The sequence below is a fragment of the Ammospiza nelsoni genome, chromosome 1 (genome assembly GCF_027579445.1).
Source record: "Ammospiza nelsoni isolate bAmmNel1 chromosome 1, bAmmNel1.pri, whole genome shotgun sequence".
Taxonomy (NCBI): Eukaryota; Metazoa; Chordata; class Aves; order Passeriformes; family Passerellidae; genus Ammospiza; species Ammospiza nelsoni.
Window position 1 is genome coordinate 43,509,251 of NC_080633.1, and position 72,089 is coordinate 43,581,339.

Consider the following 72,089-nt stretch of genomic DNA (forward strand, 5'->3'; position numbering starts at 1 on the left):
TTCTCATCTTGAATCCTCTTCAGATAAAGTGTATACAGATCTAGAGGAAGAACACATGGTGAGGGGGTCTTCTAATAAAATAACTTGTTCTGCATTAATCCCACCTGCACTATTTTCTTCAGAACTCTGACCCTGCTTCTATTGATGACACTGGCCCTGTGCTCAATTCCTTCACTGGTTTCAACTTAAAAGGAAAAAAAGTAGCTTTTCAAAGATGTCTTGCATAATGGAATCAGCAAGTGCATTCCTTGCAGCTGTGGTGTACTGGGAGAAAGGTTTAAATGATCCTTCCCTACAGGCCACCTACTTACAAAAGTGATGAAAATAAAATACTTGCTGAGTTGCTGATGGTGGGCAGTTCCCCATCCCCCTGCACCAGCGACTGAGAGTACCCTCAGCAGATACAGTGAATCTTACAGGGGATCTTCAGATGAAAACCTTTCACAGCTGCTCAGGGAAGGCTGTGCTGCACTGCCTGGTCACTGTGCTGGATAACCTCCTCCTTCCTGCTCATCAGGATCAACCTAGCTCTGGCAGATGGCAGGAAGAAAACCACAGAAGCTCCTGCTGTATTATGTACTAAAGTCATACAGATATGAAATAACAGCTCTCAAGGTACACATAACATGAGCAAAGCAATTGCTTTGCTTTTAGAAATAGCTAAAGCTGGAACCTTCCTTTTCCTGTACTCCTATATACATATTCCAGAGAAGATGACACATGGAATACTACTGGCTCAGCAGTAGTACATTTACATTTAGATGGGAGAACCATAGATAGCAGCACAAATATGTAATATAATAAAAGCTATTTGGTCCTGAGACTGAATAAGCAGAATACACAAGAATATTTTTTTCTTATATGTTTACTTTTAAGAATAGAATCTTTAGCCCATATACCCTGTATGAGGGGAGGAGGGAATTTCAATATTAGTTTTTCTTGTAACTCACTCGACTTTGATTCAAAGTGTGGAAAAACTGCAATAAATTGAGTTCTTCTTCTGCTGGTTCATTTGAATATATGCATTTTAGCCTATTCCCAAGCCTGCTGAACAGTGCTCACTCCTGGACCATAGCAGCAAATCCACAGCTAACTGCCTGCCACAATTACCTGGCAATCTGTCATTCCATGCTTTTGGCTGCAACTCAGGATGTAATTCTCTTTTGTGCAGGTGTAATAAGGGTTCTTCACCTGTTCTCAGGCTGTAGGACAGGTCAAAACCATCTCCTTAAACAGCACTGCAATGTTCTGTCTCCTCACTGCAGCTGTGACACCTTAAGAGGAGTAGTACTGTTAAAATCTAAGAAAAAAGGCCCCTCTTGTTGAGGGAGGAATGTGGTGGGGATAATGTTGTAAACTCCAGCAAAAGTGTTCTCCACCTCCAAGTAGCAAAATCCACACCTATGATAAAGAAAACTACCTGTTAGAAATGAGATCTAAAGTATGTTTCAAACCTCTGTACAGACTTCATTAAGTGTTACCTGTAGTCACCACTGCTTTTTTTCTGAAAGCCATAGGAACCAGGATCTCCCACTGTTGAGACGGTGACCAGTTCAAAACCAACGCTGTATTGCCTGCAAGTGACATGGCAGACTTGCTTTAGATGCTTGGCTCATCAGGATTATCATGAAGAGGACTAGTTATTAAAAACTATACAGCATAACTGAAAGACACCTAGAAGTTTTGCCACATTTGTGGCAAAAATGTAAAGTCAAATTTACCATGACATGAATGTAGTATTTGGAGGAAGACAAAACTCAGTTCAGGTTTAGAACTGGACTGCAGGGAAGATGCCTGCTAGAAGCTGCCTGTGCACTCAGGCAGAATTCAAGCAGTTAACCTTGTGACACACTCCTGTGCCACATGGCACAGATCCTGGGGTGTGATCAGGTTGCTATGGGAGGACTCGGTGTCAGTGATCTCAGCAGAACTTCTCATGTTGCAATACAACTTGGGACACTTTGTCTGCTCCTGTTAATGCATGTGACAGACACCATTGCCTCTGTCCTCCAAACTACCCAAATATGATGTTCAAGTGCAGGAAAAAATGCAAAGAACTGCTCAAGTCATGGAACTGTGCAGCCACACCTCTGCCTTCATCTTCATTTCATGAGAGAAGGAGTTTCCTCAAAGAGGAGAGGAGAGATAGAAAAGTTCTATCACCTTGTAGGGCTCACTGTGCAGCTTTGCAAAGCATAAACAGTTAACTGTAGGTCAGGAGATGTTACTATTCAGAAGTACTGAAAACTGGTATTTTGAGGTAATCATTAATTGTGCCAAAGGAATTTGGCCTGCCTAAGTCTACTTTATGGGACATTGATATCCAGCACTTCTCCTGGCCTGCTACTAGCAGAGTAAATGCACTTTCAAAGGTGTTTGAGATCCCTAAGGGTTTGGTATCTTGCATATTAGCTCTACTACAAAATAAAAGAAATTATGATCATAATTAGTTTTAAGAAGAAATCCTTTATACCTTCTTCCCTAGCTCTCCTCAGACCCCAAAACATGAAGAGAAAGGAAGGCTGCTGCTTTCCTTATAGGTCAAGGATTTCCCTCAGTAGTTAACGTATAGATTTAAAACACTATTGATGGTAAAGATAAAAACAAATAATACAAAATCTGAGTAAACTCCCACATGTTGTTTTCTGGATTTTCCATGAGCTTCCTACCCTCCCCAAGGGGATAGTGACAAAGCTTTATCTTTGGCATGCAATTCTTTCACTGTATTGATGCACAATTATTTTCTACAAACCTCGGTCCCCGTAGTTCAATTAGCAATGGTCCATTCTTGTCTAGCTGGAATTGATAAATTGGGTTATTTTTGTAGGTGTCTCTGAAGTTTCCACATCCTCCAGCACTGTGACCTTTCCACTGTCCATTAACCTGAGAGAAGTCAAAAGTACAGAAAACAGATCCTGAGGATTTCTATTGCTTATATATACACACAAACAAGACTAGAGGGTCCTCTCACTTTGGAAGTTACTGACTTTTGTGACGTCTCCTAATTTTCAAAGTGAAGTGCCAGATGGTGTTAGGCATTCACAAAGTCTTGTGACGCTCCCCCTCGCCCTCAAATCCTTACATTCCCTCCCTGTACTGTATTTTTCCAGCTTACATGAAACAAGCACTGAGTGACTGTTTCTGACTGTGAGAAACTGCAGCTAACAGAGGACCCACATTCCCATCTATCCCATGCCTACTAGACTACACAGGTTATCTTTTTTGTCCTCAGACACTCCCCTGTTGGATTACATGAGAAACAGCAGCAATACAGGGAGTACAACGCCAATAATGTTGTAACTTTGCTTTTAAAGATCTTTGCCTCCAGCCCTGTCCATCACCTCTGTGCACTCTGAGAGCCAGCACTGCAATGACAAGGACCACAAGATAACCACAAGGACAGATTCTGCAAAGATAATGACACTCAAGGGGAAAAATGCTGCTCAGACTTTGAGAAGCAGCCCATCTGTTTCCAAGTTCCTCTTGCTAGTCATCAAACTGAAAGGTTAGACTCGTAAGGCATGCCAGGCACACATATTTATATCTGAGATCCATCTCTCCTGCTACTGCTCTCCTGTCTCTGTCAAAGCAGCAAGGGGCAGCATTTTCCCTTTTGATTTAATTTCTCCACTCAGTGCCCAAACCCCTCTAACCTGGTAAGTAGAGAAGTGAGGGGAATTTCTCCTCCTCCCATGCTACTACCCAGGAACCTAAAACTGCTGTGTGCTGCTGAGCTTTCTAGCCCTTTCCCACTTCTGCTGCACTTAATTCCAGCATCACATCAGGGCTTGGTGAGCTCCAGAGGTGACCACTTGACTCCAGTATAGGACATCTAACAGAACTTGTTTTTACTGCTAAACTGTCATTTAGTTCTCTGCTTGCTTTTGAGTGTGATGACTGCTAAGCAATCACTAAACAGGCATTAAATACAGGTAACTAACTTTTTGTATTCAATCCTAAAGACAGAACCGGCATTGGATAGATAGAACATACCTTTTTTTTTTTTTGAATACTAGACAGACATGTTCAAATAGTCAACAGAAGTTTTCTACATACTTAATTCTCTTTTCAAACGTATTACAACATAAAATGGATGTCCCTCCTCAAGCAGGCTTTTCACCTTGAATATTTTTGACCTCTTACTTCCTCAAAGTAAGCCCAGTTTTTAATAGCTCTATAGGACAATGGTTTCTGGAAGAACCAAACAAACCATCTTGCTGTTCCCAGGAATCTCTGTTCACTCACCATTCTCTAGAACAGGTTTCAAGGGACTGTTCCAGAAATACCAGCTGCTATGGAACATTGTCTGAACTCGAGAGCCAAGCTGCAAGCCAGCAATGTCCTCCTGAGCACACAGAGTAATGCAGTCCTGCTTCAGGCACAAGTGTCCTAGCAAAGGGACTGTTCCACTTGTTTCTCTCTGCCTGAACAAGTGACTGTTTGGACACAAGACCTCTGACTACAGTAGGATTCCCCAGGGAATGCATGGTAGGTATGGAGGTAAAGCTGCTGGTTTATTCTTTCCTGAGGATAAAACTGCTAAAACATGAAAATACATGCAAGTTACTTTATCCTGTGAGCTCTTGGCTATATTTATACTTCAGCTGAAGGTGTAACTGCAGCTCATGTTGACAGCTGAAATAGGAACGGCAACTGGCCCCAAAACTGCCTGAGCTTCTGACCTGGTTTCAGTCAAGTTTCTCACTCTCCCCCCTGTTCCTATACTCTCATGAAGTGTACAATGGATATACTTCCTTGATCCTGTCTGGCAACAGGAGTGCTTATTCCAATTGTTACAGACCCCAGAGGTATCTTTGAAAAATTTAGGAACAGGTAATGTGCTGTGATATTGCAATCCTAAGTTTGTTTCTTATGCTCTTGCTACTGGTGCCTTTGGTTTGGCATTGCGGATTTTGTCCCATCCTGCTAAGAGTTTTTCCAAGAAAATCATGCAATTCTCCCAAGGGTAAATGAGCAACACTTCTGGGGGATTTTCACTCTGCACCATTACTAGCACAACCTGATTTCTGCAGAGTGATGACTTATTAGGGTATGGGTTGTTGTTCCAAAGGCCAGTCTGTTCTACAAAGGCTTTGCAGCATGTCTGCAATGGCACAGCTGCAACAACACACTCTGTGCTGGAGGTGGGGCATTAGTATCAAAATATATTTTAAAACCTTGTACATCTCAAATATGGAAAAGCCAAACCAGTGATGCATAAAAGAAAATGTTTCGTTACCCGTTTGGAAATGGTGTAGGGTGTAGGAATCTTGGAAAAGGTGAACTTGCACAAGGAATACACCTATATTGTAAAAGAAGCAGCAGGTTACACATTTAATTTGCATCTTTCAACAAAATCATGACAAAATTAAAAGAAAACAGAAGTGCCCACACAACATTTTTAGATACTTGTTCACTTCATGCCTGTATTACCAACCAGATGACCCTGTGTCAAACTCAAAATTCAGAATAGTGCTGGGACTAAGACTTAGTTCTACTTGAAAACCCTGCCCCCTACCTCCCCAAAAAAACCCCAAACAAACAAACAAAACCCAACAAAAAAAACCCAACCAACAAAAAAAGCAAAATGGAAACAATCTGCACTTTACTCTTTTTCTGTGAAAAAAAAATCTAGCACTGATCATTATGTGACTCAGCAGTTAAGAGAAAAACCAAATCCTAAGTCAAGACCTAGAGAAGTCAAAAACCTTTAAATCTTAACCAGGATCTAAAATAGGTTTAATTTGGATACATGGAAAGCCCATGATCTGCCTGTACATAGATACTTTTTTATTCTAGAAAGTAAGAGTATTTTTCAGCTGACTTCATTACTAAAATTTTGTTACTACAAATGGAGAACATTATCAAACACATCATCCAGTGGGGCTGCTCCATCACTCATACCTTCCCTCCCCAAGACAGCAATATTAATTCAGAAATACCCTTTTTATCAAATTCAAAAACAAAGGACAGTTTACAGTTTAACTGCTTACATTCATTATGAAACAACAGCACATACCCTGATGGTGTAGTGGATGGTGTTTTGTTTCTCATACTGGGACACCACTAAGGTGAATGTATGGGAACCTGGAGAGGTCAGCTTTATCTTGGTCAGATAATGAGGACTGTTGATCCGAATACCATCAATATAAGGAGGAGGATCAGCTGAAAAAGAAAAGGATGAACATTTTTTCCTGACCAAAAATACCCCCAGCTTGGCAAACTTCTCAGATTAGACTGAACAGACCTGAGTGCTCTGAACAGATGAGAGCCTCAAGATTTACCCATAGAAAGGACAGTCTTAACATCAGCTACTGTTTCAGGAGGGGTACATCACACATGACAAGACACAAATTCTGTGCTTGAAAGTACAGCTTAAATCCCAAGACATGCAAGGACTGCTTATCCATCTCCCACCAATGCTACTACTCAAAGAAGACTTAGTTCTGTAATTATGTTGACATTTCAAGAGAAAGATAATGAATGTTTAGGTACTCTTTGAAAATCTCTGAAGTGTCTGCTCTTTCTCCATTGGCTGGACAGTTCCAGAATGCCAGCTGCCAGAACTTGGGCCACCTTGTAAACAATACTCCAAAACATGTTAATTCCTTTAACTAAACCACACACACTTTCTGTCCCTCTCTCTTCAAATCCCTGTGATCATTACACAGATGTAGCTGCATCCCAGCACCAATGCACGTGGTACTTAGAAAGATGCCAAATGTTTGCTTTTATAATTAGACAGTGTAATTTGTTATTTGGCCTCTAATTGGTTCTTTCCAGACTTCTTTTAATTTCAGTGAAGCAGGACCAAGTCTAGCCAATTACTTCAATAGGCCCAGGATCAGGTCCTTTTATTTTCTTCCACAAAGCAACATGGGAGAGGGGAAAGGATTAATATAAAACAATAAGAAGCTTAGGAATGGGAAATCTCGGCCTTGCTGCCAAAGGATTAAACTGCTTTGTTCTCATCTCACTTTAACAGATGGTTAAAAATAATAGTGCAGCTTGACCAATCTATTTCCATGGAAAAAGGTTTTAAACAAGTTTGAGCTCGTGAGATCAGAAGTTTTTAAGAGTTTGTGTAGCAAGACAAAACATACAAATTGTTCAGTTTTTGGTACTGGTCTTGTTAGGCTGTCTCCTTCAAGCACAACTGAACAGTTCGCTCTGCTATACATTTGTGTTTGGGTTTGCTCACTTAAGGACATTTTCAGTGAGACTTGTGTAAAATAAGCACTGCTCCAACCACCAGGAACACCAGAAGCAACTTGGGCATTTACTTCTCCTCACAGAGGAGCTCTTGCAAAACCAGATGATGTCAGGTGTCAAGAGATCTTTCCACAGAAATACTTGGGTTCTCAGGGAAGCTTGGATTCTGGGGGAATTGGTCAGCAGAGTTCACTGAACAAGATCAGATGCAAACAATGCAATGCTCATTAGCCATTCCAATAGAAAAAGTCCCATAAATCCCACTCTTTGGTGAAAAAAGCTTTAAAATCTACTGAGGGAGTTGTTGCATGAGCAGCTACCTGAATGCAAACCTGGTTCTAAAGAGGTTCCTATCTGTAAAAGCAACCGGCCAAATCCCACTTGTTTTAGAATGCACCTTCACTGAATAATTCCAAGGAATATTTCTAGCAATCTTTAACTTAACAGCAACCTCTAACTTAACTTCTAGCAATCTTTAACTTAAAGAATAAATAAAAAGATGATCTTACTAGCTCTACCTTAAAGTTTCAGCCTATCCATTCAACCTGGGCATTACCTTTACACCCTGTGTCTCAGCCTGTGTCTCAGATCTGCTATCTCTCCTGAAATAAAGCATACTTGGCTACTTCACAGCTACAGCAAACCACTTCTCCTCAAGGTGACAAGAATCTGACATATGATGACCAAGAGATTTGGATAAAATTTGAACATTTTTAACATTCCATACCTGATACTTGGAAATAAGTTGAAGTGTTCACCTATATTTCATAAGCTTGCTTAGGTATTGTACTAAGACAAGTTCATGGGACAATTAACCCTGATTATTTTCATTCTGTGGAAGCTGCAGAGCTTTAAATAATTTCACAAATATAGGAAATAATTATGCTACCAGAGAAACTAACACACAGCATCTGATCTCTCTAAGCATTAACTACAGGCACTGAAAAATAACCAGAAAAAATAAAGAAAATGACGCATCAGAGTAAGTGTCAGCAGGACTATGCAGACCTCTAAAGAGTGCTTACAGCATGTTTAGAATAGCCTATTCCTTCAGTGTAGACTTTAAGTAGGATCAAACAGAGCAAAACAATGATTTAAGAAGACTGACTTCTTAAAGAGGCATCTAGTTTTAAAGAAAAGAGGGCCTTTCCTCTCCATAAAATTCTGTATCCTTCATTTTATTTATAACATCAGCTTCTGGACAATTAAGGCACACTAACCTGGATAGTAAACTTTTTTGCCATCAGTCTTGTACACAACCATTGTAATGAATTCCCGATTGTGTGCAAAGTCATCCTATAAAAAAAAACACAAAAAACCACAAATCAGAATTGTGATATTCTGTGAAACATCATGAATGCTTAATCAGAGTCAAGAACACCTTATACCATCCCTTTTGATCAGCACACAATATGATGTGATATTTGTATTTATTGGGATGCCCAACAGAATTCTTTTTAAAATGCCTGAAGTAATCCAGTTCTATTAGTAATCCACTAATAGAACTTATTCAGGCCCCAGGATTCAAAGTTACTTCAGAAGCTTTACAGTGGAATAGAATCACTTAGCTCAAATTTTACTCTGTTTCAATTGGAGGGACATGTACCTGCTGAATTAAAACACTCCACATGTATACAGGCATACACACCTGAACACAGGCAGTAACATACTGCCTATGAAATAATAAGAGAAATAACAAGAGAAAGCCATACAGAAAGATGTACAGAAGCTGTGGCAGAGCTTGCAGTGCAGAGCCAGCACCTTGTCAGTGATGTGCCTGCTGAGCAGGACCCAGACAGCAGCACCACCCTGTGGGCACTGCACCTCCAGCTTGTACTGAGGGTTGTTGGCCAGGCTGTAGGCATCCTTCACCGGGCCCTGCTTTGCATCCCACGTGCTGAAAGTGACACAGACACCTTATTAGACCAGTAGGAAACGAATTTGTGCTCTGAAACGAGCTCCAAATCCTACACATATGCAGAGTGTGATATTATCAGTAACAAGTTACCAAAGCCCAGTTTTCTACTGGAATCTATGGCAGTGGTTACATAACACAGTCACATCAGAAGCATTATCTTAGAACCTTGTTTATAAATGAGTTCATCACAATACATGTGTGATAATGAAAAATACTAAATACAAACAAGACTGTAACCACAGAAAGCACAGAAAAAGCTGAACCATTTAAGCAGCCTGGGCTACACAACCATAGCCATGATTGCACACACCAATATTAAATGAAAAAACACCTACACTTTTGTAACTGTAAAAATCTAACATCTATCTATCTATCTATCTATCTATCTATCTATCTATCTATCTATCATCCATCCATCCATCCATCCATCCATCCATCCATCCATCCATCTCTCTATCCATCTCTCTATCCATCTGCTATGGTTGGTTTCAAAAGCTTGCCAAATTTTTTTCCTCCTTTTTATTTTTTTTTCCTGGTGTAACTTTATTTTAAAATATGCCCTGTTTCATGCTTGTAAGGGTGCCCTGCAGGAGTGTTAAAGATCTTTGAGGTGCCCTACTGCAGAATCTGCCTGCTGCCTCGTGAAGTGTCTAGACAAGAAAAATACACTGAGAAGAAACAAAAAGTGCTGATGACTGAACACAAAGTGTGGCACACTGGAAGCAGAAGTGTATACAGCCATTCCTAAGTCTCCTTGTCCTTCTCACACTTGTAAAACTGAACAGCATGTGTGGAAGGCTGCATTAAAAAAGTTCCAAATTATCACCATTGTTACTTTCCATTTTATGGCAACTGCAACTGTGCTGAGGCTTTTCCCTACACAGAGGGAAGACAATCACTGATAATGTAAGGACAGACAGACCAGTAGGTGAGCTCTGACACAGCAGACACATTATCTCATCTTGCTGCATCACCACAGTGTATTTTAGAAATAACTGGAGTGCAAAGATGGAAGGAGCCTTTATAGACAAGCTCAGCAGTCACAGTGTGGATGAAGGAGCTTGTGCAGAGCTAACACAGGCAGGGACAGGGTGGAAGCAGTGCCAAAGTGCAGTCTAGTGGAGTGGAAAAGTACAGAAACCCTTGCTTTCCAAAATGGAGACACATATACACACACATCCTCAAACTGGGAGACAAACCCCTGAACGTAATGGGTATTTGGTAAGAGACAGGTATCACACTCAGAAAATAAATCAGCAGGAAAGGAAGATTATTTATGATAACTACAACTGCTCAAATCCAGAACTGGTTAAACCACCCTGATGTCAGTGAACACACCCTGTAAAGACAACACTTGCAAGTGGCCAGAAAAATGATTTCCAAATAATAACTGGGTCACTTAGGCACTGTCTGGGACCTGCTTAGAGATAGACTGCACAAAAATCTGATTTTTATTCTGATAGGGAGACGTGGGACTGAGGTCAGGATCTGGTTACACAGCTGTAGCTCCACAGAAACATCACAAGGGTCACTGAGCTCCACTGATGTTACAGAACTAATCAAAAACAAAGCCTGGGCTGAGAAAGGGTAAAGTTAGGCTCAAAAGAACAGGGTTGGAATTCAAGCCCCTAGCTATAACCTGGAAGAATTGAAGGAAGGAAATATCACAACCGAACACTTACTGAGATTTTGAAACAAAAATTTTATCTTTTGGACCAACCTGTGAATACATGTAGATTCTTTGAAAAGACTTGGGTTCCAACTCAAATAAATAACATCATAGTACTGGCACAGGTCCTCCCAGGAAATCCAGAAAATGCCTGAAAAGGAATTGCTGTTATTATTTTCTTTACAGATACCTTGATTTTACTTGTTTCTCAAAAGTCTCTTTCTGGGCAAATGGTACAGCTTATGTAAGTCAACATTTCTGCAAAATGTAGTAGTAATGTCTGCACTGCCTAAATGGCAAAATTTAAACTTGCCCTCCAAACCAAGTTAAAGCAAGAAAAAAACCAAATTAGTCTCTGCAAATTATCAGGGACTTTCTGAAGCTGGCAGAATGCTTTTCCATTCTCAATAATTAAGCAGAAGGTATGAGAAAATCTGCTATTTTGAAAGAGACATCATTAGGTGATTCTGACCTGATTTCCTCTTTCCTAGGTTTCTAAAAGCAAAAAAATAAAATACACAGTCAAACAGGTTCCTGCAATTCAACAACCTACTTCAGCACAATCAAGTATTCAACCAACATGTGAGTATTTTCAAATGTATTTCTAAGGTACTTCATCCAACACCTAGGTCACTGGTTTTTGCACACTAAATTTGCTGTATCTTTGCAACATTCTCATGCATTTATTCTAGTTCTCCATAGCTCCCTTAATTGCAACTCCAGCCAACAACAATGCCTTCAAGCCAACAAATTCCTAGTGGAATGAACTTTTAAAATGGTAGCAGCCTTATAAATCATGTCTCTGACATGGGCAGTTGCAGATCTTGCTGCACTAGTAATAATAACTACACAAAACCAAGAAGGCCAAAGTGTAAATCCAATTAGAAGAAATAACGCCATTAGAATTACTAAGGTAATTTCATATAAGATTTTAACAACCAGATGCTACAAATCACTTACTAAATGAATTGTTAAATAAATAAGAAACTATTATTTCGTAACTGTCACAAATCCAGGACTGCTATTTTTATGTTTGAATCACAAGTTTTCATCAGGCATTTGCACAAGGCTTATCAATAAATGCTCTAATCTAATGGACTTGGAGGCATAGTGTTGTAAAACAGTGGCACTGACAAAGGGGCTCCCTCAGAGATTTGCAGGCAGCAACTAAGACACAGTAAAAAGCAGAAACATCTTTCTGAAAGTAAAATGAAGCTGATGCACAAGAAAGATTGACTGAAATACTGATTAGAGTAAGCATGTTGATACATATTTGAAAACGCTGGAAAGGAAAAAACCCCACAGAAAGTCCATTCACATATTAAAAAGCTGCATTACTCAGCTTATTGTCAGAATGTTCTCTTTGCACTGGACTCCCACATACTGACACAGCACACTTAACCAAGGAGGTACTTTCTTGTCAATTAATTTGAGATACATATTTAACAGTCTAGATTACTTAAACCCCAGACAAACCTGAAATGACAGATTTAAATACACAAATACTTCCTAAAATTTTGGACTGTTTAGTTTCTAGTATTTGTTTTAATCTCCTTGTGCTTAAGCACTCCTTTCCTGCAGGGATTCACCACAAAGATATGTACTATTTGAAAAGATAATGACTTTTAAAGCCTTATTACCATTGTCTATTTTCTGAGCTGTTCTGGGATCAAAGTTTAAGTATTTTTGTAAGTCTGGGGTCCAGTTTCGTGTATCATTTTCACTGTATCGTCCCTTCCAACGTAAGTGGCTCCAGGGATTTTTTAGCTGAAGAAATCGAAGTCCCTAATAAAAAACACAAAGTAAAAGTGTCAATTCCGCTTGTCATGGTAATTTTTACATATTGAAAGTGCTTTTATATGGATCACGAAAACACAGAATTATTACATTTTCTGAAATTTCCCAGTAGAGTCCAAGTCCAAGACAAAATACAATGTATTAGCCATTAGAGCAAAAAAAACAGTAGCTACCCATCTAGGGTAAGCCTAGCAGCACATGTAAGTTTCAAACAGGAGTTTGAAAACACCTCCAGCTTCATTTGATACCTTATATTCTCTTATATCCAAGACTGCATATGCATGGGTTGGAACTAAACCCCACTTTTCTCCTTCCTCTTCAGACATCACCCCTGTTGCTGTTGTGATAAGGACATCTCCCTTGTGAAATCTGTTCAAAAAGAGGTGAAAAAATACCTTAAATAGCTTAATTAAATCCCACAAGTTGCAATCTAACATTTGCCAGACACCACAACAGCATGTTTGTACACTGCCCATTAGCATGACCCTGCTTTATAAAAACTGGGATATAGGGGTTTTTGTCAACAGAAATCACTCCTGAAAAAAATTTGAGAAAGTGGAACTATTTTTCTTCCACAATTCAGTATACAGTTTAAGTTAAAAAATATTTTTAAAATATAATTTCATATTTTCATAAACAAAATTCAGCATTTATCAACCTGAAGCTCAGCTTGTGTCACTTTTAAGATACTCTTCACAAATCCACAGCTGAGCACAAATGTGTTTTCATCACCACTCAGTCAATGACTGCATATAGCAAATTATTAAGTCTGTCACACCCCCAGGATTCTGAAAAAGAAGTTCATGCTTCTATACTTTTGTAGGTGTTTATACTCACGTTTAGTGTTCTGAATAGCAATTGTTAATTTTGGAAGAATTACTGTTGTGAAAACACACTAACATGTTTCCAGCCTATGCTAAAAATCCAAGTTCATACTCAGTGTCCCTGGACAGATTACAGGATCACTGGACTGCAGGATCAACACATTTCCAGGTGAACAACAGCAATATTCCAATGGCTAGATCCCATCCTAACTTTAGTCATACATTCAAATTACAACACCAAAACATCTGAAAAATTGCTGACAGCTCTGAGAGCTCCTAAACAATTGAAAAAATTCTGCAGAAAGACTCTTTTATTGTGGATGCAGTTGTTTCAGTCAACAGAAACTGCATAAAATACATAAGACACTGGCTGCACAAAACCATTTGGAAAGAAATTAAAGTACTTAGTATACCTGGCATTTGTAATTTACAGCTGTATCTTTCACCATAAGCAAAATAAAATAATAATTTACTTTGTACCCTTAACACCATCACATACAATTGCTACGGTAGGTCTGAAAACCAGTATTGCAGTTTTGAGAGACTTTTGCTGCTCCTCCAGGAGATTCACTGTATTATATCTGCTTGCCAAGGACAGCAGACACAATATAGTTCTGGGGAATTGTGTGGAAACACAGAACACATATCCTCCTTCTTTTTAAACACTTAACTGGTATATATTATACTAGTACCAGTTATATTATAACTGGTATATTGGTTTCAAACTGCTCTTCTCTGACTTTATATTCTGTTTTCTTTATCAACGAAAGGGTTATTTTTTTTATTCATATGTATAGAAGAAGAATTCCAACACAAAATTCCCCAGTATTTTAATCTTCTTTTTTAACAAAGCCACCAACACCTCATTTTTCTTCTTCCAGAAAGCACATGGAGGTTTTATAAAGCACAATTTGCTGTTGAAGCATCTGTGGTGACTCTACAGCTCTTACAGTGGTAACACAAGTACTACACAGCAAGAATTTTAATTACTTAGGAAAGAACAAATGTCTACCTCTGATAAAGCATTCTGAAAGTGCTGTCTTTATTGAAGGCTTGATTGTCAGAGTGCATTGCAATTCTTTCAGGTATCCAACCTGTCAGTGCATGGAGATCAATATTCTGAAATGCAAGTATTCAAAGGAAATCAGAACAGATAATCCATATATAAACATATGATGTCTGTACACAACTTATAAAACACCTTGAAAGAAATCAAGTACACATAAGTTACAATACAGCTCTACACGTAACAGGGTCAGGATCAAGACTAACAAACAAAAAACTCTTTGATTAGCCAAGGACAACGTTTCCAAGTATCTTAAAAAAAAAAGCTGGAAAGCGAACTGATGAAATAAACTGGAATTCCAGAGCAATTGAAGCATATCAAAATCATCAGTCATGCTCAACTGTGTGATGTGTTCTATTTATTTCATTGATTTACAGACTTTTAAAGCACATCTCAGAAGCACCAAATGTTACTCAGAAGGTACATTTGGTACCTTCCTATTATATATGCATTTTAAATAATTTATATTTCATTTCTAAAGCTCAGAGTTTGGGTTTTTTATTCTTTTTGGTAAAGCTGACACTGATATGTATTTCCATAAAAAGATGCTTTAATCTCCCAACTCCTTGAAATATTGCTTAATTCTTATTCTTTTGCTTTGTACTCCTCAAAGCAAAAGCAGAGACTGTAAATGCCTGAAGTGTCAATAACCACCACTGGGGGATGGGAACTTGAGGAATTACAAATACAACCCAGCCTGATTGTAAGTAACTCTGATTACAGAAGGAAGCTGGAATACAGTGGAAAGTGGAGAGGGCAGGAAGGGTGGAGATTAAATGTCACCAGTCAAGCTGTTTTTCCAGATAGCAAGTTAGAGGATGACAATGGGAATTAAACATCGTTACTCTCACCAGCTTTTGTCCTTCAAAACAAATATTTTTAAGTGTCCTGACACTTAAAAATATGTGCTACATTTACCCCTTACACAAAGCCACATTTGTCTCCATAACAATTTTTCAAGAGGTGATGATTACTAAGTAAAACCACCAAGAATGTGATTGTCAAGACACCAATTAGCACCATGAAAAAAAAAAATTAAAATTTTAGTAATATAAAGTTTAAATCACAAAGGCTTCCTAAGTAATAAATTATGTGGGCTACTCATTTCAGCAAACCATTCCTCCCTAAAGAATAACCTGCATGTCACTTGTATGATGTATGTTGACTGTTTCTTTAGTAACCACATTATAGAAACCCAATGCATATTTATGGAGATGAGTGGAACAATCTGATAAACAAACTTGCACAGATCAAAGCACTTGCTCCCTCTATACAGACCTCCTAAATGTCTAGACTGTTCCTTTCCTAGCTGACTCCATTACCTGATGAGGGAGAACTGCCCTATTTATTGAAAGAGTTAGAAACCAAAATCAGCAGTATGGCAATATGCCATATGCATATTCTCTTTGATATGGGCAAAGAGAATTTGACTTCACCCAACAGGTTCATCTAGATTCTATATAAACACTTCCTATCCACAAGCATCAATACTGAAATCTGAGAACTAAGATTAACTTTGACCATCAAGATGTCTTGCTCATTCTATTCTGATGGAATAATTCCATTAAGTACAGCTAAAAATAATTGTGAAAGAAAGAAACAGAAAAAAAATTAAGAAAATGTCATACCAAATACTTGTCTCCCTAAGCTGTTCACTTTGATTTCACTAGAATGAAATTATTTTACCCATTATTATTTAAGTGGATTTTTTTCCTCTTAGAAACAATCTCATACTTACAGAATTTGATCCAGGAAAATCATATCCTCCCATGACCTTCATGTAAGCTTTTTCTATTAGTGACACCCATAATTCATTCTTATTATTGGAATAAGAGCAGAGAAGTTCCCCACTATGATCAACAGGTAGCTGGTCATCTATGATTACCTGTGTGAAAGGAATGAAGCATTATGAATACAGTATTTTGAAAGTAATCAGAAAATCAAACAAAATCCTCATTAATACAAAGCTTTTCAGACACAGCCAGACCTGACCATTATTCTCACATTTGGACACCTCTATTAACCTTGCAGTGGTTTGCCAAAGTCAAAAAGAAATTCCACTGCCAGCTCTTGATTGCACAGGTCTAATTGGGTGACATGTGAGTGGCTGCCTTGACTGATGGTGAAAGTATACTCATATAAAGTGAGCAACAGCTACTGCAAAAGGCACTTGAAGAAAGTTTCCATGCAATTTCAAGCATAAAAAGCAAAGAAAAGCCTAACAATATTCCTCATCTAATTAGGAATCAGAGCATGGACAATGCTTGGTAGCCAGCAGAGAAATAAATATTTATTTATCTTTAAGGGAATAAATTGTGTCATATCACTTTCATAGCCTCTAGTTCCAGATTTAAGTTTCTTCTCTCTGAAAAGGAAGAACACCTCAAAGCAGCAGCTCTGACAGCATTAACATTTCTTCTTTAAATTAGGTACTCTATATTCATCATCACTACAGATTCTGACTGCATATTTGCAGTAATCTGAAGTAGCTTCTGTGAATAGATGTTTCAGTTTCCTGTTGGCACTGGTCCATTACCAACACAGCCCATTCTCTGGTCAAATCCTATCTGTGCAGGAATGAATAGACCTTTTCAAAGGAGAAAAAATAGCCATTCATCCTAACAAAAGGCAGCCCTTAGGAGATATTTTGGAAAGAGTATTAAGAGCAAGACAGATATAAAAATGATACTTTCCTGGAACATTCAGATTCTGGAATTTTGCAGCTCAAGGACTTCCTGACCCAGAGGTTATATTTTAACAATTAAGAGCCTTTGAGGAGTTTCCCCTACTTCCCCACCCTGTGAATATGACCACTCAACTTCTGAACTCTCGTAAGCATTCATCAGTCACTATGATCTGTGCTACAGTTAAGTATGATGTGGAGAAATACATTATTTTATGTTCTTCTTCATTGCACTGAAAAGAAAATGAAGTTGTTTGTGAGTTTGTGAAGTTTAATCTTCAGGCGTTTCCTCTTCTTACCAAAAATCTGTAGTTGAGCAAGGCCTTGCTTGAATTATCAGTCAAGTTATTCCTCTATGGTCATTTCATATCTACACTCTTCCTGATACCTCCCTCTATAATTTTTAATTCTTTCTAAGATGGAGTGGAAGAGTGCACACCTAATTCATAAATAGGGGATACAAGGCTTTGTTCCTACTTGGTTTTCACAATTTGTTAAGTAATATAAGGCATTTTTTTACATTAATTTAACGTAAGGCTGTTTCTATTAATGTCCATAGAAGTACAGAAGTACAGACAGAAGAAGTATGTGGCTGCATACTTCAAAACCAAAAATGAATCTCAAAAAGGTTTAACAATTAAAAACTACTTTCCAAAAACACCTGCCTAAAGTTTTTGCTATGCAAGCACTTCATAGTGAAGGTGATCAAGCTTTTAAAACACTTTTTGACTTTTGCAGTAACAGCAGTAAGTTCTCCCAAAAGATTTACCTTTCTAGGAACACCATTGATATGAAGCTTCACCATGTATTTACCACATGGATTATATTCTGGTTCTCCTTTCTTATTCTGAGGGTAAATTATACTGTTAACAGAAAAAAAAAAAAAAGAAAATGAGGAAATTATGACATAAATGACTTGACTTATAAAGATAAAAGTGAGATTAACACAGTCTATTTATGGAATTTACACTGACCAGAAATATGGCATGTTTAATGAAAAGCAACTCAAATTTAGTAAAAATAATCATGTTTAAATAGGTTTTATTTTTTCAGGCCTTGCTCTTGCTGCATCTTTCTACTTAATATAGTAGCAAAAAGAACATAAGCAACCTAATTGTTTCTCAAACAGAAGCAAGGCAAACAAATTTATCTTATGATTAAACAAGCAGTATTTACAAATCTATAATATAAATACAGTATTTGCCTGAATGATAAGTCAAACTTTTGAACGAGAAGGCAGTGCAGAACTTGCTGCTCTTGAAAAGAATACAGATTCAGCTCCAAAAAGAACAGATTAAAACAAAACAATCCAAAAACAATCACACACTGGTCTGGCAAGAGCATCCTAGCAAAGTCCAGAAAATCCATGGCAAATTCATCATAGGATGCCAACTGAGTGGAGCTGAGATAGTATTGTTAACATTAATTCCACAATGAGTTGTAAAATGGACCACCTGTTGCACAGCAGCAAATAAAATAGAAAAATAAAACCAGAGGGCATTATAAATAAAGTTTATATTTAAAAAATCCCAAACAAATACAAAATCCTTCCAAACTATTTATTTGTCAAAGCACATCTGAAGTTAGACTCCAGTTCTGTACACATACCCATATTGACAGCAAGTTATATCTTAGACAGGAGTTTTATGAGTTTTAAAAAATTTTGTCATGAACTATGCTTAATTAGTTAAGGAATGTTTGACTGTGATTTTAGCTGGCTTTGATTTAGATCTGTGTTGGCTGAGTGTCAGAAAAAAACCCCGAGAAATTATCTGACAGCACCTGCAGAAAGGAACTCCATGAACCCATACCCCTCAGAGAACTCAATCAGCAGCTGAAGAACAAAATTCAATAAAGAATTGTTCAATAGTTATATAACTAGAGATGAATAAGATGTCATGGAAAAAGAAAGCTATCTTGAGCAAGTTAAGGAGTCAAAGGCCTATACACCCCAGAAAACCTTAATTAATACATTGCAGGTACAGTAAGGGAGCCACTTAATAGACTTGTTACGCCCCAGAAAACTTAATCAATGGTAATTGTCCAACCAGGACAGCAAATTTAATAAAGTGCTGCTTGGCTGGATAAAATTTGGGCTATCCATTAAACAAAAAGATGAGACGTTCTGGTAGAAATAAAAGACACAAAACACCTATACCATGATGCAATAAATTGTGCAGAGTTTTGGCAGTATCTATAAAAAATCTTGGATATTAGAGCATAAATAAATGTTTGAAAACTGCTGTTTCTTTGAACATGTCTATGGTGAATAAATTCATTATCTGTTCCCAATTTTGATTGATCAAAATATTTATTAGAAATGTTTGTCTAACAGCCTTTTGCTTTTAAACTTAAAACCCTTTGTTTCAATATAAAGTTGGCTTCCAGCTTAGAAGCGCTGAAACCACAAGTCCAGGGGAGATGAAACAAACGCTGGTTTTGACTGTGTACAGCTGTCACAGAACATACTGCAAAAGCTGGGCAGTATTAAATCTGAAAAGATCTTGCAGAGCAACAGCTACTTACCTCGTGATCAATTTTTTGTTGTATCTTCTTTCATACGCTGCACTGATAGCTAGCGATGCCACAAAAGAACAATCTGACACTATTGTCTGCAAAGAGAAGAAAGCCAGTGAGGACATTTAGTAATAATTCAGCTACTGAGAGATGAATGCAGTATGTGGAGGGAAGGAAAACAGTCAGTTAGTAATTCCCTTCAAAAGGGAAGGATTTAAACCAAAAGAAGCAAAGCCACTATTAAAGAGGCATAAAATGTATGCTTGTTCAAGATGAGGCCCCTACAAACAAATTTTTTTGCATTTATTTAACCTCATAAGAGCCAAGGAAAACACTCTCATATTTGGGGATTCCTTTTTGAACAACAAGGTCCCCCATGATAAACCACTAGCAGCCCACATTTTTCCTTAGGAACAATTTACCTGCTTTATGCTGAAACTTGATACGGTGTAGATCATCGTAGGGTTATTTGTTATGTCATCTGGTCTCACCCACTTGGCAAACATTGCTTTCTGTTTGGGGGATAAGGGTAGCTTCCCACACTTATCACTAGATTTAAGAGAGAAAAAAAAGTAGAAATAAATCAATAGCAGTTCAGAAGAGCTTTTTATGGTATGTGCAGTCTTAAATATGTCAGACAGATGGTGCAAAATAGGCACAAAACAAGTACAAAGCTGTAAAACAATTTCAAGGAACACTGCTTTGAAGTTTGTGATTTTTAAGGGGGGGAAAAAGGAAAAATGTTAAAAAAAATCATAACAGACAAATGTCTTTGTCTATTATGGCTGTGTAATCTTAACTTATTATTATTGATTATGAATGAAAATCTAGCTGTTATATATCACTCTTACTTGGAATATCCCTTTTACAGAAGAAACAGCTATGACCTGCATTTTACAGGCAACAGAGCTAAGCTTATTAGCATGGAGCAGCATCAGAAAACAGTCTCAAGCTGCCAGCCCAGCCCAATAATCCAAAAAGCCAAATATAATATTATCCTTATAGGCTTGAAGACACAAGTGCAAAAGTACTACAGAGCAGGATCAGCTTACAGTAAAGTTTTAAGTTCAAAGTGGAAGAAGGAAGTGGTAGTATTTAAATATCTCTGCCTGAATCATGCTTAAAAGCCTATGTAAATTATTTTAAACCCTGAAAAATAAAATACAGAAATACCAAATATGGAAAAGTTTTGAAAGTAAAAACAAAACTAAAGTTCAGTAACTGAAGCATACTTACGAAAAAGGCATAGGGAAGGCAAAACGTTCCCTCAGATCAACACTCATGAAAGGCACATATTCAATGCCATTAATCTTTGAAGTCTTCCTGCAAGTCAGAAGAAAAACAACAAAAAAGAAGAGCTACAAACTTATCAATCATCTTCTGAAGATTAACATGCATAAGGTAAAAATGAAATAAGTTTTTAAAAACTAGAAATACACAGTGCTTCTGAAAACAAAACCACTACCTCTTGAACATTATATATTTGATAGTTTTCAAAAGTCACAATTTAGGTTAATGGTTTTATAAATTATTTGTAGCTTATTTCACCTATAATAAAAATCAAAGTAAAAAGAACTGGATGGAATAGAAGGCAGAGTAATATAAAATATTATGCTCCTTTTATTTCCAGTGAAGTAGCAGTTGTACAATCTATAAAAACAACTTTGCACTTTGGCTTCTCAGAGTCAGACCTTCCATGAACTCATTTTGGAAAACCTTAGACTTACCTGAGTACTTCAATCTCCTCTGCAGTGTATCTCTGACCTTGAGATTCACTAGCTTGTACTGCTCTGATTGTCTGTGGTTTATCATTTAAAGAAAAATCAGGTCCCAATGGAAAGAACGTTCTGACTGGCTGATTTGGTTTGGCTGCAGTTGACTTTTCTTTCTGAGATGACTTTGACATAGATTCCTTCAGTGCTTCTGCTCTAAAGCAAATAAAGAATGTATTTTCTTTACAACAGTGATAAAAAAAATGTAATTACAGTTCAATTATTGATTTTCTTTGTTCATGTTCCCACATATGTTAAATGGAATGAGAAAATGCCCCAGTTGACCAACACTACTTTTTCTTAAAAAAACCTCAAATTGACTTCTGATGTTGGTACTTCTTTATTGTTCTGTTCTTGAATCAATTAAAGTACAGCATTTCCAACTCTTACAAGCTACTTTTGACAGAACTCATTAGATTTTATTGCCTCTAAATTATGCTAATAGGAGAATTTCTGTAAGTGTTCATTATGTGGAATCTCAGAACAAGATCACTGAAACACAGAGAAAAAATTGATCTGTATCCTCTCATACCTTCCAGATTTATTTTGTCTAGCAGGTACAATAGTAGTAAAACCCATGGGCATTCTCACAACCCAGGCTTTCAACTGCTTGAACACTGTGTATGCAGGAGCCATATTTTGTTACTGCTGCAATAAGCTTCTGTATAGTCACACACATGCAAAGTATTGGGATTTTTTCTGAACACAGACTGAGAAATGCTAAAACCCAATTTATACTGAAACTTAGCCCAACACAGCCTGGGATTCACCATCATAGAGCTGATTTAAAAAGGTATACATTGACCTTATACTTGTGCAAATTGTTTCAGAGATCTCAATACACACACCCTATGTAATTAGATTGCTATTGTAAAAAAAAATGTTTCCCAGTTTCCAAGCTGTCTTCCTTATGGAGGGACACTGACACCTTGACTTCATGCTAGCCTGAATTCAGCATCTTTTATAGAGGCCAATGATGATAGTACACTGGATTATATCTCTGAAGCACTGCATTTGTTCTAACAAGCACACAGTCCTCTCCTAACTCTGCATGTCTCAAGATTCCCAGAGGGTTGGCACAACAGCTGCCACATTCAGTGAACATTCATCCAGGGTGAACTCTGCAGGAGCTTAGTCTACACAGAATCCACACAGACAGGTTAGACTAAGAATCCAACTCAGAGGGTACACTCAGAACTGACAGGAAGTATGTTTACCAACATTAGTATGTTTACTAACATTAGCAGTACTCACCTATCCAGTGCTTGTCGAGCCAGCTGTTTCAGTTTGGACTGGAGTCCTGCTTCTGAGGTTTCAGTAGCCTAAAGTGCAAAATTAAAGAAAAATCTACACATCCAAAAACCACCTACATGTTTCATTAGCTCAGTTGTCATACTTCTAGATTACAGCAAAGAGTAACTAGTTATTTATTCCAATTCTCTCTTTGAAATGAGCAAATATTTTGCTTTGTTTATTGTAGTTTCTTTTTTTAAACTCAGCATAAAAAGATACTATGTAAGCAAATACAATTTTGCTGTTCTAGTGAAATTTTGATAGAATGGAAGTTATGTCTAAAATTCTTCAGCATGAAAAACAGTCCACACACAAAGAGAATTTCCAGAAGAATTAACTGTATTCAAATACTATTGGCAGAAAGAAGACATAACAAAATGTTGTAGTATATGCAAGTATGTGAGCTTGGATGCATTTTGATTCTTTTCCCCAAATGTGTTAAAATGATCATAGTAACTTAGGAAAAAGATTTTAAATGTTTACTTTCTTAAGTGTTTTCAAATGAACAACATAGTGGTGCAAGAACAACATTTTTAACTTGCAATCAAAAGCATAAAATAACCTAGGACAGAGTGACAAAGATGTGAACAGTGTTAACATCCATTCCAATCTGGGAAGTCATTTATGACAGTTTATACTTTTTTCTCCCTTACAGATGAAGCATGGCTTCTGCAGCCAAACAATCTGCAGGAGGCACAACAAGAGGTGTGGCCTCTCCTGTGGCACCCAAAAGCAGGTTTCAGGTTCCAGCTTCGTGCCTTGACCAATTATTCCAGGTCAGGGATGTCAACTGAGGATACAAAAAGCAATCTACTTTCACCCCAAGGAATGAAACTAGAAACACCCTCTGTAAGCAACTAGTTTCATTTGCAAAGAAATAACACTCTGAAGCTCCTGGTTGGAAAATACTCTAAAAGATTTATGAAGGTAAGTAATGGAGATGGAACACCAGCACACTCATCTGGGAATCAGCCACAGAAGAGGAGTAATGGCTGCTCTCTGAGTTCTTCAAGGGTAAGGAAGAAACAAATCTCTGCCCCTGAATATACTGCAGAGAAAGATGGGAGTAAAGCTTCAAGATAGCAGAGTCCCTTAAATCTCCTTTCATCCTGTGAAGAAGAAAGTACTTTTGGGTCACCGCAAGGGACAAATCTTACTGTCATGTCAACAAAAGAATATGCTAGTCAAGATTAAAAGAAACTTCAGCAGTATCTTGTACCTAATGAAATACCCAATAAATGCAGCTGTTAATATGAGATATTTTCAGACTAACTTCAGTAATATCTGCATGCACTGACACAACAGAAGGAGGAACACAGCAGAGAAGAAGGAGCATGCTGCTGCAGTAAATGTTATGTAATAGACTGAAAATATTCCTCTCCAACAGCTCAAGTGGAAAAACTAGAGCAGCTCTACTAACTCTTGGTCTGGTTACACTGTACCACCAGGGTTTTAGCCTTGGTAAAACCTGTTAACATAATTCAGAGGAAAGGATTTACTCAAGCATGTAGCAACAGTAACATAACACCCTCACCAACCCACAAATATATTTACATTATAACATTGAAAAGAAGGGAAAAAGAAAAACAGACTTGGTGGAGTTACATTATGATGGTGAGCTCTTCTTGTAATGAGTTAGTTAAGGCAACTGGACTTAAGGGAGAAAAGCAGTACCTGTAGTTATATTCTTCATTGTTTATGTAATGGCCAATTCATCCTTATTAATTGCAGTGTGAATTGAATTCACTCATAACAACTTTAGTGTTAAACACTTGAGTAATCAAGTAGTATTTGTAATAGTTTTGGCATCAGTAGACTGTTACATCTTCAGAAAATGTTACACACACAAATTTCCCTTAAATGACTTCCTTTATTGTAGTCAGAAATTAATACAGCTGACACATTGGCAAGTCATCTTCATTTTTAACAGTTTTTAATTTCTGTTTCTGTGGTATTTGCTCCAGGGCAAAAATCAACACCAAAAATATTCCAGAATATTTCTAACTTTTAGTATAATCCAGTTCAGAAAAAAAATCCACATAAATGACTAGTCTCCATAAATTTGTAGTGTTGTATAGAACATAAAAAAGACTGTAAGAAACACTAAAAAAAAAAAACCAAAAAACCAAACCAAAACCAGTGAAACAAACAAAAAAATTTTAAAATGTAGTTTTTACAAATACAGGTACTCCATTTTCAAGCCAGCCTTTAAGGGTCAGTCATTTGTGAGAGTGGAAGAATTTCTTACCATCACATAATTCCACCAAGTTAACCTGTAGCTTAACATACTGTTTTCAAACAGAGTTCCACTGCTTCTGTGTACAACTCTATAGCTTCTTCTGCATTGCCTTTATCATCTTCATCAAAAGCCTGAGTAACTAGGAAGTGAGCACGCTCCAAGTCCAACTGTTGTTTTGACTTCAGAGGGTCTGTCTTCTGTGATTGAACTAAAAGAAAAAAACAGTATTTAGCCTTCTATAGCAGCAGACATGGAAAAACATCCTGAACATGTCACCAAAACACTAGCAGCTCTAATCAGATGGGGAATGTCTATTTCTTGTCTGGGAACAAAATCTTTCCAAACTGCTAAAAACATCTATGCAAGGGCAAGGAAACACCATCACAATTCCTGAAGCAGAGGTTAGCTCTCAGGATATTTCAGATTTGAAATAATGTAAGTAAAATCTCTTTCATACTAGATGGAGAACAAGGATGTTTAATTATGTAAAATATTGCATCATTTGTGAAAATACATCACCTACAATAATATACTTCGGTGTCCATCTCACTTAATACCTTTACTAATGACCTTTCTCACATTTGCTCTGCAGATGTGGTTCCTCAGAATATTTAAAAGCAAAGAACACCCACACCCAAGTCCTTAGAAAGTCATGCTCCACTTAATTTATGGTCCATCAGAATTCAAAGCACTGCTGTGCTCATTGTATTTGTGATTCTTCACAAAGGACAAGAAACTCAGAATAATAAAAACAGAGCAAACACCATTGATATGTATTTCACAGCAGCAAACAACTTTCCACTCAATTAATTTAAGCAGAGGTTTAATTAGAAAGCTCCTTACCCACCTGCTGAATGGAGAGCTTGAACTCTCTCCAAGTACTCATTTATTTTTTCTTGAATATTTTCCAAGTTGGACCCAGCCATCCCAGCATAAATCAAGGCTTGTGCAGCTTCCTGAAGGGAGAGGAATTGGAAACAAAGTTAATGTTTGCTGCCTAGAAAATTACCATAAACAGAGGGCCTACAGCAGCCATGAGTTGCATGAAAGCAAGCCCTTAAATCTGCAAAAAGACTCAGTGGCTGCAGGGAAATTCTGCTCAAAAGAAAAAGTTTCAAGTTATAAGCTAGATCATGTTTAATTTCTCACATCTGGGACAACCTATAAGACTATAAAAACATTCAGAATTTCTGTAAGATCAGATGTTAGGCCTGTTTATATAGTAATGTATGAAAATAGGAGATTTTAAGTAAAACTCTTCATGCATGCACTGAGATCAGTTTGGTTTCAAAGTTGAGGATTTAAGGTTAGGAAAAAAAGTAGCTATTCCAGTTATTTGCATTTAATCTGGTAATAACAAAAGGAAATAAATATATAAGCTTTTTAAAATCAAATGTCAAGAATTTTTGTTTAGTAAGCATTTTTAAAAATTATTATTACTCAGATAAAGCTATCCAATCTGGAACATCTACAAATGTGAGGCTTCCTAGCTTCTCCAACTTGTTTTTTTTAATGTATATACACAAAATACTGGGTGAAAGTCTGCTTCCAGGAAGAAGCACAGGCCTCTGGCTCAGAAGCACAGTACATTACCCACATTAAGGCTTTTTCCATCCTGTACAAATCTATTAAGAAAAAACGCCTTCAGTTGCATAAGCTGTCTATCCCTTCACTGAATTCATGAAAAACACGTAAGTTTTGGCAGGATTGCAATAAATAGCCAGAGCTGACACAGTCTCCAAACCACATGGAGAACCAACACTTGTCGCCCCACAGAAATGAGGACAGAAACCTTGTTTTGTTCCCACTATGGACATGGAAAACCCCCCAGTTTTGTGGCAGTTCTTGCCCTCCCAGCAGCAGCAGAGCAGAGGAGGTGGTGGGGTAGCAGGCAGGCTGGGAAGGCAGAAAGCAGGAGAGTAACTAGAGAGGAAGGCAGAAAGCACTAGAGCACCTGGAGAGCTGCTTCACACAGATGGTGCTCAGAGGCTGCCCTGCACAGGGCAAGCACAGACCCATGGCCAGGGCTCCCTTGTGTGTTTTATGGCCATCATTTTGGTCAAGCTTAGCAGTTTGCTCCCATATCCATCTGTTTAGTTTGCCCAAACTTAAATCTGATCCTGACACAGCCTGTATTTGTTACTAGGATATACTTTCAGTGAGAAACATCACACAATCAACCACTGCATGCTCCCTGCCAGCATCCATCTCCATACTACGTCACACAAAACATCCACAGCCACTGAAGGGTAAGCAGAAGTACCATTTATATGTAGCAATTAAATACTATTAAGACCTAGCACACAATTATTTTTTGCAGGGGAAAAAGTGCACTACAGCTGTGTGCTCAAGGGATGGGTATATTTGTCTGTGACATACTGCAAGTACAGACTGACAAAACAGGTGCTGTATCATAAAGATATGTGGTCTACAAATGATGCAAAGCACAAATGTGGATTTCCAAACCAGTGTATAATTGATGTTTCTTCTGTGATTTCAAGCACAATTGTTTTTGCCTGGTTTTAAGATGTAAACATAACGGGAAAGTCTTTTATAAAGCAAATCTGCAAAGGACTGAAGCAGTTGACAGAGTGCTTGTGGAGCCAGCATGCCAGCTGTTTCCAGTGACCAGATGGATGTGCAATTCACGTTTATGATCTCTCCAATGTCACTACTGTTTGTCACGAGTAGTGTGCCACAGTCACACTAAGCTAACTACAGCTCATCAGTCTGCAAGCTGCTAACAGCTGGTCAACAGCCAGACTTAGCAACAGCCTTCAGCAGTTTTGGCTGAAGTCATCAGTGTCCAAATATGATCCTGACATTTCTGCAGAGCACCATTAATTAGCAAGCAGCCCGAAGCTGGCTCACATGCAGCACTCCCCATGGCACCTATCAAAGTTACATGGAGCAGGAAGCCAAGCACACTTGCTAACCATAGGAACCCCATTCACACATCTTGGTGTTGTCTATGGCACCAACTGTGGCGATTTCCATATTTCATCCTTAGGGTCGAGTTCCTGCAGAAGCCAGTTCAGTACCCAAGCTTTCCCACATGCTTAGTAATTGCACCAGTGGGCTCTGAACTTCTTAGAGTAGTTCATAAGAAAGCAGGTGACAGGCCAGGGCTTACTTCTACTGTGCCGGAATAAATGAATAAATAAATAAATAAATAAATAAACAAAGTATCCCTGAAATAATAAATGGCATTTTGTAATTTATTTGTATAATCTAACATGGAAGTGATTCTTCAGGCAAAATCTGGAAAGCTAAACATATCTAGGTTACCCTCTTGTCTTGTCTAGCTTCAAGTGCACCAAGATTGCCAGGGGTTCATTTTTCCACTTAGCAAGAATATCACCTGTATACAGCATGTGAAAAAGATTTTCCACACACATGTATGTTCCAAAGCATACAGGGGTGACTATTTGCACAAAAAGATGCTTTCATTCTGAATAGCACTGACTAATTTCTGCCAGATAAAAGGAGAGATATACAGTGCTAAAGCAGTACTGCACATGGTTATCAGACCATGCACACATGCTGCTCCTGGTGAACACAGAGCTTATCAGCATTACTATGAGCAACTAAAATTTTTGCATTTATAAAGTACATATATAAAGTACATATATAAATTTAGCCCTCTAAAAATTAACAACTGGGTTAAAAAAAAAGGAAAAAAAGACTCTTCTTCCTATTCTTTCACACTTACATGAATAGGCCACCAAGATATTAACACTATGCTTTCTGAACATTTCACAGACACCTTGTACTCATGAAATAAAAGGCCAGCTACAAATCCCTTAACAAATTATTGGAAGAGAATCACTTTGTCAGGATAACAGAATCTGTGGAATGATTGCTGTGATAAGGATAAACAGAGGCTTCAAAGAGGCTTTTCGCAGGTGAGAAGTCAATGCGATATGGAACTTTAATGTAACTTTACGACACAAACCCCAACAATTTACATAGGTGAAAAATGCCTAATGGTTGCACAAAAATGACTAAATATTAGTAGTAAACCTGCAGATGTGGAGTAAGACACTGAATCAACCTCATTATACCCTTAGCTACACCAACCTGACATTCTACGGAAACAATAAAATCTTTTCCCTAACGGAAAGAGTATTCACACGAAGGTAAAAACCTGTCACTGACAGCTTGTGATCTGAAGCTGTGTTACTGCTGAGCATCTTGTATTTCACCACACACCTCTCTATTTGGTGACTGTACAAGACAGTTGCTTCCAGCTGCACACCCAGGAGCAGCAGCATGCCCACTTGTTCTCCAAAATGCCCAGCATAAAACTGATCAGTCTTTCTGGCCTGGCAGGGCTTGGGGAGAGGCCAGGAATGAACGTGTCAAACCAGCAGGGCAGAGACGTTTTTAGGTTACGATGAATCCTCCCAGCAGCAGTGAAGGGGCTGTGTCTCCAGCAGCTGGAAGAAGCGCCCATTCCCGGTTTTTAAGCCGAGTACCTGCAGCGCTTCCCCACAGCCTGTCGGTAAACATCAGGCCCGGGCAGCGCTGGTTCCCACCTAAAAGCAGGACGCAGGCAAAAGGCGTTTCGCAACCCGCCCTGAAGGACGCGGCTCCTCCGAACACTGACAAACTTTCGACGCTCACGCACGGCCTTCCGCTCTCGTCTCGGCGGGCACCGCCTCGCCCTCCCCGGACCCAGCGCGTCTCCCTCCGCCTGCAGGGCCGAGCCGGGCCGCAGGGGTGCCGAGCACTCCTCTCCGGCCCTCGGGGGGCCAAGGGGGGAGCGGGAACCGTCCGGCAGCTCAAGAGCATCGCGCGGCCCGCGGTGCGGGGCAACCGGCAGCGCCCCGAGGGAACCGGCGCGTCCCCGCCGTACCTTGTAGTAGAAGACCGCTTCCTGGTAGCGCCCGCTCTGGTCCCGCTGCACCGCCAGCTTCGCGAACTTCACCGCGTCCAGCTCCAGCGTCGTGGCGTCCATGGCCAGCGTCCTCCCGGTGCCGGCGGCAGCGGCGACACCTCCCGTCGAAGCCCACCGCGTCCCTGTCCCCGCGCCCGCCCGGCCGCCTTCCCCGCCTCCCTGACCCCGCCGCGCCCGTCGGCCGCGCCCCCATGTCTGGCCACGCCCCCACGGATGGCCACGCCCCCGCCCGCACGGCCGCGTATGTGGCCACGCCCACCGGCTTCGAAAGCGCCCGGTCCGCCTCGTTTGGCCACGCCCACCGCGCGCCCACGCCCGCGCGCCCCGGCAGCCCTGCGCGTGCTCGGGCGCGCGGGGGCGGGCGGGGCCGGTGAGGCGGTGGGCGGGAACGGCGCGCGCCAGCCTGAGGCGCTGATAACAGAATTACAAAATTTCAGAAACACAAAATCACAGAATGAGTTAGGTTGGAAAAGATTCCTGAGATCATCGAATCCAACCCATGGCCGAACACCACCGTGTCAATCAGACTGTGACACTAAGTGCCATGTCCAGACTTAAACATCCCTGGGGACGGTGACTCCATCACCTCCCTGGGCAGCCCATTCCAGTGTCTAATCTCTCCTTCCGTGAAGAAATTCCTCCTAATGTCCAACCTGGACCTCTCAGAGCACAGGTTAAGACTACCTTCTCTTGTTCTGTCACTTGAAATATACCTTCCTTTCAGGGAGCTGTAGAGAGCAGTGAGGTCTCCCTGGAGAGAGGAGAGGCTCCCTTCCTTTTCTCCAGGCCGAACACCCGCAGCTCCCTCAGCTGCTCCTCAGAGGATTTGTGTGCCAGACCCTTCACCAGCTCCATCGCTCCATTGTCTGGACTCACTCCAGCACCTCCATGTCCTTCCTGAGCTGAGGGGCCCAGAACTGGACACAGCACTCAAGGTGTGGCCTGACTAGTGCTGAGTACAGGTGAAAAATCACTTCCTTGGATTCTCTTCCATCCCTTGGTTGTTAGCCATGGGTGAAGGAAGCAGGTGGAGCCCAGGGGTTGCAGAGTGGGGTTGGTTTTTTTTTCCATTTCTCAATTTTTAATAGAGGTGGACATGGCTAATCCCCTGAGGTTGGGTTTTCTAGCCTTTAAAGGAGAGTGTTTTCAGTGTGCATCTGTTTTTCATATAGGTGTAAAATAGAAAGCAAACAAAACCCCGTTTTATTGTATTGATCCCCATTAAAAAAAAATTGGGCTAGCAGTTTTGTAACCTAGATTGCTTAGCTAGGATGTTCAGTATTTTCTCTTTTTTTCTACCATAAGAGGCAGTCAGGGAAAATCTGAGGAGTGGGATTCTTGAGGAGTGGGGTCCATGCTCAAGAGGCTACATGGCAAGGGGTAATGGGAACAAGTTGCACTGGGAGAGATTTCATTTTGTGATAAGAAAGAAAATTTTTATAGAAGGCATTTGTTGGAACAGCCTCCCTGGGGACATTGCTGGAGGTTTCCAAGAGGGTATAGGCAGGGTGCTAGTCTCATCTATGCTCCCCTTCCCACAGAAGGCTGTACAAGGTTCCTTCTCACCTGGACAATTCCGTGATTCTACAAGCTTTTATTTCTGCCTGAAAATACGACTTATTGCAAGGCATTGTTTTCATGAGATATAAAAATACTCTCTGGCAAGTTATTCTGCAGCTCTCTTTCGTGTGTATCTTTTCAGCTTGTTTTCTGATTATAGATTTAGTTGGAGGTGCAGCTAAATGCAGGAGTACTAGGTACTGAAATACTTAAATCTGTTATTTTCCCTGTAATTTTCTTAAGTGCAGAGTTAAGTGTTCCCAATCCATCTTGTTCTCTTTATCCCTTTTGTGCTTTACTGACTGCATTTATATAAATACAGTAATGTTTAGTGCAAAAAGAAACTTTGTTCTTGTGATCTGCCAGGTACAGGGAAGTTCTTGTGTTCTTCATGGCTTTGCTTTTTGGTTGTGCTCCTTATAAAGTTACTTTTTTCTTTCAAAGTATATTTTACAGGTTTTGTCTGAGCACAGGAAAGATTCACATTACGCTAAAGGGTTTTGCCAAATAAAGCTCTATTTGTTCCATATTTCCCTAATGACACCATGAAAATGAAGAAGGAGTTTAAGTCAAGGTCTGCTTCAATTTGATGTTGAGACATAGTGGTGTAACTTGCATAGTCTAAATTAATTTGTGTATCATGTGTATCAATGTTTATCATTTTGCTTCAGGCTAAACCATTTCTGGATCAAATGCAACTCTGCAGTGCTCAGAGTGACATGCATGATGCAAAGGAGGCTGAACTGGGCAAAACAACAGATAATGCTGTTCCTTACTTAAATCTTCATGCCCAAACCACCTGTTCTGTAGCATAAGCTAGGACCTCTTCCAGGTAATCGGGATTCAAAAATGTCACTTGGAAGAATTATTTTTTTAACTATTTGATGGTCACTGTGATTGGCCCTTTTCACATAATAAATGGCTTGTGTGTTTTTGTTTCTTACTAATCCTGTCTCAAATTCTACAGAAGGCTTTTAAATGCACAGAAAGTACAGTAAGTTATGAAGGTGATGGCTGTAGCTAAGACTTCACACATATAAATTTTTTGCCTTTTGTATGTAGTGGTGTTTTACTTTTGGAGCCAGATATTAAAATTGGCCCGTTTTCTTTCTAGATGAGGAAGAATAATTTCTTTCAATTGATGTTGATACATCTTAGATATTTAAATTTTTGTATGGTTAACTCTTGCCTTCCAAGATACTGTGCAGAAAACCACTTCCACTAACTAAGATTGTTAAACCCCTTTTTCCACTGTCACAAATCCTAATTCCACATTCAGGTGCTCTTCTGCCTCAGTTTTTCTTCCCTTTGGTGATATTTGTTCTGAGTATCCCTTACTTCCCACCTTTTACTTGTCTTATGTGCCTTCCTTCCTAATCTCATCTAATGCTTGCTTTCTTTCCTTCCTGGCTGCCTTTTGCAGTCAATATTGTCTGGGAAGATCATAGATCTGTAGGTTACCCTAATATAATTCCATCCTGCCCATGGCTTTTGGCAGAGGCAGTATCAGATGAAGAAATTCAGGTCTCTGTTTCTGTGTCAGTTTTTCATTACTAACAAGACAGAATCAGTTCGTTCTCATTTGTTCTTCCTCTGAAGATACTTTCATCCCTGTTTTCCTTTTGTCTCACATAATGCTGTAATTTGCTGTCTCCCAACTCCTCTCCCTGCCTCCTGATTTTGATTCTTGCTTCTCTGCCTCTTCTCCTCATTTTTTCAAATATGTGTTGTAAGGATAGATGTTTGCATGATGATGATGCTTCTAACCTAAATTTTGCCTGTTGCCATACCTGTTTTCATTTGACTGCAGCCAAAGCTTTTTCATGCTTTATAAAGCTTTCAGTGCTTCCCCCACCCCTGGCACTGAAAACCCCAAAGATACAAACCTTGGATATGATCTGGTCTGTGAGTTCCTGCACAGTTACTTTCACTCTGTTGAGGCAATACAGAGTCAGAACAGGAGTTACTCTGCTGCTTTATTCCTCTGACTGGAATGCAGTTGGTGCCTGTTGGAAGAGTACAGGAACAAGATAAAGTCAAAGTAGTGTTTTGTCTCAGCTTCCCGTAGGCTGTGGGTTGAACTCACATTATTGCCTCCGATACTGCTTGCTGGGTTTATTTTCAATTAATTAGTCTAATTGTTGCTTTAGCACATTTTGATTTTGGCATTCAAAATATTTTGTGGGAATGTTTAAATTTGTTGTACAACATTCCATTAAAAAAATACAAACCAAAACCCAAAATAATAAATCAACTTCCATGCTGTTTCTCAGTGCATTTTCCTACCCTCTCTCCCCTTCTTATAAAAAATTATGATCCTGTCACTCACATCTTTTATTTTGTCCATAAATTTATGTTCTTTACTATATCTTCCTACCATTATATTTTTGTCACACATTTAATCTTTTTAATCTCACAATGTGTCCTTTGACATGGAGTGACTAGAATAGTGCGCAGTATTAGAGTTGTCTTATTCATTTTGTACCTTTTGCATTGTTTTCTTCTGTTTCCTAATGACTCCTAACACTCTGTTTGCACTTTTAACCACTGCTTAGCATTGACTCAAGTTCTGAGCACTCTCCAGAATGACTCAGCTTTTCTGAGAAAGGATTGATGGTTTAGCATCTGTCATTATGTACCTAATGTGGTGGTTTTTCCCCTGTGACTTACCAGCATTTAATTTCACAGGCTGTTCACTACATGCACAGGAGAGATCCTTGCACAACTTTCTCTAGCAGGCTTTCACAAACCAGACTATTTGTATCACTGGCTGTGGAAAATTGCCAGGCTTGCTGCAGAGAATTGTTGAGGCTGGTTGAGCCAGTGTGAGATGAGATATTTTTTCTTGCACCTGGATAGAGCAAGGCTTACCAACATAATGTGTGGGGTGAAGCAGAGGCCTCCTAGCCCAATGTTGTCTCAGTGAAGCACAGAAGAGCACGGACACCTCTGTGCAGGGATGTTGGCCCTGAGATGTGAATCCTGCTCACCCAGGTGTAACAGGCCTTGTTAGAAGTGTGTGTCTGGTCCTTTGAGGAGACAACAATGTGTGGTTTTAACATGCTGACAGAAGCAGACTACTGGGCAGAGATCAGACAGCCTTTGCTGCTGCTTTGACTTTTTTGGAGAGGAAGCAAGTGCTAAAGTGCTTCTGCCTTTCATTCATCTATAAGTCCTATAGCTCAGCTTGACCAAAGGTCAAAAAGCCCCTCCTCATCCTTCCTTTGCATGTGAAAAAATACACCCATCAATATGAAAATGATAAAGGGGCTGCCCCCCCACCTATGGCAGCAGCAACATTTGACCAATTATATTTGACTACAGTCCCACCCCCATTTACCCAAAAGTCTAACACTGACATTTGGAATCCTCCAGGGAGAGGATGAAAATTTGACCCCAGTTCACAGACAAGTGTTGTTATCATATTTCTAAAGTCCAATACCTTCTGGGCAGTTTTCTCACAGCACTGCTGTTCCTACTTCTTCATCAAGCCTCTCCCTGACTGGCCAGCCCACCCCCCCTTTTATCCTAGTTATCTTCATTAGCCACAGCTGCAGCCCAATTAAGGACATCCCATCTGCAGCCCATTTAGAACAACTAGGATTGGGGCAAGGCCACTTATACAATCCATACATTTTACTAGGACTCCTACTATAGATAAGTTGTTGGGCTTGCTCCTCTCTCCTCCCCAAAACTGGTAGGGGTTTTTTTTGTAAGATTTGTGATTCTGACTTGTGTCAGAGCATACTCTGGTGAAACCAAGCTAATTAGCAGTGAAGTTAAGCATAGTGAAAAGCTGAATTTGTTGCTTTAGCTTGAGTTGTTAATTTACCTTAATTAATCACCAGCTGGCCTTGATATATTTATCACAAATGCAATAAGTGCAATTATCAATGGCTGCTCCAAATCTTTATTTCTGTTGCTCCAATAAACTGCACCAGTCATGAATTTGTGATTTTCAAAGTTCTTATTGAACGTGACTGGACTTACAGGGCCAAACTGGTTGTAATTAGAAATTCAGCCTACCTGCACCCAGCACCTCTGATCTCTGAGGACTAGAGATGAAGGAGAAATGCAAGGAGGTTTATTTTCTCACAGATTGCGCCACTGGCTCTTCACCTTATTATTTCTTGCCATTTTTAGGTGACTTGTGAATTTTTGCAATAGGTGACCACCTTGTTCAGAAACAGAAGTTGGAAATGCTGTGTTCAGGTTCTACAGGGGCCTCCCCCTTCACCATTTGAAGAATCAACATCCTCTATATTTTACCAATGGTTACTTCTTCCTCTATTTGTTAAAGAAGAGCACTGTGTGGGAAGCTTTTAAGTGCCCCTGTATGGAGCTGTCATCCAGATTTCTTCTCTCTTTTGAGTGACATCCTTTCCCAAGTGCCCTCCTCTCCTTTTACAAGTTGTTTTCCAAACATTCTACCTGAGATGCTGTTCATATTTTGACACTGTTGCTTAGCCAGGACAGTGTTCTCTCATTGTTTCCATTACTGTTTCATGTCTAGTCAGACTATAGGTACTCTCTTCCTTTTTTTAGTTCCAAGTACAGCAAAATTATAGTAGTTTTCACTACTTTAAAACAAATAAAACTAATCACTGTATTGGCCTCCTCCCACTTAATGTAATTTGTATTATTTTAGTCATTGAAGTATGTTGAATAATCTCTTTATCCTACATAAAAAGATTGTGGGTTTGTGTTTTGTAGTTTGATTCAATACATAATTTGTCAGGTTAATTTATTTTAGACATGTAATGGTTTATATTTTAAAGACTTGGGGAGATCTAGGACTTAGAGGAATGGAGAAAAGTGACAAGAAGCTAAGGATGGTAAAATAGCTCACTAAAGAATGGCAGCTGTTTGTTCAGAACATCTTTGAATATCAATACCTGTTTCATCAATAGCTTGTTGGATGTGTATACACAAGTGTTAAATGGATTCTGCAATAATTTAGGGAAACTTTGCCCACATTTTTCCGCTATGTAGGAGCAACTCTTTATATCTATATTTGTGGGCATTGTTTGCTTGGCTGTTCTGAGCAAGTCTGTTTATATTCTCCAGTGCACAAAATGTTTTCTTAAACAGACTAACTGATCTTGGCTTATTTTTGTGCAAAGTACCACAAATTTATTGTTACATAGGCTATCTAAGTATTCTATTTTAGGGACTGAACCCCCTACCTATTGATTATATTAAAATCTTTTGGTACAAAATTAAATTTTCCTTAATTGAAGGCTTCTGAATATGAACCCAGACCCCTGATTGCTGCAGATGGTACTTTTATGAAAATAAGATGCCAGGAAAAGCATAGGTGAAAATAAAGTCTTTAAGATTGTATATGATATTTTAATTTTTAATATGCTAGAAATCCCTTCTATTCACAGGGCTTTGGATTTATGAAACTATTTGAATAAAGGAATCAATTATATTATACCACTAGGTGTCCATCTACGATTAGATTGAAGCTAGAATTTTTTGTATGGTTAAAGGAACAGGAATTTTAAAAATACATTCTTAGTTTGACTCTGATTTACCTATGAATGTGGTTAAAGTTGCTTGAGTTAATTTTGGTTTTGAAGTTTTCTTGACTCCCTCACAGAGAATTAGATTTGGTTTTTATAGTCAAACATCCAGTATTCAGACTGGTCAAAAATATTGGTCCCCCAAACACTAGAGAAATAAAAGTATGAAATACAAAATTATTTTACTAAAGATTCTGTAGATTTTTTTCAGTAAGTAACACAGTTTCAGCAGAGATAATTGCAGTGCTCCAAAATTTATTTGTTAGTTTATTGCAAAAACGAATACAACTTTCTAAAAGCAAAATGTTCCTCCTTACACTTTTAAAACACTGGTTCTCAGCTCTCTGGGCTGTAATTTGTGGCATCTGTTTCAAAACAGTCATGGTGACAGGGACTGTGATCCTTATTATGAAAGAGGGAAGAAAAGAGAGAAATATATCTTGATAATAATATATCAAAATATTTAACATAGCCCTTGTTAATTTTCTCAATTTCAAGGACAGAAAAGTTATAAAATAGATGCTCAAATGGTTCTGTCATCCATTGAAAAACATTTCTGTAAAGAAAGCCTTATTCTTTATAGGATATCAAATTTTTACCAGAAGCAACTCCTAAAGGGTTAGTATTGGCTGATATTTTATTTCCTTTTTGAAGAAAAATTAAAATTCAGACTCCATGCATTGTGCAAGGTGGGCCTTTTTTAAAGGTTCCTTTGGTGCTATTTATTTTCTCATTTCCTACGAAGGCATTTTAATTAGCATGAATAATGTTATTTGCAAGAAACTTGAATTTAATCAAGGAAGTCCTTTACTGAAACAGCTTGTAATACTGTCAAATTTGTGCTCCCAGGTAATTAAAAATTTAAAACCCTAGACACATTCCTCTTCGTGATGGGTTGGCATCAGCTGGCAGCCAAGCTCTCACACTTTACCTCCACAACAGGACAGGGCTGGGGGAGGAACAGAGAAAACAGATGAACAGGAGTGAGAAAACTCATGAGTCAAGATAAAGACAAGGAAATCATTCACCCCTTACTGTTGACAAAACAGACTCCAGCTGGGGATTAAATTAATTCATTGCCTATTAACATAAGCATTTAGTTAATGATTTGGGCATTGGGAAACAAAGATAACAAACATTTAAACACTTTGTGAAAACACTTTTCCTCCCCCTACTCTGGGCTTAACTTCACTGCAGACACCTCCCCTCCCCTCTTGTTACTGGTGCAAGTTACATGTAGTATTTTAAGAGAGGGTGATGTATGATGGAGGAGTTAGAGGTCAGTGTGTAAGTTTGTCTTTGTTCCTCCTTGTTTCTCTATTCTTCTCCTGTGTTTACTTGTGTGCTTTGCTCAGGTGTGAGTTCTCTACTGACTCGTCCCTTTGGGGTTGTCCCTCCTCCAGCCTGGAGTGGCTCTTTTCTGTTTCAGCCTTCAATGGGGATCAGTTTTGACAAGCTTTGGTGCATGTCCCTGCACTTGATGGCATGTGGCCTCCCTTTTGATGGCTTTGGGGAAGATTTTCTTCCTTTTTTTTTTTTTCAGTATCCATGCTGTGTCCCGCATATCTTACCCTCCAAGCTGTGTCCTCCTCCTTAATTTTTTCCCCTGCTTTTGCATCATCTGTGAGGTTAGTTTTGGCCTCTTTCGGTCCTTTGCACTGCACCTGATGTAATCCCGGTCCATTTTCTTGTAGTGTTTAAATTTCCCAATTTTCTTTTTTTTTCCTGCAATTGCATTTCCTTTGATGGTATTTCAATTCCAGACTGTTTGTAAATCCTTCTTTTCTGTTTCAGCCTTGAACGGGGATCAATTTTGGCAAGCTTTGGTGCGTGTCTGTGCTCTTGATGGCATGCTGTGTCTTTTCATAGCTTTGATATTAGTGAATATATATATAATTTTTATTTTTAAAGTATCCATGCCATGTGTCTGCTATCTTCCTCTCCAAGCTGTGTCTTCCTCTCTGATTTTTTCCCCTGCTTTTGCAACATCTGTGAGATTCGTTCTGGCCTGGTTTGGTCCTTTGCACAGCTGCTCAGTTCCTCAGAGACCATTTTTTGAAGGCACTAAATCTCCCGATTTTCTGGGGGTTTTTGGGTGTTTTGAAATTGCATTTCATTTGATCCTATCTCCTTGTAAGAGTGTTTGTAAGCCTTTCTTTTCTGTTTTGCAAGATACCATTTCCCTTCCCCAAAGGAAATTTCATTTCCTTTGGGGAAGGGAAACAAAATCTTGTGATTTCAATGGGGATCAATTTGGGCAAGCTTTGGTGCATGTCCCTGCACTTGATGGTATGCCATGCTTTTTCATGGCTTTCCCTTCACCGAAGATTCTTTTTTTTTTTTTCTTTTTAAATATCCATGCCGTGTCCCTCATATCTTCCCCTCCAAGTTGTCTTCCTCCTTGATTTTTTCCCCTGCTTTTGCAACATCTGTGAGGTTAGTTTTGGTCTCTTTTGGTCCTTTGCACTGCACCTCATTTCCTCAGAAACCATTTTTTGAAGGCACTTAATCTCCTGATTTTCTGGGGTTTTTTGGGTTTTTTCAATTGCATTTCATTTGATCCTATCTCCATTCCAGCTTGTTTCTAAGCCTTTCTTTTCTGTTTCACAAGATTCTGTTTTCATTTCCTTGGGGGAAGGGAAACCAAATCTTGCAATTTCAATGGGTATCTCTTGGGCAAGCTTTGGTGCATGTCCATGCACTTGATGGCCTGCCATGACCTTGTTGCTCACCTTACACTGGTACTCTCACTGTTAGATTTTTCTGCCCTTTTAAAAAATATTTTTGGAGAGGTGTAACAAACTTTGTCTGTCTCGCCTTCATTGTGCTGTGGGTCCATTGCTGGTTCAGCTGTTTTTGACACGAGCAGCCCCATACCTCTTTTCACTGAGACCACTCCTGCAAGCCCCCCACCACTACTAGAACCCAGTTCTTTATAGCCCAGTGTATTCATAAAGAGATGAGCTTGAGGAGAAAGAAGAGATTATTACAAATAAAGATTTTATGACATAATAAAGAGATTATTACAAATATTCCTCCTCAAATTTTTTAACAGGCAACTTAGTAAAACTGAGGCAGTCAGTTGGACTGGGTTAGTTACTGCTTGATATTACATATGTAAGGCGCAACTGAAAATCTGTTGGAAGGGTTTTTTTTATTGAGGATACATGGATTTCAAGTTCCCTTTCTAGGGTTACCCTCTTCTTTTTGCAGAGGGTGTACCCTGGGCTAAGCTAAATCCACAGCTGCAGAAGGAAACAATCCCTACTGCCTCAGCTCGTAATTGCTGAATCTGGCTGGGAAGACCCTTGTTGAAGATCCTTGTTGCTGATCAAGGAGACATAGGTCAGAAACCACAGATGGCTCCTGTGGGTTGTCCTTCATGTACAGTTTGTATGTTCCTGTGGCTGCTGCTCTCATGAAGGTTTGGGTTAAGAGTGTTGTCTTCTCCTGTTGGAACCAGGTTCATGTAAGAGCATATTTTTTGCCATTTTATGAGCAAAATTAAATTTCTGAACTTGATGCGTATCAGCTGTGCTGTGCCAAGTACTGTGTGAAAGCAACACTAAATAGTGAGATCAGTGAGAAGGTAAAACTGCTTTGTGCATATTGTCTTTTAGAGGATAATGTACATGGGGCAACTGTTCATTGACTTTGTACTTGACCTTCCCTAACAGTAATTTTGCTTGTGTATCATTCCCTTGTTTGAGACTTTCTCAAGTGTCTTTCAGGTGCATGATTGGTCTCTCTTGACTACAATCTTCACACCCCCACCCACCCCCCCAAATCTCACATTGTACTCGGGTTCTGATTGCACTCTCTGATTTGTTAGCAAGTTTAACAGTTCTCTCTGATTTGTTAGCAAGTTTAACAGTTCTAATAAATATAGATATATCAAAGTGGGTTAAATTTCAACTTTCATCCTAGTATGGAAATGCCCAACAATGGTGAAAGTTTGAAGAACATTCACATCCATTGGACTTGATTAACAAGGTCAGCTCAGTGGACTGTGGGAGGCTGATTATTTGGGCAAATTCTTGGGATCATAGTAATGGTTTCTGTGGCTTTTAAGTAAGATGGTTTGATACAGGACTGGGTAGTTTATCCTCCTGCCAATACTGCTAATGAAGTTGGTCTGTAAAAGTTCTATTATTTTGCTTGATGTGCTTACTCTAATTAAAAACTGAAATTTTGCTTTAATTAAAGTAATGCTTCTTCATTAAAGTACGTTCTTGCAGAATTTCATCAAATAAGCATATTCTTTATAACTGTCTTCCAGGTGAGAAAGATACTGGATGCTTGAAGAACCTTTTCCTCATGAATGAACTTCATTACTGTACTAATGACATCTGACTGAATTTTGGAGATAGCTTTGTGGTAAAAACATTTTCATGTCCTTAATCTATATAATCTAGGTGAAAAGAACAAATGTGTATGAAGGAATGGGGAAATGTACATGAAGGAATGAGGAAAAACGGCTCAGAATAATTGTGATGGGAGGATGGAGTAAAATTGCTCCGAGACAGTTTTGACCCATCTTGGTAATTGTCACTTTTCTGAGAAAATTTTTCCTCATAAATTGATGCAGAGAACAAATTTGATAACATTTGGAGTAGATACCAAGTGTACATATTCAGCTTTCTCCAGTTATTATTCCCTGTGTGCATAAATACACTTGTGCTCAGTCAAGCCGGTTTTTACTACAGTTTTTTTCCATTTTTAAGTCAAATGACATGATTTCATCAATCATCAAATTACATTTTTTGTTTGAGTTTGCATTTTTAAAGGAGGCCAGAAACATTGTTCTAAGCAGTTATTAGGCAGGCAGCAGGCAGATTCCATGATGAGTGCTAAGATAATGCCATTTATATTGCATAGGAATGCAGCAGAAAAAAATAATGACATAGAAGTCCTGAGGAGACCAATGTGTATGTAATGGTGGGCCTCACTCAGTTATTGCAAATCCTAAACTTTTACTTTACCCTCGAAAATTTCACTAGGATTAAGTTCCTCATGGAGATAAGTGTTTGTACAGCTGGAATAAGAGAAAAGTGTAGGTACACTGCATGTGAATCTTTTAACATAACCATAATTCTCCAGATATTAATAAAAAAATAGCATGCCAAAAAATCTAGTCCATTTTTCAAATGCAAACCTACTTATTGTTTTTTTTTTCCTTCTGCACAGAGTCTCCCTTTAGTCCTGTAGGACCATTGTACAGGATTTAACTGTGTGATAAAACAATATTGAATAAAGTCTAGGATGTAGTGGGTTTTATAATCTGCATTGCTGCAGCATGTCTGCTCTGAGCTACCAAAATAAAATGGCTGAGTACAATCAGAAGGAACTAAGGACAGAAAACCATGACCTGGAAATGTCACTTCCGATCTGGCTGCCATATCCTATAACCTTTCCACGCAGTAGTGGCTTTGCATGTGATGGTCTCATTTTTATTATGTTTTACTTATACATTGAATTTTTCCAGGTTAAAAGGCAATAAGGTACTTGGTTTTTAACTAAATTGTGTCTGCCTCAGACAAATGAATAGCATAATGATATGAAAGTGTCCCTCAGAACTAAGACAATTCCTGTGCTTTATTTATTTTTAAAGTACTGCAGGCAAGGAAGTTGGCAGCGAGCACTGTCTGGAAAACAGAACTAGACCTCCAACAGTATTGGTAGGTGAACATTTCTTTGACTGTTTTGCTGCCTAGAAACAAAGAAGCAGCTTAGAATTGGAACTGGAGCAGCCTGGAAGTTATAACATTTTTGGGCAAAAAATCCCCAGTGTGTCTTGCAGGAAATTGTCTTTTTGCTGTGTTTTACAAGTCGTGTGTGTACACTTTTTTTAAAGTGGATCCTGTTGTTAGAGCTTAACTTCAGGCTCTCTGCAATGATCTTTAACTTGAGTCCGAAGAGGAATCCTTGTGTTCTGTATGAAGATAAAATTTTCATCAAAAAATTGTGCCAATCCTTGGTTCATAAATTTTTTTTTAGAATAATTTTTCCACTATCCCTGAAAGTCTGTGTGAGAGAAGAGTAAAAGAACCCAGCAGAAATGTAGTAATGATCTAGGATCAGAGATTTCTAGAGATAAAAGGTGGGTTTTCAATGCCTTCTGATTAATTTACTTTCAATTCATTGGCTCTTTGTGCATATCTGATGTTTTAGCAATCCCAGCACCCTGCTGCAAAGCATTGCACAACTTAAGCACCCAGTACTTGAGTCTCCATTCTGCTTGCTGTGAATCTGCCAGCATCTAGCTTCAGTTGATATCCTGTCCTTTTGCTGAAGAGCCACTGTCTCCAAGTTGCTCATGGCTTTATAAACACCCATCATAGCTGCACTCACTTGTCTATTTTTTTCCAGTAGTCTGCATAGTCACTTTATGTTTGGATGTCTTTCCATACCTTTCATTTATCCTTTTTATCCTGCTTTGTGCCTGGATGAATCTGCAAAGTTATTGCTGATCTCTGAAAACACTGTTATTTTACTTCAATGGAGACATGAGTACTTGATCATATGAGAGAAAAAAGCAGGAAAATAAATACATGGGCTTGAAGGGTCTGTGTTGTCCAGTCAAATGCAAACATTGCTGCTTCTTTCTGTGTCTCATATGATCCCTGCAATGAAGTTAGGCTCTTCAATAGATCAAAATCTTCAAACAGTATGTCACAAGAACAGAATTAAAACCCAAACAAAACAAATGTTTAGTGGACAATGATATGTGTTATGAAGTAATAAAAGGAAATCAAGAGAAGTAGTAAAGTGCAACTGTGCATATTTTATTAACCTGATCTCATCTCATCTTTATGTACCAGCCAAGTGGGAAGTATTCCAGTTAAACAGATCTCAATGAACTCTCCATTCTTAGGAACATAGCAGAGTTCACTTTGCCAGATGTTCTAATTTCCTTTCTTTTGTAGGAAAACTGATGTTTGCCAGAGGAGGAAAACATATTTCCATGGAAGCTGGGGGTGTCTTTGAGGATTTTCTTCATGTGTCCCCTGGTTGAAATCCAAGTAATTTTCACTCAATACCAAAACTGCCACAGCGAGGATTGAGTTCAGTAATGACCTGTGTCAAAAGCCAGGAGTGCAGAGATCATGCAGAATCTATAGCCTTAAAGTTTATATTATTTCCTTTGGGTGTTAAAACTCTAGAGGTTTTACTATTTTTGCATTGCCTGTTTTTAAATACTCAGAATTTTCAATATCTGTAGTAGGTCACAAAACTAATGAAACAGAAATATAGCCTATTTAAAGCTCACTGTATGTTCTTCTAGACAGTGCACACATACTCAGATCAAGACCCTGAAGACATGATGAAGATTTAAGCCACTGAAATAAGGAATGAATGATGCATGGGTGGCATGCTGGGACAGCAGAGTTTTCACCATAAGCCTGAGTCTGATCCCTTTAAAAATAATTACACAAAAACTGTATTGTGCTCAAAAGCTACCCTCAGCTACAATGAGGTAAGCCTGTCTATTTCTTTCCCTCTACCTCTCCAGTTTATTTCCATTTATGAAGTACCTTAATGTTCCCAGCACCGGAAAAAAAACCCCAAAACAGGTTCCCAAGAGACCTAGTTAAAAGCTCTGCTATTCATCATGACAGAATAAATTATACAGTGGTTTCTTTTGACCTGGAAAATGATATTGTGCTTTGAGTTTATTAAGGAATAAAGACTGATCTTGCATTAAATTTTGAAAAGGTATACAGATGCAGTGATTGATTAGACTGGAATGCATTTATTCCTCAGTTTTGACTGAGCATTTTATTAGTTTTTCTTTGTAAGAAAATGTCAACTTTATTAATACATGGAATTGATTAACCTCTTGCTGGCTTCTGCAATGAAAGTATGAAGCTCCCTGTAATGATATTCATGTGATGGCTCCAGGCTTCTTAAACTAAGAGACTGTCTTTTATTTTTTTTCCCTTGAAACAGGTGGCTACCTAAGGCAGTGACCTCTTGGCATGGTAGCTTGTCTGTGTTAGGAAGGGTAGGAATCAATTTTTCCAGCAGCTACTGCTGCTCCTCTGACCCTGCTCCTTAACTTCACTAATCCCTGCCTAGTTTCTTGTAATTTTATTTTCCACATCCATTCCATCCTTTTATTTAAAACTGGCATCCTTGACATGGATGCAAGCCTGTAGACAAACAGATGTAAGTATCCTGTAACAGGCAGTATTTTGTATTAGGTTCATTTGGGAGGATAAATGAGTCTGGTGTTACCAGCTAATGGGGTTAGATCATCCCACAGCAATGCCAGCTACCCAGTTTGCTACATGTAGATATTTGTGTTCCTCAGTTCTGCCAGTGTTCTCTGCCAGCATGTGTTCACTGCTGGAACTATTATGGAGCCATGAGATGTCACTGCAGGGTTGTAAGCTAAGCCCAAGATATTTGTAAGAAGTTTTGAAAGTCAGGCTTTTAAAATTTGTTTTTATGAAGAATTTCTGCCTTCCTAGGAAATGAGGATTTTTTTTATCTGTACAGAATTAAGTATACTACCTGTCTACTGTCATCATGTGAATGTGCTACAGGATCAGGATGATCCAGAAACTTTTCCAGATATTCTACAAGTAGGTGTAGTTTGAATGATGGATCAGGCAAACATTCAGCAGTGTCTGTCTCATTTTCTGACCATTGGGCTCTCTACCCCAAAATGTAGGAGACACTAGCAAAACATTACAGTATTTGATGCTGGAAATCAGTTTTTCAGTAAAAGGTTAAAAAGAAATAGAATTAAAGCCACTAAATCCCTAAACCATCCCAAATGGTGCAATTGCCCCATTAGTTGGTGTGATGTAGTCCATACAGTATAGAGCTCCTTGTGATTGAGCAGGGGTAGATCCACACGAATCATTACTCACGTGATCTCTGTTCCAGTTTAGCCTTGCATACCATGGCATTATTAGCTCATCCTACTTTAGCTTTTGCATCTTTTCCAGTTACTGTGTTCAGAAGGGATGGACTTTCCTACTAAATCTATCTTTCACTGGAAATAAAGCAAAAAATCTCTCTTGTATCTTGAAGCAGTGTGACCTGTAGAGTCACTCTAACAATAGCTGGTCATTGCCTGTCCTGGGCAGTCCAAGTGCATTAGCTTTTCCTTTTCCTTCTAAGGAAAGACATTACTGGAGAGGCTATAGGAATAAAAGCCCCATCTGTACACCAGATCCTTATCTACTGTAAACTGTGCTAATGAAGTCTGTGGTTCTTTGTTGATTTGTATCCCAAGGGATATGTAGAATAGGAAATAAATTGGGGGAAAAAAAGCAAGGTTGCTGCCTGTCTTTCCTGAGACACCTGATTTCTATAAAACAGAACAAAAATTTTATGGGTTTTGAGACTCTATGATACTTAGATGATGTTTCCTAGGGAAATAACAACAATAACAAAAAAACTGATGGCACAGCTGAAGGTTAAAGCAAATTGAAAATAAAATGAAATACTGAAGAGAAAAAGTCAGGGTGCATGGAAGGAATCAGACAAGTCAGGGCACATCTGGAACTGAACCTGGCTAGGGAAATTAAAAATAACAAACAGTTTTTCTTCAGGTACTTAGGACAAAAAAGGAAGAGAAAGAGACTGCACCCTGCCTGATCAGTAGAAACGGGACCTGTCTGTGACTGATAGGTACAAAACTGAGATACTTGACAACATTTTTTCCTTCAGTCCTCTCTAGCAAGTGCTCCAGTCATGTCACCCAATTCTAGAGTCTAAAGGTAGGGGGGATGGGAATGGGATGGGAAAATGCCCCCTTAAATGCCCCTTAAGAGAAGATCAGGTTTAAGACCAGCTAAGGAACATGAATGTGCACAAATCTCATCTTTTCCAGGTGTTCTTGCCTTCTGTCCCTCCCTTTCCAGATGCCCCTGCACAATAGGTGTGAGGCTCTGCAAATGGAAATGAACAATTACAAAGATAATGATTCATCTTACCTGGGGGTGCCCCTGAGGTTAAGTTGCTCTACTCCCTGCATCAAAACTGCTTCCATAAAGAAAAAAAGATGGATGAGACTCCCTCCTGAAGGGAACAGAAAACCCAATGTCTCAGATGTGGGCAATTGAGCTTTCAGTGTGTTTGTTTTTGTTTTTTCCCATTTAAGTTTGAGACATCTCAAACATTTCTGTAACATGAAGAAGCATTTTTCTTGCCTACAACCACTCCAGATGAATTTGGTGACATAGTGATTGCTGTCTCCCTCTCATTGAAGAGAACTTTACTGTCTGTTGAGGCCAATGTCTCTGGGTGGTATTTTGACCCACTTGTCAATTTTCAGAGGATCCCAGGAGGTCTGGTTGTAGTGCTTGGAAGTAATTATCATGTTTTAAAAATGAGACCAAACTGCAGCTAAATTATCTGTATGTTGTGCAGGACAGTGTGCAAGATTCCACTTATTTTTAGTTTTTCTGATGCCAGACAAAGTAAAAGCATTTGTTTAGAAGCCCTTTTACATCTGAACTGAACCTACAACCTTCCAAAGCAAAATTAGAATGTAGAAGCATAATGGCTCATGCAAGAATTCTAATCAGTAAATAATTAGAGGCATATGGTAGTCTTGAACTGAAACATTGTCCGGGAAATGTTAGTAGTGCTCAGGGAAAAAAACATTGATGCTATACTTGTTTTCTTTTGTGTGGTCCTAGGGAAACAGAAGGTTCTTTTTGTAGATGATGCTGTAGAGGCCAAATTCCATGACTATTATTTATTGTATGTTATCTCAAAATACATTTTCTATGTAGGTTATTCAGTGTGCATAAAGTGAATTTCAGTGGGCATTGTCATTATAAAAAATGTGGGGAAAGGGTTTATGTGCACCATTCTTGCTGGATTGGAACATCAGAGACAAGGCTTTGAAGGAAGAGAACCCAACATCTTCAGCAGTAGTTTGGAGATTCAAGTGATATTCTTTCATCTGCCAAGGCAGTTCTATGTAGTACCGACTAATCATGTATGACAAACACTCATTTTGCAAGTATGATGTAGCTAGTTTCAGCATTCAAAAGCTTATTATTATAGCATTAAAAAATAAATTGGAGAACACTGATTTTTGAGAAAATGCAACACTTCAGAGGTGCCAAATTGTATTTAAATTTATTTACCTAGGGGAAAAATTGGAATTTTGGTCCTATTTTGATTCTGTACTACACTGATTTCCGAAGCTACATTTTTAAGTTTCTTACCTCCTCACAAAACTGTTTTTCAAGATCTGCTATAGTGAGATAGCAGATCTCTGAGGATTATTAATGAATGTTTGTATATGGATGAGCTTACATTTTATCTGGTGCATTGTGACTTTAGTGCATGGTGAGTGTCACAAAACACATTTTCTAAGTTACCTGTATAGGCATGCAGACACGCGAGACAGTGTCAGATTTCCACATTTGCTTTGCAGAATTTGTTATGGATTATTCTCTTGGTGTGGCAATATATAAAACATGCTGCTTAATTTTCATTGGTTTTACAACAGCTGCAGTTTTAAAGATGATTGCCACAAAGTTTCTCAGCTCTAATTGGCTTGCATACAATCATTTACATGATTCTTCCAAATACAGTATCATTCAGTCAAACAAATCTGCTTCATGTCAATGAATAAGAAAAGAGCCTTTGGATAAACAAAATTTATTCCAAATGATTCAAAGTAAAATATGCACCTAGTAATAATATCAGGATGCTTCAGAAATGTGTATGTCTCTTTGCTTTGTTCATTTTACAAAGATGTTTCATTTGACAAGACAACATGAGCCTCAAACTAATTATGGGTGATATTGTAGTCTTGTGAAGATATTCACAAGCAAAAATCTTGATTCTACCTAGCTTCATGTTTTCCTGCCATCAAAAGTGGTAGATTCTGCTAAAAATGCATAATTTGCAGTACTAGAAATGAGAGGATAATTAGTTGGGCTTTTAAGCAAGTATGTCGGCAGAAGTTTTACTCCTATTGACTATTGCAAGATAAGATTTTTCTAGCATTAAGTTTTCATAAAGCAAGAATCTGCATCTTGCCATCACCAAGAAGCTCCTATTTTTAGAATCCTATCCCAAAGGTACATCTAGCATATGTTAGTGAATAATTGATGGTTTAAAAATTGTGTAACGCTGCATACAAACTGTTATCCTCAATTTTAAATTCCCCACTTTGTGGTCGTTTAACATGAGGGGACTTACACTATTTTTATTCTAAAACAAGAATTGTTATGAAATTAATTTGTTCCAGATGAATTTGAGTACTTACTCCTGTGGATAGGATGCTTTCCCACTCAATATTCCTGGAAGTAGGAGAGTCACATCTGCTGGTTTTCTTAAGAGCTTTTGGCTTTGAGAAGCTGCTTTCATGAATGAAATGTTTGTGTTTAGTTCACTTAATATCCTCTACTCAATGAGTCAGTGAAGCACATGTGGGTAAGGTTTTGCATTTATGCTGTTGACATTTGTCTACTTTTCAGTTAAAGGGACTAGCAAGGATATGAAAAGTTACTCATATCGTCCTCCAGGTTTAGCTGACCCATTTTACAAGGTCTGTGAAATGCTTTTGGTTTCCTGCTTTAATGCTTTTTATTGATCACTTTCATACTCTTTCCTGCATGTAAACAAACTTGATCTGTGGCGCTGCCATGGTATTTCTTTGGCACTGACATGCTACTACAACAAAGTAAGTCTAAGGCCAGAACAGATAGAAAAGAGAGAGAGAAACAATAACAAATGTCTAGTTCCATGAGAACTTTCTGATGTGGGAAAACTGCTCATCCATATGAAGGAGCTCTTTTGGCCTCCTTTACCTCTTTTAACAAATCCCTTAGTAGGAGATACATTACCTTGCTGTGAACTATGTATATACAGGTTATTGGTTCCAGTCCCAAATTGTGGTATGAGGCTTCTGCTCTTCTTTTATTGAGGCCAAAGAACAGAGTGTTTAGGAGTTTGAAAGTGAGCTAGTTCTGGGTCAAAATGAGTCATGGCTAAGTAAGAACTCATTTAACTCAAGATGTAAAGACTCTAAAGTTTCACGGCTCCATTTAATGGGTTTGGTTTTAAAATTCTTTCCCCCATCTGGGATGAAAGGTGAAATGTAACCTTCATCTTGACCTCTTTCTAGAGGAAACTAAAACATGAGTGTTTAAAGCCATAGTAATGTGTATAGTTACGTTCATTGCTGACAGCTTGGGATAGTCTAGTTGAATTCATACATTTAGAGGCAAGCTTTAATTAATTTCAACTGAATATAGTAGTTTAAATTAAGGTGTGATTAGTAAATAGCTAATTACATAGTGTTCAATGTAAGGAAGTGAAAGCTTATCAGGCTCTCAGAATAGCTAACTGTGGTCTTAGATGTTGTAAGTATTCTGGTTAGATTTAATTTTCAACTCATGAGGTTTTCAGCCATTTGTTTTATTTTATTCTGTGTTAAAAATAGCTTTATGAGGAAAAACCACAGACTTTTCAGTGAAGATTTCCCGAAAGCAAAGTACTGGGAGTTGGGGCAAGCAACGTATTTGTTATCTGAGTCTTACTGAGAAAATTTGTTATCTGAGTCTTACAAAGTTTTTACTTCTGACACCTGGCAGGCAGCAAGGACAGCTCTGCCTGTCTCATTATCATGCATTGTGGGAGTTGCAGGTTGCTCATGCTGAGCAAAGGAAAGGTGTAAAATAGAGAAAGATTTTTTAGAGGATGCTCAGGACTTCTCGAGGAATTGTCCTGATCCTAAGGGAATATACATATGTACTTGACACATTCAACACATTTAACTTCAGGAGACACTATGGCTATGGTTATATATATGGTGTTTGGTATGGTTACTTCAGACATGGAGATGTCAAAAATAGCTGGGCTCTCTGACAGAAGATTTGTTTTTGAGGGATCTTCTGGACTGACGAGAGAAACTGTAATTTTATTTTTAATTTCATGGTAGGTTAAGAACTGTTTGAGACTGCCAGGATGCCAGGGTCTACTTATAAAATTTTGTTAATGTGTGCTTATTGCAATTTGTTCTGTTTAAACCATCAGGAATATAGAAATATGAATGATAAGGAAATTACTTACAGGATCATAACGTGCTAATTACTAGGCTTTACTCAGATATGGAAAAATATGCAATAGGCTTATAAAAGGTGCACCAAATACTGCAATGGAAAATCATTTTGTCTCTTCATTCTTTAAAATGAAGTTGGCAAGTAAACATCCATCCCATTTGCTCACAGACAGGCAGACACTGATTTTGATGGTAAATGAAACTGATTTTTAGTGTCAGTCAGTTTTCCTTGTAAGACTGGGTGTAGACTCCTCATGGGCTGGTTGTGTGCTTGTCTGTACTTACGTCTGTCTGTGGGGGTGTTCCTGTCCTGGTGACCACGTCCTTTCCAGCTGTGTCTGCATGTCCTTCTAAGCAAAACCACTCCTTGAACCATATTGATCCTCATGTTGTTCACACTGACTTCTTAACTCAGGTAAGTCACCCAGGGTCTCCTTGCTTGAATCAATGCCTGGCCCTGTGATTATACCTGGAATCATTAGGAAACTCCTTTTTCTGTGGGAAACCTGCAATGAGTAAAGCAGCAACTTTCTTCCTGAGACATTTCAGCGCTAACAAAAAGAGAATGTACTTGTAGGAAAAAATATGTGGCTGTAGAGAAGAGATAACTAAAAAAAAAGATTTCTTCCTTTACATAAAGAGCTGGCACCTAGAAAGTATTTTGCATTATGCTTACAGCAACATTTATCTTTCTTCTGGTTCTATGATTTCTCAGTGTTTAAAGTACAATACGTGGATATATGAGGAGAGTTGTAGGGTGGAATGGACTCCTCCTCTTATACTGTTTGGTGAAACCAGGAAATTCTGCAGTTTAAAACCAGGCTTTAAATTAAATTTGCTTTACTGAGAGAAAATGAGATGGTGGAGGAAAGAAATAACTAAATGGGGCATGTAAGTTGAAGCTTTCTCTCCTCTGCATTCCAGGACTTCCCTTATTTCAAAAACTTCAGAAGGAATGAAATCAGCATGTAGAAGTTGAAGTAATCTAACTGGAGTACTTCAGTAGGTAGGAGAAAACTACGTGATCTCATTTATTTGCACTGGTAGAGATGGGAGTTTAAGTTAAAAGAAGGAAAATTGTGTTCCTTCTGTTACTGTATATCAACACAAAAAGGAAAATATTCCCAGTCAGGTGTGCAGGGAGAATCCTGTATGCAAGATGCTTATAAATCATATATGAAAAAGAGATGTTGTTTCAAGATCTCCATGCTTTTGACAGTGTGCTTAAGGAGCATATTATCATTTGAGAGTGCATTTGGCTCTGGCAGCAAAAATCTACAGAAATCCTTTTTTACCTGCCTAAAACATTGAAGCAGCTGAAGATAAGAGTGGGACATTAGTTAGTTAAAAAACAAAAATAAAATATATGGGCAAGTAATCTTTGTGAAGTATTTAAAAGACTCAGGAGTACTGTTGATATTTTTCTTCCTTTGAGATTTATATATATATGTGTATATCTGGGAACAAATATGTAAAAATGCTGGCAGTAAAATGAGCTTTAAAATATGTATTATTTTGTACTGTTTTCTAAGGACTTTCAATAATTTTCAACTTTTATCTCCTAATATAGAATTAAAGTGGAAAGATGTCTTAGATTTTGAAGAATTGCTGCCTTAGCATCTTGCATAATTATGCTTAATATATATATTTATATAAGCAAGTACAGATGTGCATGTATAAGTACCTTATGCTAAGACCTTGTATATACTAGTTTACATTCAAATACATTTTAGAATTAAGATATTGCCAGTGTAATGCCCTGTAGCACTGCATGTTTCTGAGAGAGTTTATCTAGGTTTGATCCATAGTATCTATGAGCTGTATGATTTGAATTTTCCTTTAAATTACTTCTCATTTTGCATTAGTAAATAATGAAGAATACACACAGAGGGCCTAAAGCACCTCTGTCTGTGCAGTTTGTAGTACATGGTTGGAATTTTGTACGTGAAGATAAAGCAAAATAAATAGTACAAGCAGGAAAATCAGTCTACACGTTTCTAAATTGCAGTGCTTCTGTATATTTAAAGAAGCTGCCTGATGTCAGTAGGGACTAATTAAGGGAAAACCAAAGCAAGTGGTAAATAGGTTCCCATCTGCATGCACTGTTTAGGAAGAGTGGGAGAGATTTTTCAGGTCTTGGGTATCTGACCTGAAGAATTGGGAACATTCTAAAGGAACATTCTTGAGTCGTGGGGCTGGAAGAAGCTAAAGGAGGCAGAGACCACAGCTGTGGGGAGGCATGGAAATAGATGCATGGCTAAACAGTCACAGATTATTTTATATATTATGTTGGCAAGAGCTAGATTTTGGTATGATATCTGAATATTTACATATTTGAGGAAAGTCTAGCCCCTTGCTAAAACACCAACTGTATTTTACTCATCTGAGTATGAGCAGCCACATATACTTCAGAAGCTTGCTGCTATTTGGTGCTCTTGAGTTTTTCCCATACTCATAGTCGTGGAAATTTCTAGAGCAAAACACTAATTGGAGGCTTTGGAAATACTGGCAGCAACTTACTTATCTGCTTTTGAATATGTACATATCTAGCTGGGTCTGTAGATCTGTGTGCAATTTATTCAAACGAGAGTTCAAGGTGTTTATGCTGCTCTGGCATAATAACTGTGCTATCAAAGCAGGAACTGTGTAACACTGTAATGCAAATTAGAAATCATTGTTATTTTTTGGCACTACCATTAAAATATTTAGTTGTCTCTCGGTATAAAGTTTTAGCTTATTAACATCTAAAAAATAGGCTCATATAATTAGGTGTAGTAGTGAAAATAGATAACAGGATTAAATCTCTGTCAAAGTGATCAAGGGGAACTCTTAAGAGATTCATTAACTCTCAGGAATGTATGCAGAAAAATTAATTAAATCCAAGATAAAATATAATTATGGACATAGCATGCATAATGGTTACAAAACAGTTTCCTTTATGTTAGTAATGCTTATGGAAGAAAATTGTGGTGTGCAGAGGCATGAAGGAGGTTTTCTCAATGCACCAACCCCAGCATTGCTGTCTGTTCTTGTTGAGGACTACATAATACCTAGAACCTCTTTGGTTGCATAGGGACCTCAGTTGCAGCAGGAATTTCTGTGTTACTGCAGTTGTAATAAAAGTGAAAAGTGCCAGTATCTGATAAATGCCTTGAGATATAGGAAATGTGGTGCTTTTCCCCCTAAGGGTTGCAAAGAACTCTTCAAGAACTTCAGTGCAGCTTGGTGTGGCAATACTTGGAAATGAAATTTTGCTCTTGCCTGAGGTTAGAATATAGATTCAATCAGATAATTTCTATTCATTGCCTTTTGTTATTTTCAAGACCCAGGGTAATATTACATGCTGTTACCCTAAGAACCTGGACTGAGGCCCCTGCTGTAATGTTAGACCAGCTGTAATCTTTCTACTAAGTTGTCTTTGCAGATCTAAGGCACAGAATAAACAGTGCAATGAGTTGTTAAAGTCAGAATCAAGTGTGCTTGTGTCTTAGAATAGAAAGCTATTCAGAGCTGTTTTGTTCTCATTTGTTTAGTGTGCTCAGCATGCCTTAATTTTGTATTTTCTGAGATTTTCATTCCCATTATCCACAGCATTAAGTTTTGGCTTTTGGGAGATTTTTATACTGTATTTCCATTTTTTCTATGACAACTGTCTTTATTACTGGCCCACTGGTGTATTTAATTTGTAAATGAGTGCTTGTTCTTATTTATGTGTATCATATATAGATAACACCACCAAGTTTTCCTTTAAATTGATGTGGGGATGGGAAATTTCAAGGCTAGAAGGGAATCTTAAAGGCATAACTCCCATTACTCTTGCACTGTGAATAGCTTGCTTTTAGTTGAATTTTAGATCATGGTAAATATAGCTGTGTGAATCAGAACAAAGCATGATTGTGAGAGCAAAGCATTTAACAGTTCCTTTTGGTTATATGCTGTACATCAGTGTCAAACTCCTACAGCTCTGTGTTCAAAGCCTGTATGTTAAAAACTAAGGGGAAAAATTATGAATTTAAAGTACTGCTTTGAATTGCATACAGCTGGAAAGCCTGCATGTTGTTAATAAAATGCACTTATCCCATTCCTCCAGAATTAAGTCTCTTTTTTAGGGAATTATGCTCTGTATTTCTTATATCTTTTGCTTTGATTTTGTTTTCCCTAGGAAGGTTTTCAAAATGGATGCCTGGAAACCACTTCTTCTTCTCTACATTTTCACCTTCTCTACAGAGGCAGAGGAGTCTGGTAATACACTAAAGAAATTACTCTTCAAGTTAATAGTAATATTCCTTTTCTACATTTGCACCCAATGTCAATGGGAAATGAAGAATTGAAGAACATTTTTTCTAACTATTATTTATAATTAGGGATAATGTGGTCGGTTTTTAGGAAACTTATAACTACAATAGGATGATTTTCCTAAAAATGCAAAATTTGATGGTACAGCTCATTACATTTTGTTTGTACATGCATGCTAAAGTTTCATATTTGCAAAAGTAATATAAATCTCTTACAGTTGTAAGACTGCCAAAAGCAAGATAAGTCACAGTATTTAGCAGTTCCATTTTGGTAGTCAGGTCTTCTGAAAGATCTGTTTGAGAAGAGTTCTGCCCAGTTGCAGGATATTTTCTGCATGACAGTCAATTTGAGGAAATAATGACTGTTCCTTCCATGCTCTGCTAGTGTTATATGCTTCTGGAATTTGTGGAAACACATGAGTTTCACATCTACTACAAAGAAATGTGCTTAGTACTCCTTAAGTTAATGTGAACTTATTTTTTTTCCCCTCAGAAAATAAATATTGATTAGTAATGTATGCATGCAGAATGGAGCTCAAAGTGCATGACTAACTTTTCCTTTGCACTCTTGAGAGCAGGCCAACATATTCCAATGGTTGTGTTTCACGTACAGGTGTGTTTAATATGCATTAACTGCAGATAAGTTCTGAGCAGACTGTGAATGAAAATCCTGTTGTGGATTTCAGCACCTCTCCTTTTCCCGTGAATGGTGTTGCAGAAGGATGTATCTTCTGACCCTCTGTATGATAATCAGGGGAAAAGGAACTAGTGGGTGACAACAAATTAGCAGAATAGATGGAAGGGTTTTTCTGCAAAAGGCCAATAAGTCTTGGATTCTGAAAAGCAATTAGGATTCAAAATTACTTTTCTATTAGATTACACAACCTTTAAGGAAAGAGGAAATTTACAACATATTTTTTCAGTCAGCAGGAAAGCTTCCATGACAGACATAATTTTCCTGGTAGATGGATTCTGGAGTATAGGGACAAAGAACTTCATGATCATGCACAATGATCAATGGGAGGACAAAATCTGTGTTGGTGTGATTCAGCACAGTGATGTGACATACACTGAATTCTTGTTGAACACTTTTTATAACAAAAATGATTCCTTATAGAAGATACAAAAAATACATTACAAAGAAGAAGGCACCAAAACAGGGCAGAGCCTCCAGTGCTAGAGAATCACTTCATAGCAAGTGCTGGTAGCCAAAAAGAGGCTTGTCCCAAGCCTTTTTCAGTGAGCACTCTGCTTAGAGGGTAGAGGATGCAGCAATGGCTTTAAGGAGCAATGGGATCTATGTCTTTGAAGCGAACATAAGGATGATAAAATCCCCCTTGAGAACTGTTTTTAATAGCTGATGATGCAGGGAGAGTTCACAGTGAAAAATCTTGATGCACTGAAAACCATCATAAATAATGTCAATCAGGTCTGTTAATGCAAACATCTCCCTGGTCAGGGTAAGGAACAAACCTTTTATTGGGTGTATAATGACAAATATCCATACAGTTTTCTGCAGTCCCTGATAAAAGTACCTGAGCTAACTGCACAGCAGTGCAATTGTTTTACCAAAGAGTACTGCCCACATTTAAAATTCGCAGTTAGCGCTTTACTTCAGTCAAGAGCCACTACACTCCTTCCTATGGTAAATAACTTCTGAAGTAAGACAGTGCTTCACATTAAGCCCTCATAGTTCCTCAGTGTCTGAAGGGAGCCAGAGCAGATACCCCCAGCAGGTATCTTAATAAACAAGAGGGAAACAGGCAATTCAGTGATACTTTAAAAAGAACCTCCTAGAAACTGCTTTGCCATCTCCATCTGACCATATTGCTTCAGTGGGATTGTCAGCAGCCACTGTCTGTCAACAAAACTGAAGTCTCACAGAGCCACTGTGCAGTGAGTGTGTCAGAAAATCCATCCATGGATTTGTAGGATGTACTGGCAAGATATGAATAACAAACCCATGGTAATAGTGAAGTGCTACCCAAAAGATTTTCCTAGATGAGAAACAGAAAGTGGTATCTCTTACTACATCTTTTAGATGGCAACAGTGGATTGGATGCCACACAGCCTGAGAGGCTGCCAACCCCAGAGAAAATAAAGGTTCAGTGATGCCTCAGTTAACATAGCAACTTTTATCAAATATCACATGCTGGTTTTGGGTCTGAGTTTATTCTAACTTGGCGCTGCATTACCAGTTGCCTTATCATATGGGAAGACTGCAGTACAGAACAAACACAGTTGCTCTTTAACATTACATATTCATGCCAGCTATGTAGTTTGATAATTTGATAATAATTGATAATACTGTAGATATGTTTGTTAAGTTGCAAAAAAGGAAAATGGAGTGCATGACAAATCAAAAAGCTGATATCTTCTGACTGGTGTAAGTGCATGACATTGGCTGGGTAGGGCAAGAAAAGACAATTCTGGAGCATTTTTTCTCTCTTTGCTTATCCTTATAGGGACTGTGACTGTCCTTTAAATCTCCTTGTTGTTTTCCTGTGTGTTATGTTCACATAGATGTGATATTTTGCATGTTTGTTCTCCTTCTTATGCCATAAAATTGATCCAACCCAGTTCTCCAGGTTTGTTCCCTTTGTAATCGGAAACTTACTGAGAAAGGAATACTAGGATGACCACACTGCTTGTCCAAGGTGTTTTGTAACAACAGCTGAACATCCCAGACTAGTGAGACCTTGAACGCCCCAAAACTGGCTGGTGTTTGCCAGGGTGTTGGGGGCCAAAATGAAGAGCTGAACTTTTCTTCCTAAAGGCAGAAGCAACCTTGTGTGAATTATATCTACTCAGGTAGTTTGCAGAGAGGACAGCTGGGTCTGATTCAGTATGAGCTCTGTACTTCCACCCACTCTTTATCCCATCAAGAGCTGAGCAGACTCCGAGGTGAAAAAGCATTCCCTGGCTCCTGCAAGCAGAGAGAGAGGGCTGCTGAGGAAGGGGAGTGCGCTGCCATGGAACAGTATGACCGTAGCTGACACAGTAGCACCTCCTGGTGTTTCATGGCAGAGAACAGGGAGATTTAATGGGAGATACAGCAGTAAACTTTATATATATATACACAGGTACACGCTTGTTTAGAGAGAGAGAAGTTAAGGAAAGCACATTGGGTTTCATCTCAGTGATGCACATATTTATTGCTAAGATCTGCATAAATTTGTCTCATAAAATGAAGATCAGCTTTCTGTGAAGCCTGTTTTATCTTGTCCTGTCATCTGTTTTAATATATTCACTGACCTTCTTTCCTGTAATAAATGTATTAATTCCCTTGTCTCCAGTCACCTTCTCTTAAACGGACAGATTTTTCAATTTAAAGAATTGCATTTCAGGGACAGCATGTTGGCAGCAGAAAAAAAGATATCTTTGCAGCAGTAAGATAGAATAGTTTAACAATGTGGATGTATGTAGGAGAACAGGTGGTGAGAAAAAGAGTTTGGCAACACAGAGAGGTTTATTCCTGAAAATAAATGAAGATTATCAACAGGGTATAGGATACCCACCAGTAGATGTTTTACACATTCCTATGCACAACATAGTAACACAAAAAGTGAACTATTTACTGCTGTTTTGTTGTTCTTGCTGGTGCAATGAGGACTTGACAGAGAACATTTAAAGAGCTGAGCAGTGTGGATGAACAATTGTCAGGGCAAAACTGTTGAGTTCATGCTTCCCCTTCACACTACCTCCAAACTGTGTGGCTAAAAAGACCCAGGTCTTAGAAGAATCTCATTGTGAACACACACTCTGTGTCCTGTACAACAACACATACTGGAAGACATATCCATTAGATTTGTGTTCACATGTATGTGTTGACTTGTATGCATGTATAGATATATTTAACTGATTGTTTTGTTGTGAGCTGAAAAGATAAGAGACATAGATTTTTGGTGTTGCTCTGAGGTCTGAATGTTAGATTTTTTTAGCCATAAAATCTTGTTCAATGGGACCTTTTACAATCAAAGATTTTCACACTGCTTTCTGGCAGATCGCACCCTCTAGGGGGCAGTTTGTACCACAAGCGAACATATTGAAACATAATGTTGGTCGGTCCCTCTGAGATGAAATTATTTCTAGAAGTATTTAGTTAAAGAACTTAACACATTTATCTCTTCCATGAGAGAGAGAAAACCCAGAAAAATTATGTGGAATAATAGGAACAAGCCCAAACTAGTGAACACAGAAAGCAATCTTGTGATTGCTAAGGGTTTCAGAGTCAATGAATGAAAAGAGAATAAAATTAAGTAGAGTGCTGTTATAAAGCTAAAATTACATGCCTCTGACTTCCTTGCAGAGGTACAACAATGAATAATAATGCATCTAGGATCACAGAATAAAATTCAACATGAGAAATTAATAATCAAGATAGAGAAGAAAAAAACCATGTGGTTTAGCTGAGGTTTTAATGAGGGCAAGATGATTGGGACAGGGGGAGGAATTGACCATGTCACACTATTAGCTGTTATTACAAGGAAAAATGCAAGCAATTCTATAGCTGAGGTAGCCATCACCTTACAGCAGCTGTTTTTCACAATGGTTATGACATTTCATGTAGGCAATGCTGCCTCTCTCTCTCTCTGTTTGTTTCTATGGCCTGTTGTACGTTTGCATGTATCACCTGGTCTTGTGACAAAGTGACAAAGCACACAGTCAGTCATTTAGGTTCCCTTCACAAATGGAATTTGTGTGGTACATTCCCAGTTGGTAGCAAAACTCATAGAGACATTTTCAAGATTAATCCCTTTGAGGGCACTGGGCAGCTGGAGAACAGACATGTTTTGCAGTTTGGGAATGTGCAGGTGTCAAGTAATTTAGTATTTGCAAGTTCATATGGCCACCTGTGGGTTGATGACGTTTTACGTGTATGGAAAATCTATCTTACCGATTCTTCTGGCTTTAAATCTACTATGTTGAATTTTGTTCCATGATTCTGACAGAAAAGAAGATCACAAAGCATGTGTGTTTATAGTCTCCTGTTTCCTTTTTTTTTTTTTCAGAATGCAATATAGATCTTTCTATAGCAATTGATATTTCAAGAAGCGTGCAGCCAGCAGCCACAATACTCCTGAAACAGAGACTGCAAGCATTCCTCCCCAGACTTCTCCTCCAGATGAAGTCACTGCCAAATACCAGCTGCGATGCTCCAGTCAAAATTGGGTTCAAGTTCCAAGTATTGGCACAGAACAAACAATTAATCTTTGACTCTGGTTTTGATGACTATAATGAAGAGATCATCCAGAAGTTCTTAGGTGCACAGACCACTGTGGACACCTACATGAATGCAGACTTTTTGCAGGCACTTGAGGAGAACTTCTTTAATGTGACTTCTGCTAAAGTTAAGGTAACTTAATGGTATGAACATATATCTTGGAAAAATTAGGCAGTGTAATATTTACAGACTCTGATGCTGAGTACTCCAGGAAGACAAAAAGAAGTTCAGGAATAGATGATGCTAATAAACAGAATCACAGAAAGGTAGAGATTAGAAGGAATCCCTGGAAGTCACCTTCTTCAATCCCTCTGCTGAAGTAAGGTCAATTAAAGCAGCTGTCCAGGGCCATGTCCTGATGGCTTTTGTGTATCTCCAAGAATGGAGACTCCTCAATGTCTCCAGACAGCCAGTGCTAGTGCTCAGTCGCCCTTGTCTTTTCTTAAGTTTATACAGAACCTCTCATTATTTTGTTGACCTGATATAACCTGATATATCAATTCCAGTTCCCTAGGCACTCCTGTAGTGAGATGGTACCCAGAACTTTTAGCTTAATACATGTGATGAGTATTCCTACAGATAACCTTCTTATATCTACCATGGAATTATTGTACTTTGGGGAGTGGAAAGTAGTTTTCTTTCAGGAACTCTTATTCCTAAAAGGAAACTACTTTCTTATTCCTGATTCTGTATCTTTCTCCAGAATAGTGACAGATCGAAACAGAAGTCACAGAAAAAGGTCATCTGAGAAATTTGCTTACAGAAATTTATTCATGTCATTAACTTGTCAAATAATTTCAAAACACAAAGCTGAGTTCTACTTACAGATAACTGATGATCAGGAAATTCTGCCCAGATGCAGAATTTATCCATCTTGAAGTGAAGTGAAGGGAGAAGCATAAAGCTTCATCTAATCTCTCCTGAAACAAATGGGTATTCTTTCAACTTGAGTTCAAGCAATTCAGATCTCATTGGAGTGTTTCAGGGTCAATGCATTTACAGTTTATTCTTGATAAGGCACTGACTGTGTAAAGCACTGAGTATGTCCTGTAGTTGCTGTTTGAATACCAGCACTTACTAAGGTCTCCATGAAGGGAGACCTTCCTACTAAAGAAGGACTGGTTAGCTCTTGCTACATACATAAGGGGTTTCCTCTTCCAACTTTATTTTTGCTTTTATGAAATGCCAATTTTAATCTGGCATGGAGTGAGGAAGCCATATGACAAACTCCTCTGCTTTCAGATAAAAGTTGGCATTCTATTTTTTACAGCATTTGCATAGGTGTGTTTGATTTACCAATTTAAGTTGCACCAATATAGTGCACATTTAATGAGTTTTTTTCCATAGATTTCTTTAAATGTCTGAACAGGGAACATTACCACATAAGGTTTTGCTTGTTTTGAGTCTCAGAGAAAGAACTTGTTTGACATAAAAGTAAAAGCAATGCTTTTTTACCTCCTAATTGCCAGTTCTGGAGATCAGCATCAAGAAAGGCTTCTTTCTGCTTAGGCATTATTATTATTATAAATAAATATGCTGCATATCTCAGCACTTTACCAGTGGATTAATATTCTTCTCTGACACTGTTTATGTACAAATTGAAAGTACAAGACTTCAGAATACACATGAAATCACAATTTAATCTTCCTAGGATCCTGAGCAATAACATGCTTGTTCTGTAAAGATTATTAGTTATAAAACTCACCAGGGACCATGATTATCTGTTGGTTGAATTTCTTCTTTTCTTTGTTATATGTTTGCTTAGCAGCAAAAAAGTTGGACCTAATTCCAGCATTTTCAACAATGGATGTGTTCCAACAAGAGCTTGATATAAACAAATGCTTTGTAAACATAAAACATATCTTTAGATATATTTGCATATAATACCCACAGTAAAACCCCACATTCCCTGTTCCCCATGTTTTTAAAATGGAAAAAATATAGAAAAAACAACCAAATCCAGGCCTGCAGTGGTGTCTCTAACAATCTGTGATGACTTTACCCATCCATGGTCCAGTTCTCCACTGTATCACACAGTGTTTGAGCAAGCATAGAATTTGTACCAATGCCTCCATATTGTATGTTTGGTAACTTACCAGTTAGTTCCAGCTTAAATTCTTGTCTCCTAACTGCTTTAGTACAGAAATGGGATGTTTGGTGTGGCAGTCACTTCATTTGCTTTTGTCACCTGTGGAAAAATTTACCTTAACCAAAGTGACAGGTTTTGCACTGATCAAAGCTGTGCCTTGCATAGGGAATGTAAAATAGGGGTGGGGGGGAAAAAGCTCTAATTGTCTTTGTGTACTTGCTGGTCAGAGAGTTTAGGAGGAGTTTAAGTCATTGCCATTGGTGATAGGACACAATTTACTTGTGAAGCTTCTTTCTGGGCAAACTAATCCACTCTGTGAGTGGGACCTGAGAAGTCCTCTGTTGGTTTGAAGAGAAAATAGGAGGAGAGAAATGGGAAGAGACTGGCAGCTTGAAGGGGAACTAAGAAACGGTGCTTTTCCTCCATACTGGATGAAATTTAACTGTAACTCTTTGGCCTGAAAAGATGGAAAGGTATCCAATACAAATCCAAATTATTAGCATCCAGAAGTGAGCTAAACCTTATGTTATGAGAAGCAAACATAGGGCAGAGAACAGAGAAGGGTGATGACCTGCCTGTGTGGAAGGACAAAAGGACATAAATATCTGCCTGGGGGGAGGATTAGACCCAGAGAGGATGCACTTCCTGGTGTGGCTCAGTTGACAGCCAACAGGAGCTGCTCTTGCAGAAATGGGAGAATTTGCTTTTCATTCTTCTCCACATTCATGTATAAGAGAACTCTTCAGACACCAGAGAAAGTTTTTCAGTGGGTAAGTTAAAAAAGAATTTGTCTCTTACCTCACATGCTAAGCTGATAGATATAATATATAATGGCTATGCTATATTCAGCAAGAAAAATCCCTCAAATGGAAGTGCTATCAGGGAAGAGAGGCTTTTGTGTTCTGTTCTCATTGTTCCTCACTACCATTTTTCAGCACACATTTCAGGTCTACCACAGTGTAGTGCAATTTGACCATCTCATAGCCATTTCTCAATGTGAGCTGTAATTCTTACAAAGACTGAACTTTCCATTTCTTTGCAATTGACTTGTCATTACCCCCTTTCCTGCCAGGTTCTGTTAGTATTTTCAGATGGGCTGGATGATTCACTGGAAGACCTGAAGAAAGCAGCAGACTCACTTCGCTTTAAAGGTATGACAGTACCACTTTGACAGTTCCTGCCTCCTACTATCACAGGCCTGGGGTACAGCTCCTCCATTGCAACTTTTCCACTTAACCCTGCCTTTCCATGCTCATGTGGAATTGCCCAGGAGTCCCTGGGAGAGTATTTGCTTCTCCATGTGAAGCAGTGTACATGTTGACTTGTCACTATATGGCAGATGATGCCAGACATGCCTAGGGGTGGAGAAGTTCTATTTTCTGGAGTCCAGCTCCAACAGCTGGAGCAATTCAGGATGGACCCTTCTCACTGATGAGAACAGCACCAGAGGTTAGATACAACTCTGACTTCACTAGGAAAAAGCAGGTTTGAACTCGTGTTTGGGCACTGAGTAACATTCTGGTGTGACAGCTGGGGAGAAAAGTCAATTGGAAAATTACTGCTGTGGATTTTTCTCTTGCACATTTTTCTCAATAGCTTGATTTCTTTTAACATATTGTATTGAAGACATAAAATGTAAGTCTTCCAGGGGATTGCTGCTATTCAAGTTTATATTGTTGGTTAAATTGTATGTTTCAGATATCCACTAATTTAAATTTGTTCTTATGTTGAAGGTCTTGATGCACTTCTGTTAGTTGGCCTGGACAATACACAGAACTTGACTGAATTTTGGGAAATAGAGTTTGGCAGAGGGTTTGGATACAATGAACCTCTGAGTGTTGGGTTTGCAGATATTGCAAACATTTTGCAGAGAAACCTTGTAAGTCTTTCTGTGATATAAATAAAAGGCAGGGGGAAATCAGTCTTTTTTATGATTAGTATATGTAAATGGAATGTTTCTTGTAATTTTTCAGGATACTGTTGCAGAGAGAAAATGCTGTAAGGTTTTTTGTAAGTGTCTTGGAGAAAATGGTGATCATGGTGTCCGGGGAAATCCTGGAAGGAAGGTAGGAGGTCTAAGATAGAGATCACATAAGAACTTCTTCATTTTTCAAAGTGTTTCTGGCTTTTTGTAGTATTTCAGAGCATGCATATGTGTTTCCATACCATTTAATGTTAGGACAGATGAAGGAGAAACATGAAATGTGATCCTTTCTCTGCTGCATTCTCCTGTGTAAAAAATTTTTGTAATGAAAATTATTTGTACATATAAAAATCATTAAGCACTCTACTGCCCCAATTCAGCAGAAAATGGAGAGGGATTAAAAAAAAATAAGCCTGATTAATCAAGAGGCTTATTATCTATTGGGAATGAGAAACTTCCAACTGACAAGCTGAGAGTAGAAAATTATAATTTTTCACTCAATATGTGCCTTATCCTTTTGTGACTGGTTATTCCAAATGTCCTCTTCTGTAAGCCTGTTTTGATCCAGAAGGATTACTTCTTTTAGGATTTAAAATTGGATTTTTAAGCCTTTTTGAATGTTACAGATACCACTACTTCTACAGCATACTAGTAGAATTAATTATTAAAGTTTTTAATACATGTAGTCTCCATTTGACTACTATTAATTCCGTTATTTCTACTTATTCCAGCAGCATGTGAGATAATTGATATCTGCAGTTCACATTCTTCAGTTATATGGTTGCAGTTAAATGAAGTTTTGGTTATCTCTTAAGAAAAGTATAGTCTTCCAATACTTCATAAACCAATTTATTGTTTGTTTCCATTGCTCTTGTTGCTTTTCTTATACCTTTCTGTTTTACTAAAAGACTAGATTAAGGTGCTTAGACAGTTCAGAATGTAAACATAGTTGTTTTGCAACTAGAAATTCCCTGTGTTCCAGTTTCTCTCTGTGCAAATTTTGCCTTAAGGGTAATGATATTTGCATGACTGCCAATATAAATTTGAAATGTTCCTATGTGTTTGCAAGGCATTGCAATAACTTTGTCCTAACAAGTTTCCAGCTCCACATATTTTTCATTTCACCTTAGAATTTCATTACTGTAATGCTTTCTTTTCCAAATCACTAGAAAGATGTTTAATTTGACCAGGTATCCCAATGAGCTTTGTTAAGCCACCACAGAATTTCCTGAAATAACAGCTGAAACTGTGTATTAACCATTGTTCTTTTCTTGGGTTTATATTTGGGGTTTTTTTTCCAGCCATGTCAGATACACAGGACAGTACAGAGTGTCTGTGTAAATGCAGAGAGCCTGCCCTCCTTAGCATAACCAGATCTAATTTTCAGGGAATGTTTTCTATCTCTATGTGCAGGACAATCTGATAGAGATGAACCCAGTGTGCTTGGAGAACGGTGTTACTTTTAAATTTTTCTTTTTCAGGGAAGTACAGGTTACAGAGGATCTCCTGGCCATCCTGGTGAGGAAGGTGGGATTGTAAGTAAACATTTATCTTCCTGCTATAATGATGTTAGTTGGTGCCTGAGCCTGTCTGCACTTATTCACTGAATACCCATCAATGTTAACCCAAAATGTGTTAGAGGAACAGGTAAATAGACAGATCTGTTTCTCTGTGCCTCTGCACTTCACCATATATAGTTACACAGTTAAAAAAGCCACTCACCAAAAGTGGGTTAGTTATTCAGTTAAAAAAACCAACCCACCTTCAAGTACAGACACTTGAGTTAGAGATTGGTAATGCAGTATAAACGTGGCATGACAGTGAGAGCAAAGAACCAGATGCAACTCAAATTAGTAATTGATATTCTCTTATGGCCTGAATTAAATTTTCCAGAGGACTTGCATTTGTGTTCTTAGTGCAGTGAATGGTGCAGTTCTGTCTTGCTTTAGTCTTGTGTGATAAATTAACCAATAATCATCATTGTATGGATAAGATTGAACATTTTCCTTTGTTCCTAGGGGGAGAGAGGCCCAGCTGGTTTCAGTGGGACTCAAGGAGACAGGGGATGTCCAGGTGTCAGAGGCCATAAGGCAAGTGTGTAACTTTGAAACATTTCCTAATTTGTTTCCCATAAACCTGTTTTCTGTAGTGGGAGCAAATCCCTGTGCTGTCTCTCTGAAGCATGGATGAACATCAAGATCCAGCTGTAGGAATGGCAGACAGTGTTTGCTGTCTAATTTTAAGAAGTATTTTGTGTAACCTGAGCATGGTTGAATGGCTCAGGATTTTGCTGACTAAACAACTTGATGATGACTTTTTCACCATCAACTCCAGACTGACCTTAGTTAAAGCTATAAAGCTTTATGGAGTGGGAATGAAAATTAAGCCTGTTCTGTCTTCCCAGAGGAAAGGAAATCCCATATGTGACAGTAGAAGGTTTTACAGTAGGGACTACCAATACTGAGCTCAGCATACCTCTGCACAACAAGCTATTGTGCCCTGTTTTCAAGCTCAATAAAAACACTTTAACCAAATTTCATCTATATTTATTTTCAATTTCAGGGGGCCAGAGGCTATAGAGGAAGTCAGGTATGTATTTTCATGTGTGATCCATTTTCTTTGAGAACAGAGTTTGGCTCCCTTTCACATTACCCTGTAAATTAATCAACAAGGAAGGCAAATAGTGTAAAAATTTAATGTAAAAATAGCGTAACAACTTAGTGTGAAAATAGTGTGAAAACAGCATTCAATTTACTTTTGCTATGGTTCTATAAGGATGGATTTATGATACCTAGCACATTAATCAAAATCAGCAGTCGTAATTGTATTTTTATATGATTACAGTCTATTAGTCTAACTGACAGGAAAAGGATTTATTTACTGACTAGTCTGATAATCTGTTAAAGTGGTAATTCTGGTTATCTGAATCTCACTCTAATTGTGAGGAGAAGCAGAGGGAAAAAGAGGTTGTAACTAATACTTGTTGGGGATTTGGACATCATTTTCCCTAGATCATTATTGACATGTTTTCAATATCCAAACTTCTTTTCAAGCTGTGTTTGTCATCTTATCTGTTGATATTTCAAGTCTGCTTGTTTAACCTTTCAAGCATGAAGAAGATATGGTCACTAATTTGATAATAAAAAGTGAAGCCTGGAAGACAATGATCTATAGAAGTAATAGCTTCAAAGCTACAGTGATTAAAATGAAATTAACTTGTATTGAATTATGAATTATGAGCCTCAAAGATTCAGAAGATATTTGCCTCCACAATTAAGCTGCTTGGAGAAAGTTCAGAGAGTTTCTGAAACCTCAGCTCTATTTAAAGTACTACTCTGTAGTAACTTTTTAATCTTCTCATGTGTTTCTCTTTTCCTTTTTGTTCTCCATTCTCTGAAGTTATTTGTCCTTCTTCCAATGTTCAAAATGTCTGATTATAGAAGAGGGAGAGTACTTGCTGATGATTTCAATTTGTCAAAGTTAAATCGTGCAGTAGGTCTTACCAGTTGCACACACTCTACTGAAATCCAGTGAATACATTAATATCTTCATTATGTTGTGTCATTATATCCACAAATTTTTTTTAAATAAAAATATGAAACTTTCAGGACATAAAAAAGTGATTCAATTGTGCCAACTTAGTAAGGTTTAAGCAGTTTATTGAAGTTACTGAAGTCTGGAAGGCATTTTAGTGTAGCTATTTGAATAAATGAAAATGCTGAATGTTTAATAGTATGAAGTTTGGCTCAGGTTTTCTGAGGTAGGAATGGCTGATAGAAAAAAAACCACTTCAATAAAAGTCATGATTACTTATTTAGTGCTCAAAATTTTTCTGAAATGCTTATTCAAGAAATTCTTATTTGTGACGTATTAATCTAATCAAAATGTACAGCCAGCTGTTTTTTTCTTGTAGTAGGCACAGAACTGTTTTAAATGAAAGAAGTTCTTCCTCAGGAATTTTAACTAGGAGGTTTTGCAAACTCAATTTAGCATCAAAACCTACAAAGCAATTATATCTGTGGTCTCTATCAGAGTAAGACTGCTCATGGTTTTATCTTGTTCTTGTGCCACTTTCAGTGTTTGTTGAATATCATTTCAGCTTTCTGGTTACTTGTCTCTGCTAAATTAATTTTTCTCTACAAATTAAGCCAGCACTGTTAATTCCTTCATTTTTATCCTAGTAAAGAAAGATGTAAGAAGTTTCAAAATATCCTGTAAAAACAGAGTTTGTTATTTGGCTGAGTCTGAAACATTGTGGAGCATACATAAATGAAATAAGAGTCTCACAGTCATAACTTTATTTAGATGCCTCACACAAGTAAACACTGCAAACTCCTTAAGTCTGGGATGAGTATTTTGTAGGAAAATGACTTCCATACGTGTTTGTATACACTTCCATAAATGGGGTGTATAATTTTTGCAGGCAAAGGGAAGAGAAAAACAATGTGAATTTGAAAGTGAAGGTGACTGATATTCATGTAGCCCTGGTATTTATGTACTCTTGCTGAAAGAGTTATGAAGTTTCTTTAAAAAATCCTAATGTCTAAGATCAGTGTTCTGTAATTATTTTTTAATCATGGCAATTCTTTCTGGTTTTTAAATCCACTGTTCATGTTATAAAATTATGTAAAAAAGCAAAAAAGCACAGTACAAACAATATGATGGCTGAAATCAAAATGACGAGGTTATCAGCATGATAGATCAAATACTAGTAATTTATTTTGGAATATATTTGGATTTTGAAGGTGCTGGGAAAAGATTTGAAAGCTAAAACAAGGAGAAGCAGAATTTAAATCCTGATGGAAATCTAAAATTTAAATAGCTGTTTTTTTATTTAGCGTCCTTAACAGTTACTTGATTTAGACAGTGTTACAGTAATTAAAATTTATTATTCTTGCTAACCATTAAAACCACAGGTCTTATTCAAGTTTTCAAATGCAGGGTGAACACTTTCTTTGCTCAAACAGACAAGTGGATTAATGCTAACTGGCTTTTTTTTTTCCTTATTCCTACAGGGTGAACATGGTGAGAGTGGATTTGATGGCACTGATGGAGAGCAGGTAAACATTACTTTAAATGTGCAGTGCTACTAAAGACACCAACCTCAGGGTTCAAAGGTACAGATTTTGTGCTTTGAATGGGCTCTAATGCTGAGCAGTAGTTCTGTTGTTGGGAGTCTAGAATTGTATATCTGAATGAAGTTGGATTCTGCCAGAAAAACTTGAGAGCCTGATTTAGCAGAAAGAGCAAATATAAATTTTTGTTCTTTTTCTCCCCTTTCTGAGTCTAGGGAGAGCGTGGATTTCCTGGACCTTCTGGAGAGAAAGGCAGCAGAGGGAAATGGGTGATGTACCCCTTACAGTAATGTTTAGATTTTATGGAAACATCTTTCCAAAGTGTAATGCTGTCTGTAATTACTGTGAGTTGTTTTTAATAGCTGCCTGTTCTCTAATATGCTGTCACTACTGCTCAAAATCAGTGTAGCTCCACTGACTTCAACAGATCTGGCCCTCTGCTGCCAGAGATACTATTTATAATTGTACCTGAATTGTTTGTGCTCTTTTTATGAATTTAGGGCAGAAAAGGCCCCAGAGGAGAACCAGGTGAACGAGGAGAATCTGGTCTAAGAGGAGATCATGTAAGTGCATTCCTGTTTTACTATATTTCACTGATTTGCTCCTCAATTTTGTGATGGAGAGGTCTGAAATATTTGAGGGTTTGAAGAGTTTTTCACAGTCCTAGAAAATGCAGTACCCTGCAAGAAGAATGGCATGTTCTAGGAGTCCTGAACTCTTTAGATGTAGATGGACTGATGTGTTTTGATGTGTTGCTTGGAAGCAGATGTTTAAGCCTCAGGACTCCTGCTTGTTTATGATTTTGTTTGTTTGTTTTCAGTGTAGGCAACATAACTCCTTTTGGAGCTGCTTATCATAGAATTTTAGAATGGCTTGGGCTGAAAGGAACCTTAAAGATCAACTAGTTAGTTCCACCCCCCCTGCCATGGGCAGGGACACCTCACACTAGACCAGACAGTCTGATGAAAAGACCAGGACTAGGTCAGTCTTCCCTGTTTCTTCCCACCCTACAGAGGAATTCTGGATCACTTGAAAGCCCTATGCAATGACTCTTGGTTAGCAATTTTTAATGATGCAAAGGCAAGTTACTTCTTTATATTCACATTTTTTCTTTGCATGTTTCAGAGATCTACATAAATGCATTCCCTGGACTAAAATTCCAGTGCAGATACCACAATTCTTGTCCTGAAAAGACACAGCTTTGTCTTTTCACATATATTTCAAATACTTTGTTCCAAAGAGTCATATATTGTGCTGACTCCTGTCTTTAAAGTTTATATTGAAAAAAAAAAGAGTTCCAGTGACATGGTAATTTGCCTCTTTGAGAGATCAGGGTTTCACCTGATCTAGCATTAAGTGGCTAAATGGAACTCCATTCTAGTGTAAGCCCCAAATGAAACTCATGAGTTATGATCGTAACTCAATTAACTATACCAAATCAACCAGAACAGTTTCACATTTTCAGTTTAATTTGGTGTCCTTTAGTCATTTTGCATTTAATCCCTGTGGAAAAGAACTTGGTGGACTTTGCAGAACTTCCTATATTGAGCTCTTACAAGCATCATCATTTAAAATAGGCTTTTTATTCCTTGCTCTCTGCAATTACAAATCTAATTAATTCTATTTCTATATCCTTCTGCCGTAGTCAAAGTAATAAAGGTATGGTAACAATATCTTTTTCAGGGAGATCCTGGGGCTAACAATAATGTTACTGGCCCTAAGGGTGAAAAAGGAAACCTAGCATCACAGGTAAGCAAGCTGTTCTATTTTGTGGAGAGAGGATTTGCATAATGACTAATTTCTACTGGCTGTCCAGTCACCAAGGAGGTTTTTGTTTGTCTGCAACACAGAAAGCTTTAGGAACTGCTTGATACAAGAAAAAAAGAAAAAAAATTAAACATGTTTACAAAGACTGTGGAAATATTCTCACAATGTAGAGATAATGGAAAACATGGATTTAGTATAAATATGTTATTCTTCCACAAATCTACATCAGTAGCCTGAAAGGCTTCTAGTAATGGGTTGTAAGGATACTGTTAAAAATTGTGCTGGGAAAAATTCATGGAGTACCAACAGGCTACACTCATTTTGTTATGGAGCTGCTATTGCCTCAGGGTGGTGGGTAAACTCCATTTTGATCTGTAAATAGAATATAAGAGCTGGGATATGTGCTTATATAGTGATATTTGAGTTTTTAACAGATGTTTTAGCAAAACTGCGAGGAAAGAAGCGTAACAGAAAAGCATGGCTTGCATTACCATTACAATTTGTTTGGAAAGAGTAAACAAAGCTGATAAGTAGTTGGACAGTAGCAAAAAATGATGGTGAATGAAAGCTTAAGAGGATGGCAAACATGTGGGGAAAATCCACTGCTTCAGAAGTCTCTGTCTGAACAAGTAGGATTGTATGTATACATGTATGTCTATGCAGAATGTGCTGAAAGCAGTAGAAAAATTCAGA

The 72,089-nt window shown here is 38.3% G+C and overlaps 1 protein-coding gene across 5 annotated transcripts; it reads right to left on the minus strand.

Annotated features, from left to right (window-relative positions):
• Positions 1–643: 643 nt before the first annotated feature.
• Positions 644–34,922, minus strand: CAPN7 (calpain 7). Of its 5 annotated transcripts, XM_059481858.1 has the most exons (22): positions 34,893–34,922; positions 33,337–33,456; positions 25,838–25,946; positions 25,041–25,198; positions 22,713–22,780; positions 21,414–21,614; positions 20,923–21,009; positions 20,109–20,235; positions 19,696–19,781; positions 17,939–18,032; positions 16,225–16,371; positions 14,433–14,539; positions 12,845–12,965; positions 12,440–12,584; positions 10,851–10,950; positions 8,974–9,109; positions 8,433–8,508; positions 6,020–6,165; positions 5,240–5,302; positions 2,753–2,883; positions 1,482–1,574; positions 644–1,401 (listed from the first exon to the last, which is right to left on the minus strand). In XM_059481858.1, the coding sequence occupies exons 3-22, from the start codon at positions 25,914–25,916 to the stop codon at positions 1,257–1,259; spliced, it is 2,310 nt and encodes a 769-aa protein (XP_059337841.1). In that variant the 5' UTR covers positions 25,917–25,946; positions 33,337–33,456; positions 34,893–34,922; the 3' UTR covers positions 644–1,256. The 5 variants fall into 5 exon arrangements, with proteins under 5 accessions (XP_059337841.1, XP_059337083.1, XP_059339435.1 ...); XM_059481100.1 differs by lacking the exons at positions 33,337–33,456; positions 34,893–34,922 and adding an exon at positions 29,849–30,020; XM_059483452.1 differs by lacking the exons at positions 33,337–33,456; positions 34,893–34,922 and having other exon boundaries at positions 25,000–25,198; positions 25,838–25,922.
• Between the last annotated feature and the right edge of the window lie 37,167 nt (positions 34,923–72,089).

What these genes read in the sequence shown, in the direction of transcription:
- CAPN7 (XM_059481100.1), bottom strand. Translation starts at nt 29,950, where the DNA reads ATGGACGCCACGACGCTGGAGCTGGACGCGGTGAAGTTCGCGAAGCTG. An exon ending in GCAGGCACATCACTGACAAG is followed by an intron (nt 8,509 to 8,973) that starts GTGCTGGCTCTG and finishes TTTTTTTTATAG; the next exon opens with GATGACTTTGCACACAATCG. An exon ending in AAAAGCAGTGGTGACTACAG is followed by an intron (nt 1,402 to 1,481) that starts GTAACACTTAAT and finishes TCTTTATCATAG; the next exon opens with GTGTGGATTTTGCTACTTGG.